Here is a 72,089-nt window from a genome sequence, read left to right on the forward strand (position 1 = left end):
CTAAAATTTGAAAACCCTGAGCAATATAAATCTTGATAAAAAGAAACACAATAAATTCACAAACACATTACAAAATATAACAAAAGATTACATGTATAACTTCGTTTATATGAATTTGGTACATGACATCAAGCTACAAATTCCTAGGGAAACAACCTCACTAAAATGACATGAGAATAAACAAAAATTTGCCTGGTGCCTATGTTCCTAAAACTCACACAACAAGCGTTAAACCAAAAAATATTTGGAATGTTATCCCCACGGATCAGGAACAAATTGGAGTTAGCAATTATTACCACTTCTATTCCTAATTGTACCAGATGCTTTAGTCCCTATAAAAAGACAATAACAAAGAGATTAACAATTAAGAGGCATCACACACATCAGGATGGCTAATATGAAAAAAAAAAACAAGAAAGAAAATAATAAGCAAGGGCATGAAGAAATGGGAACACTTGTTCACTGTTGGTGGGAACATGAAATAATACAGCCACTGTGGAAAACAGTCTGGTGGCTCCTCAAAAAATTAAAAATAAAATTACCGTATGATCCAACAGTTCTATTTCTGGGTATATACATAAAAGAGTTGAAAGCATATTCCTAAAGAGATATTTGTATGGCCACATTCATAGCAGTATTCTTCACATTAACTAAAACATGGAAGCATCCCAAGTGTTCATGACACCCCATCAACTCTGCCCCATTTAATTTGTTAGAAGGGAGCCACTAAATCCAACCCACAATCCAGGGGAGGGGATTACACAAGGACATCAACGTCAAGAGATGGGGATCAGTAGGAGCCATTTTTGAGGCTGCCTATCACACACCAAAAGTAGAAACAACCCTAATGTTAACAGTAGACTAGACAGATAAATTGCGGTATATTCACACCGCACAATAACACACAGCAATGCAAATAAGTAAACTACTCCCACATGCAATGGCAGAGATGGATCTCATAAATAGATTCGGGTCTTAAAAAGCCAGATATAAATATGACCATGCTGTAATGATTCCATATATATAAAGATAAAAACCAGGCAAAACTATCAGATAGTGATGGAAATTAGGATAGTGGTTATTTTTTGGTAGGTAGGGACTGCAAAGTGGTATATTAGTCTGCATTCTCCAGAAAGACAGAACCAATTGGAGATAGATAGATGAAGTTAGATAGATAGATACATACATACATACATACATACATACATATATAGGAAGAAAGAGAAAGACAGAAAAAAAAGAGAAGATAGATAGAAATGACAGGTAGATACAAACATAGAGAGAGAGAGGTATAGATAGAGATAGATAGAGATACAGATAAAGATTTACAATAAGGAATGGGCTCATACAATTATGGAGGCTAAGATCTGCACTCAGCAAGCTGGAGACGGAGGAAAGCCAATAGCATAGTTTTAGTCCTAATCCACAGGCTAGAGAACCAGGAAAGCTGATTAGATAAATTCTAGCCTGACCCTGAGTACCTGAGAACCAGGAGAGCCAATGACGTAAGTTCCTGCCTGAGTCCAAGTCTCAGTATGAAAGCAAAAGACTGATGTCCCAGTTCAAAGTCACGAAGAGAAAAAAATTCTTTCTTACTTACCCTTTTTATCCATTCAGACACTCAACTGAGTGGATGAGACCCACCCGCATTGAAGATGGCCATCTGCTTGACTCAGTCTACTGATTAAGATATTAATCTCATGCAGAAACACACTCACAGACACACCCAGAAATTATGTTTAATCAAATATGTGAGCACTGTGTGACCCAGTTAAGTTGAGACATAAAGTTAAACATCACACTGGGGTTTCTGGTTGCTAGTAGATTCTGTTTCAAGATTTGAGTTGTGGTCACATGGATTTTATCATTTTGTGGAAATTTATTGAACTGCATACTTATGATTTTCACATTTCCTGTACTGTCTCTGCTTTTACATAATGTTTGGCATTGTAAGAAATTCTATGCTCAGCCCTCCTCTCTTTCCTCTCCCTATTTTATCCTAGAAAATTTAATCTCACAGGGTGACACAAACTTGATTTACATAGGAAGCAGATAGCCATGTTAGGAAACAGATGCAGCTAAAATGAGCTTTACAAAGAAGTCACACTGTCACTTTATCATTAATCACACCTAGCTTCATTAACCAGGAAACAACAGAAGATGCTGTAAATCCTAATGTGATTTAATGTCAAGCTCAGAGTACCACTCATGGAGTAATCTTAATGAAAATTGCTTAATCCATATAGAATAGAATAGGACATAATATAACGTAACATAATACAATGTGTTACAACACAATATAATGTAATATATAATATAGAACATTATCTGGTGTTTTCAACAACTTCACACAGGCACACAAAGACACATACACACACAGAGACACATATAGTGGAGAATAATGTTTATATCACAAAAATCCGTATTTTACGGATAAGTATATTGAGGTATTTAGGGGTGATATGTCATGATATCTCATAATTTACATATGTGTGTGTGTGTGTGAAACACTTGAGAAAATATAAACAGTTGTTGAATGTGGATATGTAGGTGTTCTCTGTCTTATTTTTTCAATTTTTTGTATGAATGACAAAATTTTTATAAAAAGTTTTTAAATAACAAATCATTGCTAAAAATATTTACTTTAAAAAAAAATACTGAGCAAACGGAATGAGTAAAAACGGTGGTACACCAGGAAACCTATTATGAAACAATATAATTCAAGGTAAAAATTATTAAAACAGAGAGAAGGAATACATGAGAATCAAGAATATTTATCCGCCTCAAAATATATTTTCAAAATATTTGAAGGAGAAAGTAATAGAAATTAAAATGTAATTTATATATCAAAATTCATCATGAAAAGCTTTCACCCAAGTCTTTCAGAAACAAACTGTTCAAACATGCAAAATAATTAAAAGTAAAATTGTACGAATAAAATATCAGAAATGCACCTTCCCTTTAAATACATGTACAATATTGTCACGACCATCTCTTAAAGTCAAAATTACACAATACACACAAACCCCCAACAAATTACAAAGATAAAGCTATATATGACACAAGTCAGGGTCAGTGATCACAGGGAAATCAACAATAACATCTAATTGCACTAACTCATTTATATCTGTGAATGAACTACACACTGGAATAAATAATGGCTAACAATGAACACCCAAAGGAAATTAGAACATACATATATATTTTTTTTGAGGAAGATTAGCCCTCAAGTAACATCTGTGCCCATCTTCCTCTATTTTATACGTGGGACGCCTGCCACAGCATGGTTTGATAAGCAGTGCCACGTCCGCACCCAGGATCCAAACCAGCAAATCCCAGGTCACCAAAGCAGGGTGTGCGAACTTAACTGCTTTGCTGCCAGGCAGGCCCCTAGAATATATTTTAATTCAAACAAAAACAAAATCTCAATTTAGAAAAACTATTAGTATTCAACCAAATCAGTACTCAGGGAAAGATGTCAAGTCTTTAATGTATAAATTACAAGACAAACTGAGTAAACTATGCTTTCAACTCATTAAATAAAAAAAATTAATCCATTAAGAGAAAACAATAAATATGAAATTTGCTCATATCTGGTCACCCAGAGAGAGACCTAATGGCTGCCTTCTCTAGGAGATCATGGAATCACAGCTGAATTGAAGTAACTTAGCTTTACAGTTTCGTCAGCATTCCACGAGTATGGTTTACTGCCTCTTTCTCTATTTCTCTACCTTAACTATATAAATGGCAGACAGAGTAGATATAAAGAGCATTTATTCAAGATCTTCTCCTTAAGAGTGTCTTCCTCCAAAATCTTTTAGAGTCTTCCCTCCATGATTAGAACAGTTAATGTTCACACACCTTCCAAATCCCCAGAGGGAAAAACTTATTTCTCTGAACAACTTCAGAACTAAATATTATTATTTAGTTTTTCCCAATGTAAGTGCTTAAAGACAATATATTGTGTCTTTGACTGTTCTAATGTTCAAAAACTCACACATGGAAGATTCCAGAAGTTAATATGTAGAGACAGATAGAGATAGAAATAGATAGAGAGATATAGATACATATAGGTAGATTATGAATGCATTATTTAAATGATACATCATTTACATAAATAAGTCAATAAATTAAATATATATTAATTTATGAATTTATAGATGATGTCTAGGCTCCATTATTTCCTTTTTGCTTTATTTAATTTCTAATTTCATGACTACGCTTGCTTCCTTATGTAATAGGGAAAATGATAGCACTGTTGAGTGGGATTATGGCAAGCACTATGTGAGTGCACGTGTGTAAAATAGTGCATCAACATCTATCTCTGTCTATATATACCGCATTTAGAGTACATTGATATTATGCTATTTTCATGTAAGCTATTATTATTATTTTGATAATCTTGGCTGCCACCTTATTTGTTTATAATCTCTTAAAGAATATTAATATTATTCTGCATCCTGTATAATTAATAAAATTCCTGGAATACAGGAGAAAGATTATAACTTGAAGGCACCCTCTTTGGCTTAAATTACTACTTCCTACTAACAATGGAATTTGAATAAATCACTTAGCTTTTCAAAACATCAATATATTCATCTCCAAAGTGGAAAAAGTGCCATATATTTCATAGTACTGTTTCAAGCATCCAGCAACATAAATAAAAGTACCTGTAAAATTATATTTTTACACAAATTCCAATATCATCATCAATATTCTCATTATTACTCTTAAAGACAAACTTCAATTTCTGGGTAAATAATATGATTGCTTTCATTATTCCCTTTTATCTTCCTGCTTTCTATTGGATTAAACATAAGATAACCCTACTTTTTCCAATGCAGGAAACATGAATTCTAAGACAGATCTTCCAAGACTTCTGACTGCTTAGCTATCTTTCTTGAGGAAAATCCTCAGGACTCGCTCTCTGATCTGCTTGGTCCTGACCCCATAGATTACAGGATTGAGGGCTGGTGGAACAACCACATATAGGTTGGCCAAGAAAATGTGGATATATAGGGGAATATTGTGGCCAAAACGGTGTGTCAAAAAAGAGAAAAATGCTGGTGTGAAAAAGGCCAAGATAACACCAATGTGGGAGCCACAGGTATTGAGAGCTTTGAGTCGAGCCTCCCAGGAAGGCAAACAAAATACAGCATAGAGAATCCTGACATAGGAGAAAATAATAAGGAATACATCCAACAATAAGAGAGAAATGTTGCCCAGGCCAAACATAATATTTACTTTGATGCTAGCACAGGCCAGACGGGCAATGCCCATATGCTCACAGTAGGTATGAGGGATAATATGGTGCCCGCAGAAGGGCAGCCTCAGGAGGAGAAACACAAGTGGAACAATCATGCACAAGCTCCGCAGAATAGCAATGACTGCAATGATGCTGATGATTTTGTTGGTGAGGATCATAGTGTACTGAAGGGGTTTACAAATGGCAATGTAGCGGTCAAAGGACATGGCCACCAATACAATGCTCTCCATGGCAGTGAAGAAGTGGATGAAGAACATCTGGGAAAGGCAGCTTTCAAAAGATATGCCCCTGAGGCTGAACCAGAAGATACCCAGCATTTTGGGGATGGTGGCTGTGGACAAGCCCAGGTCAATGGAGTCTAGCATGGCCAGGAAGTAGTACATGGGCTCATGGAGACTATGTTCAGTCTGGATCACAAACAGGACAGCAGCATTCCCCAAGAGTGCAACAAGATACACAAAGAAAAAGGGGAATCCAATCCAGATGTGCGCATCCTCTAGCCCTGGGATGCCCAGTAAAAGGAATGAAGAAGGATGGAACTGAGTGTCATTAGTCATAGACATTCTTTCTGCCACAATTAGCTATTGTGTATATCAGAAAGAATTATTGACCTCTTTCTCCACTTCTTTCTTTGTCCAGATTCCTGGTAAAACATAAAAGAACATTTTAATCTTCCGTTGTTTCTACTCAGAAAGCAGGTTAAATAATGATTTTACTCAATAATATTATATTATATACTTCAAAGTTGTTGAGACTAAATCTTAAATGTTCTCATCACAAAAATGAAATGATAATTATGTGATGGGATAGAGGCAATAGCTAAAGCTACTGGGGTAATCATATTGTAATATATAAAAGTATCAAATCAGCGTGTTGTACACCTTGAACTTATACAATGTTACATGTCAATTACATCTCAATTTAAAAAAAAAAGGAAGAGGAGATGAAATACACTCCTCATTTTCTGCTAGTCTTTCCTGAGCATCATATAGCACTAGGAACAGAACCAGTCTTACTCTTCTGTCACTTTTCTTAATACAAAGACAGATATATACAAGAGAGGGAAGACAAATATCCTCTTCAAAACAGAAACTCAAACTCTGGAGTGTAGCCTGAAATAAATGGGAAGAATAAAATTCCATAGTCTGTGTATCTGACAGTGTTCCACATATTTTTGCTTAATGTGTGTGGTCATTTATTTGTTATTTGTAATCTCAACTATTCCCCTATTAGGAAATATAAAAACCCCAAAATGTAACATGCATAATCCTTTGTGTGTGTGTGTGTGTGTGTGTGTGTGTGTGTGTGTTTATGCATTTTTGAATACTAGATGGTCTGGTTCTTAGAGCAGAAGAAACAATTTATCTTTTTCTATCCACATTTATGAAAAAAATTCTACCACATAAAATTTCTCAACTTAAAAAGTTCATAAATAGATGAATTGATTAAGAAGAGGCAGGACAGAAAGCAAATTCAACATCATATGTTAGAAAATAAACAACTCAGTTCCAGTAAAATTTGCTTTAAAAAAAAATCACCCATCAGATTTGGAAAATGGATAATGGCAAGGAGAGGGAGATATTTGACAAAGAGTATTTTGCAGTTATGATGAAACATGAATTAAGAGATTATTTTCATCTAGATACGCCTAACATTCAGAGAGCGCATAAGTAAACACATCCAGTAAAGCAGCTGTTCAGATATAGACCAGCTCGAGGAGGGGAAATTAAATATTTGGGCTAGGCAACTTTCAAATGTATCTCTGCTTTGTAACCATGAGGAGAGGGCAGAAGCATTTTAGATATCCTAAAATTTAGTTCCTACCAAGTTTCTGTCCCGGCTGTCATGTGTTTATGGGCATCTCCCTTATAGTAACATAGAAAGAGGAATTATCAAGGGACTTTTTTATAGCACTCACGCAGAATATGTTGGAATTCTGAACTTACTTATACTAAACTAAATATTTGAGGCAAGCAAGGGAGAAGTTCATTGCTGCACAATTTATTTGAAAAAAACTAGTCATACGGAAAATGCGAAAGTGATTCAATGTGACGTCTGCAATTGTAGAGAAACCTTTGGCTTAAATTTAGGAATACTTGTGATGGATGGAAGATAAACTTTTGGTGGTGAACACAATGCAATCTATACAGAAGTCCAAATATAATATTGTACACCTGCAATTTATATAATGTTATACATCAATATGACTAAATAAAATAAAACTAAAAATTTAAGAAGACTTGGCTGTTGGAGAACATCTGAGTTGAGAGGTACCCATCAGAGATAAACGCATATGGCGGTAACTACAACCTACTTTAAACTCATATCAAGATAAATGCCTTGCTAACTGTGCCCCTTTGAAACTTATTAAGAGTAGCAAAACTGAGAGATAATTTGATAATTTTGGAAGTTCTCTCAGGAAGTATGTATACCAAGTATATTCCTGTGTATGTGTCTGGGTGGGGGAGGGTGCTGTGTGTGTAAACTTGGACTGCTAGGGCTGGGGAGGAGACAACTGAAGTTCTCAAGTTTGTAATGGGAAACTATCAGAGACAGTTTTCCTTCTTTCATTTGTAGAGAATATACAAGGTAGGTGGAGAGGTACTCTTCACAATTTATTTCATCAAATATTTAAGACATTCTATACTTACCAGCATGCATAGGCAATTTGAATATAAGTTTAAATAAAACTAGCCGCATACTCTCCAAGAGACCATTGAGTAGTAAGGGAGATAAAATTCCAAAGATGATATTTGAAATTTGTATTACAAGTGCTTTGTTAAAAATATGCACAGAAATGTTGCAGGTATAGAGATGACTCAAGAAAAATTCCATGAAAGAGGTTAGGCTTATGCTAAGGCTCACAGAACAATTCTTCAGCTGAAGAAGGAAATACCTTTTATTCTTGATGGACCAAAAAGCAAGGACAAACTGAGAATAAAAGCACAGTGGCCAGTCAGGACACAAAAAAGGAATCTGTTATCCTCTCAATGACCATATCCAAAAATTCAGTAGATTCATGACCAGACTCTTGTCTTGTGTCTTGGTCACTCTTAGGGGCTCCATACAGCAGAAACTTACACAATAAAATATAGCTATATCCCAAAAAAATCACCTTATCCCACTTATTTCTGTGGACTTTCAAGGAGGGCTTGAAAATTGGTGCTTCCCTCCTCTTTGAGAATACCTCATTTCCAGTCTGTAAACATTGATCAAAGCAACCAATCCTTAATCATTCTACAATGTATGCTGTCCTGTAATTTCAACATATATTCATATATCTTCCAATCTCTGCTGGGTTCAGAAATAAGACTGGGTCCCAGCCCCTCTTTTGACCTCTTAACCCTAAGGTGCTGCATGGGATTATATCCACTTATCCAGAAGCCATTTCCTCAATGTGGCATCTTCTTACTCTACCCTCTTCCACCAACCTCCACTACACCCCAGATACCCACATTCCTATTTGCTGGAACTGATGAGCATAAGGAGAAGAGATAATGTATACTTTCTTTCTCATCCTTGCCTAATCTTGCAGTCTCATGGCCATCCTGCTATCATGCAACCTTGTGTCCTTTCTTAGATGCTTTATCACCCTAGCCCTAGGTCTTATTTTTATAAAAGTCTATCCCTCAGCACCATGCCTCATAAATCACTTATTCATTAATTCATTAAGTCAAAATAATTTATTGATCACCTTTATTATACCTGACATAGTTCTGGAAAATAGAGAAAGCCGGTCCTTTCCTTCTTGCTATTCTCATTTGTGCACCTGTATATAGGACCAGAAACAGGTCAATTGATACAGGATATATTCATGCATCTTTTCCACATTGGCTTTCACCATTTAGTTTTGTGCATGGCAATTTGCTCCATCATAGGTATAAGTACATGCAGGTAAAAGTACAGCCACAGGAGGTTGTGAGTATGAGTGTGTATTCTCTCTTCATCTTGTTTCATTACTTTCACTTTTCCTCCATCTTTCCATACTATCTTCGCGTAAGCCCTTTCCCCATCCCTTTTGCTATTTTTTACGTCTAACCATGACATGACTTACCTTGGTCTCTAAATCTCTAAGAAAAATCCCTTGGCACCTTCTTGGGGCATGACATTTATTCTGCTGAGTAGAAGGTATTTATACTTTTTTTACAGCCCCACTTTCCTTTGGATGGAGACTAATAGTATCTCGGAGACCCATTTCCAGAGAACTGTTCTTATTTGACCTATCTGGCAGCTCCCAGAAAATTCTCTCTCACAGGGTTCATCTTTATTTGAACTGACTCAAAGCTGACCCACTGTGAATAGCCTTTTCCCTGGGGCTGTTAGTCAAAAACAATCAATAGAAATTGTTTAACATTACAGCTACCTGAGGCAGAAATCACAGTTGGACTTACCAAGAGACTGACTGAAAAACTTAAAAGGAAAAAATGGGGAATGAATTGACCACACAGAGTTTTTCAAAGTTCTGAATTGTTCCTAAGCTGAAAAGCCGTGCAAATGTACATGACTATTGCCATACCCAGGAAAGACCTGAGAAATCCCTAATCTGTCACGTCTGGTTGACCTTGAGGAAATAGTATTAAAATACAGAATGTTGTTTATTATACTAGAAAATATCTAGTGCCTTCAAGAAGTCATTTCATACACAAACACAGTGGAATTTTGTTGCAATGTTACAAAATGTATATATTTTTTAATAAGAAAAGTATAGCTATGAATGTAGATGAAACATCCTCAACAAAATACTGGCAAACCAAATCCAACAGCATATAAAAGGATTATACATCATGACCAAGTGTGATTTATCCCAGTAATGGAAGACTGTTTCTAGATAAGAGAATCAATCAATGCATTACACAGCATTAACGAAATGAAGGAAAAAAACACATGATCCTCCCAACTGCTGCACAAAGAACATTTGACAAAATCTAGCACCCTTTCATGATAAAAACATTCAACAAAATAAGAATATAAGAAAGCTTCCTCAAAATGATGAGTGTTTATGAAAAAAACTACAGCTCATATCAGACTCAATGGTGAAAGACTGAAAACGTTCTCCCTAGGATCACAGACAAGACAAAGATGCCTACTTTTAGCACTGCTATTTAATGTTGTATTAGAAGTTGTAGCCAGAGCAATTAAGCAAGACAAAGTCATTCAAATTAGAAATAAAGGAGTAAACTACTTCTAATTGTAGATGACACAATTTTATATAGAGAAAACTTTAAACAATCCACTAAAAGAAAATCCATTAAAACTGATAAACTAATTCAGCAAAGTTATACAAGATCAACATACAGAAATCAGTTGCATTTCTGTATACTAGCAATGAACAATCTGAAAAGGAAATTGAGAGAACAATTCCATTTACAACAGCTTCAAAAATAATAAAATACTTAGGATCAATTTAAAAGGAAGTGCAAGATTTGTATACTAAAAGCTACCAAACACCACTGAAGGAAATTAATGAAGGCCTAAATAAGGGGAAAGACATCCTATGTTCATAGATTAGAAGACTTAATATTGTTAAAATGACAACTCTCCCCAAAGTGACCTACATATTCAATGCAACCTCTATCAAAATCCCAATGTTCTTTTTTGCAAAAAAGGAAAAGCTGATCCTAAAATTCATATGGAAAAACAAAAACAAAGGGCCCTGAATAACCAAAACAATCTCGAAACTGAAAAACAATGTTGGATGACTAGCACTTCATTATTTCAAAACTTATTACAAAGTTACAGTGTTCAAAAAAGTATACTGGCAGGGCGGCCTGTTGGCATAGCAGTTAAGTTCACACACTCTGCTTTAGCTGCCTGCGTTTCTCTGGTTGGGATCCTGGGCACGAGCCTAGGCACCATTTATAAAGCCATGCTGTAGCAGGTGTCTCACATATAAAATAGAGGAGGATTGGCACAGATGTTAGTTCAGGGCCAATCTTTCTCAGCCAAAAGAGGAGGATTGGTGGCAGATGTTATCTTAGGACTAATCTTCCTCAAAAAAAAAAAACATATATATATATATATATATATATACTGGCATAAGAATAGATATACAGATCAGTGGAATAAGATTGTGAGTTGAGAAACAGACCCATACGTTTATGGTCAATTGATTTTTGACAAGGATATCATAACTGTTCGATGAGGGGAAGAATATTATCCTCAAAATGGTACGGGGACAATGGATAGCCACATAAAAAGAATAAAACTGGGGCTTTAACTCACACCATATTAGAAAAATAAACCAAAATGGAAAAAGATCTAAATATAATAACTAAAAAGTAAAACTCTTAGAATAAAACATACAAGTAAATCTTCACAACCTCAAACTTGGCAATGATTTTGTATATTGAACAACAAAACCAAAGCAACAAAAGAAAAAATAGATAAATTGAATTTCATCAGAATTTAAAACAGACATTAAAACAGAATTAAAAGACACTATCAAGAGAGTGTAAAAACAACTCATAGAATGGGAAATATAATTTGAAAATCAAATATCTGGTAAGGGTCTAGTATCCAGAATATGTAAAGAAATCTTACAACTCAACAATGTAAACACAAACAACTCAATCAAAAAATGGACAAAGAACTTGAACAGACATTTCTTTAAAGATGTACAAAAGGCCAAGATACTCTGAAAAATGTTCAGCATCATTACTCATTAAAAAACGCAAATCAAAATCTCAATTAGATACCACTTAGCACCCTCCAGAATAGCTGTAGTATAAAAAAAAAAAAGAAAAATAACAAGCGTTAGAGAGAATGTGGAGAAGTGGGAACCCTCATATTTTGCTAGTCAGAATGTAAATTGTTGCAGCCACTGTAGAGAACAGTGTGGCACATCCTGAAAAAGTTAAGCATAGAATTAACATATGACCCCAAATTTCCAGTCATTAATATGCATACCTAAAAGAACTGGAAGCAGCTGTTAAAATAAATTTTGTACAAGAATGTTCATAGCAGCACTATTAAAAATAGCTGAAGTATGGAAACAACCCAAATGTCCACCAACTGACAAATATATAAACAAAATGGTATATCCATACAATGGAATATTGTTTAGCCATAAAAAGGAATGAAATACTGATATACGCTACAAGATGAATACAATTTAAAAACATTATGTTAAGTGAAAGAAGCTATGCACAAAAGTCCACATATATATGATTCCATATCCAGAATAAATTCATAGAGATAACTTATACAGGAAGAAAGCAGATCAGTGGTTTCCAGGAGCTAGTTGGAGGGAAGAAGGGGGAGTGACTGCTTAATGGGTACAGCATTTCCTTTTGGAGTGATGAAAATTTTATGGAACTAGAGAGTGGTAATAACTGTGCAATATTGTGAATTTACTGAGTGCCACCGAATTGTAAACTTGAAAATGGTTAAAATGGTAAATTTTATGTATCTATATTTTACAATAATTAAAAAGTGTTACTAGTTATATAGGTATGTCCAATAGAGCCCAAAGGATTAGTCAAAGCAATTTATAAATTGAAAGAGAGAAGGATAAAAAACAAAGAATAGAAAAATATAAAATGTGACCTATCATAAATATCGTGTGAAATAACAGCAACTGACAAGTGACCAAGAAGCAGGCAGCAAGGTTCATTGTGATTTTCCAAGAGCTTCTCTCCAAGTGGTGTCATGCTCCAAGTGGTTTGATGGCCAAAGGGAATTCCTATTCATTTTAATATCAATGTCTCATTCTCTCTGGCACATGGAGACTTCATTATAAATCCCCCCCAATAGACACACACAAAGGCATTTTGTTAATACCTGTTAGGGTGTATGAAGACTCTGTTCTAAAATATATATATATATACTTAAATTTCAAGAACTGAATTCACAGTTGCTACCTACATGACTCCCTAAGATGGAAGACAGGGAACTTGGAAAGTGCTTGTGAAGGTTGAGTCTGTGCAATGTGTGCTTAAGATTAGAATTTTGATTCACATAAATCGACTTAAGACCCACAGTATTGGGGTTGGGAATAAAAAGGCACAGATCAGTGGTCTGAGGAGAGGCAAGATGAGGACTAAGATGGGAAGAAGTTGGAGAGAAAATATCCTCTGGGAATCTACAATATTTCAGGCATATATAACCTCATTTATCCCACCTAATAATAATATGATGTAAATAGTATCATGGTTATTTCTAGATGAAGCCAAACTACAGAACATGATGCAACTTAGCTAAAGCCACAAGGCCAGTAAGAACGGAATCAAGGCTTCATTCTGTGCCACAATTCCAGTAATATTAAATACTGTATCCTTTTGGTTCTTTTTCTGACACATCCTTCCTTGATAATGAATAAGACACAAAGTGAGAAAAAGCCAAAGTAGGCAAATAAGGATATAGTAATGAGCTTGAACCCCCTTATACTTACGCTGACTGCACACATGCCCTGATATAAAAAAGGATACAATGTTGTGATGAGCTGTCAGGCTCTCTCCAGGCTTCGTATTTTAGAGAAATTAAACTGAATTCAAACTTGATTATTGGGAGACCTCAATTTATGATTGATACCATGATCCAAGATACAGCATGAGGTGAAAAGCATAGCTACAGCAATAGTAAAAAATATCTTTGGAATTTAAATGAATAGATGTACAGTAAAGAATTTGCCCTTGCCCAGAGAGAGGTCTGGCCTTCTGCCTTGGCTTCTAGGAAGGAATCTGTGTCATATCTTATAGGAATGTCTTTGTTTAGAGTAGGGGCTGGCCAGACCAAATCTAACTGTGGGGGCTGGCCATGCCATTGATACTAACAACATAACTTAGGGTGGGAGCTTTGGGTCTTGTGGCATCAATCAATCTGGAGACTGAGTTCAACCATATGTACAATCAACCAATCAATTGTGTATACATAACAAAGTCCCAATAAAAACTCTGGGGGCTGGCCCAGTGGCCGAGTGGTTAAGTTCGCACACTCCGCTGCAGGCGGCCCAGTGTTTCGTTGGTTCGAATCCTGGGCGCGGACATGGCACTGCTCGTCAAACCACACTGAGGCAACGTCCCACATGCCACAACTAGAAGGACCCACAACGAAGAATATACAACTATGTACCTGGGGGCTTTGGAGAGAAAAAATAAAATCTTTAAAAGAAAAAAAAATCCTCTGGACACTGAAACTCAGGTTGGCAGTATCACTCCATGTATATTGTTACACATTAACGTCAGGAAAGTAACTCATCCTGACTCCATGGCAGAGGACAATGGATGCTTCACATTTGTAAACCTCCCACTCTGCTCTAAGCCTATATTCCTTTGTCTGATTTTAATCTTTCCCGATAATAAACTGTAACCATGAGTATAATAGTTTTCATGAGTTCTGTGAGCCCTTCTAGTAAATTACTGAACCTGAGGGTAGTTTGGGAAACTCCTTGAATTTGCAGTCGATGTCAGACATGAGGACAGTCTCAGGAACCGTGCCCTCAGATTTTGTAGTTTCATTAGCTCCAGGCAGCAGAACAGATCTGATGTCACATTTCTCTCAACAGTAACAGAAGTCAACAGGTTCTTGAAAAAAAATTTCACATGGGGAAGAAACTTCATAGATCACCATTCCCCCTTGCCAATTTACCCTAAATTCCTACTTGGGAATACCTTAATTTTAGATATCTGGACAGTAAGAACTGTGTAAATCTGCTTCTAGGCTCTCAATTCTGTTCCACTGTCTCTTTCTCTACCTTTTATTTTTGCCAGTAACACTGTCATAATCATAGCTTTATAGAAAATATCAATATCTAATAGTGTAAATCTTCCAGATTTTTTTTTTTTTGAGGTAGATTTGGCTATTCTAGGTCCTTTTATTCTTCCTCGTCTCTTTTTTTTCCTCCCTCCTTTCACTACTTCCATTAACAAGTTTGCGAGACAGGTCCAGATCACTGTCACAGAGCCCAGTTTCAAACTAATTTGAAATCTTGATTCTGCTACCTGTTAGCTCTGTAAGCAACTTAACAAAACCTTCCTATTCCATTATCTAGATACCAGCATAACTGGTGCCATAGAATTGTGGAGAGAACTAAATGAGATAATATATGCAAATAATGGTAAAAATGATTCCTGAAAAATAGTAGGTACCCAATTAATGATAGTTATTACTATTATGGTGGTTATTGTTATCAATTTTATCTCCAAATAATACATATTTCTTGAGGAAGCAGAGAGTAATGTATTTACTTACTCTGAATCCATAATTTTAAGAGAGAGACAGTATTACCTTCTATTTGGCACTTCAGCTTCTCACACTTATAGTGCAGGTGAGGAGTGATACCAGGATTATTTATGGGAAGCTGAAAAAGGGAAGAGAATCAAAAGCCTTTAGAGAAACGTATTCTTAATATCAATCCTTTGTTGGGGGATTTTTTTTACTTTTAATTTTTGTAGATCTCAGTTAACTGTGGATGAATTGTCCAATGGGAACCAGCAACAACTATTAAAAACCATGCCACCATCAACCTTCAGAAGAATGCCATCTGTCAATGTCACTGAGTCCCACCCTTCTTCATTCCTGCTTCTGGGGATTCCAGGCTTGGAAATTGCACAAATCTGGCTTGGCTTTCCCTTTTGTGTAGTGTATCTGATTGCTGTTGTTGGAAATATTATCACTCTGTCTGTTATCTGGACAGATCACAGCCTTCACCAACCCATGTTCTACTTTCTGGCCATGCTGTCTGTGATTGACCTGAGTCTCTCTACTGCTACTATCCCCAAGATTCTGGGTATCTTCTGGTTCAGCCTTCAGGAGATGTGCTTTGGGTGCTGTGTTGCTCAAGTCTTTTTTATCCACTTTTTTACTGTCATGGAGAGCATTGTACTTCTTGCCATGGGTTTTGATCGCTATGTGGCTATTTGCAACCCCCTCAGGTACAGCATGATTCTCACCAACAGAGTCATTGGTATAATTGCTGTGGTGGTAGTTCTAAGAAGCTTATGCATGATTGTTCCCAGCATTTTTCTCCTCCTGAGGCTACCTTACTGTGGACATAGAATCATCCCTCATACCTATTGTGAGCACATGGGAGTGGCACCTCTGGCTTGTTCCAGCATTAGAGTCAGTCTACTATGGTCTTGGGAATATTTCTATTTTGTTTCTGGATGTGCTTCTTATCATTATCTCTTATGTTAGGATCTTATACACTGTCTTCCACCTCCCTTCCCAAGATGCCCGCCTGAAAGCTCTAAATACCTGTAGCTCCCATATTTGTGTCATTTTAGCCTTCTTTGGTCCAGCTTTCTTCTCCTTTTTCAGTCATTGCTTTGGTCATGGCATTCCCCAGTATATCCATATCCTCCTGGCTAATCTCTATGTAGTCATTCCCCCTGCCCTCAACCCAGTCATTTATGGGATCAGAACAAAGCAGATCCAGGAGCGGGTACAGAGTCTCTTTGTTAAAAAATGATTGAATTAGAGGTAATTCGTTCAGGTTATGAAGGTCCAAAGTCTGAAAAGATAGAAAATTGTCATAAAATTAATAAATTTCTTTCATCAAAATTAATTTTCAATTATTTATATATATGATATATATAATATATACTATATCAAAAAGAAATATTGGCTGTAATTGTTGGAGGTGTGTGTTTTGTGCGTCCGAATGTGTGCAATGATATTCTCTGGCATAGAATATGCCATACAAGAGTAAATGTCAAGGAGGAGAATTTGATTCACTGAAGGAAGAATTTTTCATTAAAACTGTATGGTGTTCTAGATCTCTTTCAAGTCATAATAAGATTTCTTTCACAGAGATATTCAACTAGAGATTACATGGCCAATGACAAGTATGGAGATGCAAAAGGTTTCTGTAAATAATAAAGTACTGCCTAAAAGTAAATAGTATATTTTCATTAAATTGTATACAAGCAAAGGATGCTTACATTTTAGTGAAGCAAATTAGACTAGATTTTTGTGTGTTTTCTTCCCCTTTCCTTGCTCTCAAGTTTCTGATTCTGTGAAGTTCTTCATAAGCCTAATGCCCATAGTGTACACTCTCACTCTTGAACTGCCAGATTTCATACTACGGCCCTTCCTTCTTGGAGTTTAAAAATGTTTGTGGAATGAATGAAAATTATCACAGGAAATATTTTTCAACAACTAATAAAGGAATTTAGTTAAAAACACAGATAATAAAAATATATACTACTACTTAACAATTGGAGTCATATTTTGGAAAGACTAACAAGATGAATGTAGTAGTCTGAAGTTTAATTAGAAAAATGAGTAACACTGAATTCTATAAACTGGTGAGTAAAATGATTATGTAGGATGTTAGGAAGTCTTTTCTTATGCTAACATTTAGAAAGGATAGGAGGCAGACAGTGAAGCACAAGTTAATTTCAGATAAATTTATGATTCAAGGAGAACTGGAATTTGGATACCAGTAATGCAAATAAAGAGGAGATATCAAGTGTGAGATACAAGAGAGAGGCATAGGGTCAAATTTAGCCATACAGCAGCAAGCAATAACAAGGAGGAATACTTATTTATTTCACTTAATGGTTTTTAACTGGGTGACTTTGGTTGAACATTGATATATATAAGAAGAAAAAAGAAAATTATTTGTGAACTTCAAAAATGCAAATGTAGGAAAAGGAATGGGAACAGAAATTGGATTGTACAGAACCTGAGAAGATTGTTAATGTGAACAAGTGAACAGAATAGGGATATACAAAATGGATGACATAGGTATAAGCAATGCATTCATGGTTTTCAAAAATGGCAATAGAAAAGAGTGGTAATTTAAAGTAAAGAAAATTTTAAAGGATTGACTGACTTAAGTAGAATATTCCTGAAGTAGGAATAAGGTTAAATTTGACTTTGGAAGTTACCATAGCAATCAATTCACCCAATTCTATGACACACCTAGCAATTTTTATTAAGTTAATATAAAAAATCAATATTTTTAAAATATATTACTGGCGGCGATCATTCAACCTCAGTGAGAAGAGTTAATATTGAGGTAACAGTAGAAGAGAAACAATAAGAACTAACATGTCCACAAGTTTTTATAATCATCAATTTAATTTCACGTATATTATCATTTCATATTTTTCATCCCTTAAAGTAATGAAGTGACAAATATAAACTTGATTTAGACATTTTATGGCATTTTACTAACTATTTGTTGTAAAATTCTGCCTAAATTTCTATGTCAAGATATTTTTTGAGCACAAGTATTTATTTCTGATATCTTTCAAAAGCATGTTGAAATTAATGACAAACTGGAATTAAAATAATAGACGTACAACATTATTGGAAAATACAATATATGTCATCAACAGAGCAGGTATTTTAAAAAAATTCAATACAAGAGAAGGCAGCTGGATGGAAAAATTAGATAATACAAACAAACACCTAAAGCAAGTGAAATTTAAGACTACCAGAGAAATGAGGGACCTTTTTTTCTGAACAAGCCCAGAATTATTTCCAAATTCAAGGTCAACCACTACAGTGAGCAGAGCAGATCATGAGACAATCACTAGGATATTAAATGTATGTCAATACTCCTAGAATAGATGGACCAACAATCATTCCCCCACATTTTGTACACAAAGATGTACTCTGGGCTTTGCTACTTTTTTCCCCCAAACAAACATAATCTGACTGGTATCAGAATTCTCAAATGCAAAAGCAGATGCCAAAAAAAGTCTTCATGACCTGAGGAAAAATGATTTTATGCTTAGAAATCTGTGCTCATTTAATCTATCATTCATATTCAAGAGCAAAATGAAGATATTTCTAAATGTGGCTAAAACTTTAACTGAATCTTTTTCCAAAGGGGAAAACAGTTGTAAAATATCCTCTGGCAAAACAAAAAGGAAAGATTAATAAAATGAGTATTTGATTATATTAAAAACGTAATTTGTGTGCAAAAGAAAGCAACATATGGTATAATTAAGTCAAAACAGTTGTCGATAATTATGATAATATAATTTTTTATGAGAGATTATTTTGTAGATTTCTACTTATAGTAATGATAAACTATTTCAGACTAGTGCTTTTTCCAATGGGAAAAAAAGCCTAGAAAAAAATGGACAGAATATTTAAAACATAAGTTTTAAGGCATTGGATAGCTAATAAATTAGCAAAGATAAATGGGTCAAGACCACATGTCTTTAAACCACTTGGCTTATGCTGTGATATTCCTCCAAGTGAGGGCTGGGAGAGGAAATATTAGAAAGATAAGGATATGTGGACAGGAGAGATGTAATACTACAGAGAGGTGGAGAGGAGGCAAATGAGGATAGAAGGGGACATAGCCTCCCTTTGCTGAGAAGTGATCCAAAGCACCATCTTCCATTCTCTTCACAAAGGAATACAACAGAGCACATGGAATTGGAACAGACATCTGGAGGTGAGCACAGTGATATCAGCAAGTAATATGCAGAATATTTTCTCTCTCTCCCTGCCTCTCTCTGTCTCTCACACGTGCGCACACACACACAGAGCTCACATAGTATTCTCCTCACTGCCAGAAAGCCACAAATACAGTCTTATAGTGGCATAACCACATGTGCTATCATCAAATGAAGATTATTTGGGAGAGTAAATTGTTGACAGGGAACCAGACACAGCAACTAGGCTTGCTGTGGTTCATCTGAGGCAGAAGGAGGCAATTGCAGGCCACTGTCATATGTTTGAGGTTGGAGGTGAAGGTGTGACTGATGTCAAAACCCAAATAAAATGATGTAGGTATTATATTATACATTTGGTCTGAACTGTTATCTCATTTTTTTTCCTGCATAATCCTGGTGAATTTAGAGGTGGTCAATTCTAACTTAGCCCCCTATGTACCTACTACTTTATGGAAAGATATCCAAGCCTTTTTTACTGGAAGCCCAGTACATCTACTAGGTCAGCCATACCCTATGCCATCCTTTAGTCTTCTGCTTCATGACCCATTCATGACAGTGCCTGAAAGAAGGTACATACTCCCATCAATTGCTTGATCCTATGAAGCTTGAGAAATCTGTAAGAATGAAAGGAGAAGATGGTTTACTTTCAAACTGAGCTGCATTGGTTTAGGTATGCATCCACAGAACTCTAGAAATAAGTCTAAATGTGAGGAGCTGTGCTACTCATTCACTCTGGAATATTCTGTCATCCCTCCTTCCATACCTCCTTTATCTCACCTTAAAGCCCCATGAGTTATTTATAAATAATGGACTCCTTACAATCAAATAGGCTGTGCTAACAGGTGAGATTTTTAGCTGTTTATGGTTAAAATAAAAATAAAATTTGAGGAAAAACTAATAATGTAAATAACTACCATTTATTTAGCACACCCTACGAGTCAATCTTTTACTTGTATTGGTTGTATTTGTCCTTAAAATAAGTCACATTAGATAGAATTTATTAACCCAATTTTACAGGACAAAGAATTAGAAAGTAAAGATGTTTTGCCAAGGATTTCCAGCAAGCAGATGGCATAGCAAGATTTCAAGACATGTTTGAATGGTTTCAAAATCCATTTCAAATTCATAGATGATATAATTCATCTGTAATATTCTACTATTAGAGTCAGCGAGAAAAAGAACCAGCAGCATAAAAGCAAAATCACTAGTTCAATAAACTGAGTGTTGGTGAGCACCCAGGGGGGAAGATCTCTAACTATCATCAATTGAGATTTTGAAATGGACTCTGGGGCTGGGCTCTTCATCGATGTGCAGATCTAAAAAAAGATGAACTTATCACCCTGATGTCCAGGAATGATCCCTGAGCTCATTGGCCCCACATTGCCTGCCACTGTTTGTGGCACATAGCTGCAGCAGAAATGAGGCAAGCCCCTGACTTAAATAGTGAAAAGGCACATGTCCTGTTGAATTTGAACTCTACAGTTGGAAAAGAGTCTTTTCTGCCACTACCCTGGAAACTTTCCCCTCAGCTGATAAAGTGCCATGTTGAGAAGCAGCTGCCCTAAAGATGGGACTGACTGCGGACTGTAAATCTCATGATGTGTCATCCAAGCTATTTCCTCAGACTCTTCCAAGTAAAGTTCCACAAGCCCTCTGGTTTCTCAGCCTGGCGTCTTCCCCTCAACACTGACAAATGTTGTGCTCTTTCTATACATGAACAATTTTCTCCCCAGCTTCTCTGGAATCAAAATGTTCTTTTTATTCTCACATGGAACAGGGGATTATTAACTCCGCTGCCTTGGCATTTCTACTGGGCAATAACTACCTTGCTAAATTATAGGACAACTGATATGTGAGACCACATACAAAATAAACTGTAATTTCTTCTTCTTCCCTCTTACACACACACACACACACATGCACACACACACGAAGGCACATTTAATACAAACCCAAAACACTGTTTCCTTTAAAAAGCTAAATGCTGAACAACTGGAATAAAACACTAATATGTCAGTGTTGGGGATATTAAAATGAATACTACTAGTTCTCTGCCCTCAGTTGAAGCTATTCTCTTGGTAGAGAAGAAGTCAATAAATAGAAAAATACTACATAATACACATTAAGTTAATAACCACAGAATTGTATAGTGCCCTAAGGACACAGAGTTAAAGGGAAGTAATTTTATTTATTACTTTTAAGGTATCAAGTAAGATTCCTTAACAACACTTTAATTTCATTGTCACTTAAATTCGCCAGACACCTTGATCTGTTCATATCTGAAGCGAGGCACAAATTTACAATGGGTATAATTTTGCATGTATTTTTTGATGTTATAGTTAGTCAAGAAGACATAATATGGCTGATGATCAAAAGACAATTTATTGCAAAGACATGCAGGCATCACAGAATAAACAGCAGGCTGGAGATATGGGATCAGAAACTAAGGCAATCTCATAAGATTAGGAAGCATCAAATATAGCAATCATCTCACGGTAGAAGCAGACTGGTCAGAGATCATAAACAGAGTTAGAATGAGGAAACCTCAAAGAGAGACCATCCAATTAACCTCCCTTACATCATGATACTGTATTAGACCCATGAGAAAAATCCTTACATTTATATCATAGCAAAACACAGACAATAGTATAAACCGACAGTTCTCATTTGGACTGAGAACTCTAGCATTTCTAAAAAATTATTAAGGAACTGAAAGAGCCTTGGTCTATACAAATTATGTCCCTTATATTTACCACATGAGATACTAAAATAGAATTTTATAATTTTTAAAACTAACTTTAAAATAACAATAATAAACCCATTGTATGTAAACATAAAGTACATTCTTTATCATAAAGCACTGTAGTTTATCTAAAAAGAGTGATAACAATGGTGTTGCTTAACATTCAGAAGTATCTTTAATGTCAGATTTAATAGAAGAGTTGAATTCCCACATGTAAGCCTGCATTTTTTCTATTGTGGTATCACCTCTTATATACCCTATGAAAAATTCCACTGCACACGCATAAGAAAATAAGAGTGAAAAGAGCTAACACTGTCTATAATTATTAAAATAGTTTTGACATTTTGGACTCTCTAAAAGTGTCTTGAGAGACCCAGAGATCCTGAGAGCACCCTTTGAGGAGCACTGTGTATGGTAATTACCCAAAAGTAATCAAGGGGCTATTTGGAAAAGGAATGGAACGGAATGCCATAACAGGTGAGTATACACTACTTTGTGAAATATTGTCAGTTCCTTCAAAGATCTCATATATTACAAAAAATAAAGCCGTGGGCAGTATTACCTATATGAATCTCAGAACAATAAAGTGTATTGAGAGAGTAGCTCAAATACCCTCTGGAAAGAAGAGAATCTCTAATGTTTGTAAATTAGCTGCTCCTGCCCAATACCTCCATCGTACTGAATAGAAGTCTCTCCACTTTCCCAGACCTCGATAAGCAAAGATCTTTAAGAGAGTGAGAGCCCTTCTCCTTAACAGAAATTTAATGACATTAGCTAGAAGAATGCCTTCTATCAATGACGTCTACTTCCATCCCTCCTTCTTTCTCCTGCTAGGAATTCCAGGACTGGAAACTGTACATATCTGGATTGCTTTCCCATTTTGTATTGTGTACCTGACTTCCCCTGTGGGGAATATAACTTCTCTTTGTGATCAAGACTGAGCACAGTCTCCACAAGCCCATGTTCTATTTCCTGGCCATGATGTCTATGATTAATGCGGGTCTCTCTACACCCACCACTCCCAAAATGCTGGATATCTTCTTGTTCAACCTTCAAGAGATCAACTTTAGGGACTGCCTTGCTCAGATGTTCTTTATCCATATGTTTACAGGCATGAAGATTGTTCTGTTGGTACCATGGCTTATGACAGCTTTGTTGCCATCTGCAACCATCTTCAGTACACCATGACCCTCACCAATAAAACCATCAGTTTCCTAGCCTCTGTTGTTGTTGGAAGAAATTTAATTCTCGTGTCTTCATTTGTGTTTCTCATTCTGAGGTTGCCATTCTGTGGGCATCAAATCATCCCTCACATGTACTGTGAGCACATGGGTCTTCCCTGGTGGGCCTGTGCACCCATCAAGGTCAACATTATCTATGGGCTCATGGTGATTTCTAATATCCTTGTGGATGTGATCCTGATTTCATCTTCCTATGTGCTTATCCTTCAAGCTGTTTTTCGCCTTCCCTCTCACGATGTCCGACTAAAGGCTCTCAATACCTGTGGTTCTCATGTCTGTGTCATGCTGTGCTTTTACACACCAGCATTTTTTTCTTTTATGACACAGTCGCTTTGGTTGGAACATTCCCTGCTACAACTACATTCTTTTGGCTAATCTATACGTGGTTGTCCCACCTTCCCTTAATCCAGTTATCTATGGAGTCAAGACCAAGCAGATCCAAAAGTGGATTGTAAAGATATTTGCACAGAAATAATGGTTCTGTGTAAAGAATCAGAATATATCCACATAATACCCAAATTTAGTCATCTAAGCTCTATTTTAAATGTTCTATTCTATTATATAGTAGTAGCCAGATTTTTCAGTTTTATTGGGAGTGGTTTAGGGTTGACAGATAAAGCACAGCGAACTTTCCTGCCCACTCTGCTCATCCACTCCAATGTAACTTGACAAAGGGAAAGAGCTAATGGAAAAGGAAGATGACCTGGTGGTAGTGGTGGTTTTAGAGTAGAATGGCTGGTGGAAGATAAAGCTTAAGCTATGGGTTAGTGGCAATGTCTGAATTAGAACACCTCTTGTTTCACAGATTATATTCTTTATATTAATCCTCAAATCTTGTCTTCCTTCTCTAGAATCATTGCTAGTTTTTATCTTAATGTTCCTTCAATCTTGTTCTTACTGTCATTCTTCCTCCCTTTCTTCTTTCTTATTTCTGCCCTTTTCTCTCTGTCTCTCACTTTCTCCCTCTATCTCTATCTCTACTTATCTCTTCTTTACTCTTTCTCAAACAAACTAAGTCTCTGTGAATTGAGGAATACAAAAGGCTACAAGCAGGGGCATTAAGAATACATGATAGTATTTCCTCATTTGAAGCAAAGTCATTTTGGATGTGAATAATTGTAGGTTTCCGTATCTAGTTCCAATTGAATTCTGCTTACAATACATTTTGTTTGCTCTACTAGTTACCTTCAGATATAGAGGATTTCAGAAAATTTGGAAAAGGAAATCAGGATCATTCTATGGTTTAAACATAAGGTCAGTCTTGATATCAAGCTCAGAATAATCTCAGTATAATTTATTAATCCTATGGATTTCCAATATATAGTCCTGTTTCCAAAATCCAAATAAAGCCGGAGAAAGTGGTTTGCTTTAAACTAGGTCAAAGGAGCACTGAACTGAAATTTGTGACTGACCAGGGCACTGTTGCTTAGATATCAGGAGAACTCTCCATCACATCCTATGTTTTAGAGACACTCTCTAGGTTTGCATGACGATAGGCAAAATACTTAAAGGCCCACCCGAGAGTACGATATCAGGAAATGGGCAGATATAGCCAAGAAGATAAGGAAAGCAACAATACCTGCTGCAATCTCTATGCATTTTGGCAACTCTTCATCTGAAATTTGACACTGGCAAAGCAAAATTCTTGCAATTTATAGCACCTTGTGGGATATCCCTAAGCCTGTGCCCATGGGTTATAATTTGTTTTCTTTAGCCTCTACTTCATGCCCCTAAAATTTTACGGGAATATCGAATTTTAAAGATGGAAATACATTGAAATTCACCTGATCTATCCCCTTTATTTTACAAATAAGAAAATTGAGACCCCAAAAAAGGCAGGAATTTTGTGCATAAAATGTAGCCATATTTAGTGTCATTTTGATGTAACAAGAGAAGGAAGATCACTCAGATAAATCCTCTTGACCACAAACTCTTAACTCTTCTAAGATATTTGGGTAGAAAATATTTTATTTATATATATATGAGGCTCCACCCTTGGTCCCAGGGGGAGATATCTCAAAAAGTGGCAGATAGAGTGAGTAGCCTAGGATTGGTGTTGTAATGAGAAAAAGGAGACTACAGAAATTCTGAGTGAAGGTACAAGTAGAATAGTATCAAAGATCAACTGAAATGGTGCAGTCCTCCTCACTGTGTTCCATAAGTGCTGAGTGGTAAGGATTGACCAGCTCCCTGGTCATCTGTACCATATATAAGCGCACTAAATAAACACAAAGTTTTTTCGGCTGTAAATGGTATGAAGGGGACTGTGGCATGTATAAAGAAACTTTCTGGTTAAATCTATTTATGATATTGGGAAAAATTCAAAGTAAAAATAATAGTGTACACAATGTGGGCTGGAGTGCACAGTACTGCTGGACCTGAAATGGTTCACAATCAAACTGCACTACCCACCTTAGACCTGGCTAAACAGAGTCTCTGTCCTAGGCTCCCTTCTCAAGGGACCTCTGTGCTTTGGAGTAGCTTCCTCAAAATTTTCTAAGTCCACTTCTGGTGCTTGGGGACAGCAATGCTCTCTGAGTGGGGTGCCCTGAGCCTGGACCAAATACACATGGACCCGATCTTCCATTCTCCTCTTCAGAGAACTCTGTGACTCTCTTTTCCCAATACCCACCAGCTTGAGGAGTCAGCTATTTTCCCTAAGGAACTCTGTGACCCATGTCTATTGAGTTGTTCTGAGATCTGAAGGCTGGGACTTGGTTTCAGGAGAGTAGCTTGGTGAGCAGATAAGTGTTTCTGGACAGAGTAGTCCTTTCATGAAATCACATTAAATGGAGTCACCAGAAGAGCAATGACATGCTTATTGGAGGTAACTTTCACTCATCACTCATGTTAGACATAGGATGAGTTCAAGGCATTGGTCTACCAATCATCCACTACTGAACCTTGGTCTTGAGCTATGAGCTGTTCATTGACTCTCATCCATCTGTGTTCAAACTCTCATTCTGCATACTAGCTACTGAACCCAAGGGTGGCAGAAGCAGCAGACATTCTTTACCTTGCTGCACCCTCGCCCTTGGCACTGGTACCCAGTGTAACTAACCTACTCCCTCCATAGGCTCCATACTACCTGTCAGGCATTCCTCAAGAAGTGGCCATACCTAACTACTCGAAAGGCTTTTGAGACCATTGCTCTGCAATACCACCAGGTACTTTCAATCTGTGTCCTCTTTTACCTCCCATTGATATGATGACATGCTCTCTTGAGTCAATGTTAAATAATGCCAGATGAGGTAGCAGCGTTCCTTATACACACGGGGATGTTCTTCTCACTCTGATCACAGGTGCCTCACCTGTATTCCAAGCTGGTGACACTGTGTGAAAGGCAGCAATGAAGTCAGAATTGAGAGAGATCAACTTCTAGAAATGCAACGAGAGCCTAAATAGTTCAGGTGGTCGAAAGATATATTTTTCTATATTAATGTTATAAAATTCAAAAAAATAAATTTAATATGAACAGAATAAAATTATCATTCAAATTTTCCTGAATGATATGTTTAAGCCTGGCATTTGTGGTCCTCACCAATGAAGCACAGAAAGAACCTTTGAGAAAGTCATGGGAAGCTGTTTTTCATGGGTAATACAATGGATAGTGCAACATCCTAAGTAATGATGCAATCAGCATTAAATAATTGGAATTTGGAAATGCTAGAGGCAAGATGATCTATATTGTTCTGAAGAGCCATGGCATTGTAAGTAATAGTGTTAATTGTAAGACATTGTAAGTAAAAACCAGCTTCTATTTGTAGCAAGAGAAATGAAATGGCCAGAAACGGCCTGTTTTGACAATTACAAAACATGAATAAACAGTCAGTGGAACTGAAGAGAAAGAAGTAAGTGCCTGGAAATGACAAAGAATCTTTATATGCAGTGATTGGACAACAATCAAATATATAATTAATTCTTCTCTATGCAGTATCATAGATCTTCAATCATTAAATTATTATATACCACATAGGCCCATGAATTTTGTCATATGGTTTTTAGTGAAATTGTTTATATACTCAGAGACTCCACAAAAAATATTTGCACCAGGCCCCACATACAGTGGTAGGGTAGCTCCTGTATACATTTTTACATTGAGCCTTCACATGCCCACTTTCTCACTTCGCATTTCCCTCTTGCAATCTGTGTCAGAATAATACTGCCTTGGACCTGGAGCATGAGCCTAATTTTCTGGGAATATTCTCTGTGCAGTTTGAGTATTGATTTTTTTTACTAAACTATGTGTGTATGTGTACACATGCTTATGTTTGTGTTAAATATGGTGTGAATTTTCTAGTGTCTGAGAATATTAAATGCATTTATACACAAGTTAACAGAAAGCATATATGCAATAAGGAGAAAAAATATACAAAAGATAAAAATAATTGAGGAAATGGTGACAAGAGAAAATATGATAACTCAGGAGTTAATTATATTCTATTAGATTAAATGGTCCAAGACAATGCCATTTCCCATACACCTCCCTTATCCCCACCACACATCTCTTCTTCTTGGGAACCCTTTATGCATCACAGGGTACTTTACAGAATATAGAAACCAGTCTAGCTCATTGAATATTAGTACTGTTTACCTCTAACTTTATGTTATTCACCTGTACCATGGGAGCAGACGTAAGTTAGTCTAACTTAAAGAAGTGAACTTTCATGGAGTTTAATGCAGATACAATATCTTCTCAAATCTGTTCCAAAGATGATCCACTCAATTGATTTATTAATCCACAACTCATAATACTTAGTGCTTTGATTTTATCCTGGTCCAAAAACAAACTTATAGAAATTCCAGATGTTTGCAGACCCTTCCATTTTCCAGGTGGCAAGTTTGAAGAAAATTCACAACAGTTTTCCAAAGCGGTTTCATGATTTTCTACTCCTACCAACATGTATGAGAGTACCAGTTGCTCCACTTTCTCACCAATATTTGGTCTTTTGACTTTTAGCTACTTTAGTGAGTGAGAATCAGTATCTCATTGTAGTTTCAATTTTCATTTCCCTGAATACTAATAATGTTCATCATTTATTGGCCATTTCTAAATCTTCTCTTATGAAGTGTGTTTCAGTCTTTTCCACTAACTACAAAATTAGTTACTTTGAGATATATTTATATGTAGTTCAAAAGTCTTTGAGAAACCTGAATTCAAAGACAAAACTGCCTATGGCAAAGGAAAAACAATAAAACCAGTAAAATTACATACAAATATGTAATATATATTATGTATGGTATATTATTATATAAAGGAAAATTAAGTTTAAATAGAAGACTCTGCAGGAAAAGATTAAACTGCATATTGGCTATACGTGAAAGTTTTGGAAAAAATAGTTGGCAAACTCAAACTGGGCCACTTAAACTATTGCAAACTATAGGCACAGTGTAGGGAAACCACAAAAGACAATAGGGACAGTAAATGTAAGGGATATTGACAACTCTTTCACATGAAGAGAAGTGGTTCCTGGAAGCTAGAGACAAAGAGAACATTGTGAAGAAACCTACCTGACAGGAGTTGACATTTATTTTGAAGGACTCATCTAGCCCATGATGACCTGAAGGTCACCTACAAGGAGAGAGAAGGTGGAAACCAGAACAAATACACTGATTTTACTCTCCTCCTACCCTCCTGCTGGTGCTTTCTACTTTCTGAACCCAATCAGGTGTCAAAGGCCAAAGGAAGCTATCAATGCAGTACATACTTGTGAGTTTTCCAAGATACAGAGTATGGAGTGGTCCTGGAGAGACAAAGAGAAGATTCCAGCACATTGGCCCAGATAGATGAAGAGTTGGAGGAAAATTCTGAACAAAAACTTAAAGGCCAATATTTTTATATATTGTCATTTCAATTACTATTCTATACTATTTTTTTCAGGATTAAATCTGTGATATTAGATATTGTCTCTATTTTTGGTCTCAGAGTCCCCTAGAAGAGATTTTAATTTCTCTTTATCCATTTAGATAGACCAAGAGTTATACAAAATAATGCTAATTTAAAAAAAAAAATCATGTGTACTAATACACCTTGAAATAAAAACTGGTATGTTTACCTTGAGGATTAAAATTTTAAAAAAGGAGAAATGGAATAATCGCTATTTATGTTTTATGATTGTATGCTTAGATATTCTCCATAATTTTAGAGTGATCGCCAGGCCCAAAGTGGGATTTTAAAAAGCTAATATTCCAGAAATATTCTTTTGTGTGTTTTGTAAGATTCGTGGTTATTGAAGAAAATGTTGAGTTGCTAACATTTTAACTAATATTGAAATTCAAAAACATTGATATGAAAATGTATAGCCAGATACGTCAAATTTTGTAGAGAATATTATAAATAATCAAGAAAAGTCACCAACTTTTTATCTTTTATATTCTTTTATCATAAATAAGGGGTCCCTGAAGAGAAGATGGTTATTAACCTTAGAGCTATTCAAGTAAAGATGCGTGTAAAATACCTTGAAAAATTGCAGGTAGTTAGTTAGCCTGATAGCTCACATGAGATCATCTGTTATTTATTCAAGAAATGTAGTTGGCTTGACCATTACATATGTGTAAGGCTCAAATGAGAAGCAAACTGTGATTGATTTAGTTTATATTTATTGAACACCTAATCAGTGTGTTGTCTAACTCATAACAGGAGGTTAGTAAACTTAGGTTGAATCAAGGAATGTTTGTTTGTCATGTGATCATCACTTACATCTAGCAGTCAAACTAAATACATTTCTTGAACAAATAAGTAAGAGTCGTTTACAAGAGCAATCTAGTGAACTGAAAAGTAACTAGTTTTTCTATTCAACACCAAAAAACATCTATTTCAAATAAGTAATAAAGATAATATTCATTTTAGTAATATCTTGGATCTATTGTCAAACACTGCTATTCTAGTCAAATTCATTATCTCACTTCATTAAGAGAAAACCCACGTGAAATGTGAATTATCACTTTCATCACCCTTGTAAATTTATAAGAAGGAACATGAGGCTCAAAGAGGTTAAGAAATGTGTTCAGTATCTCTCAGGTACAGAATCACAGAAAAGGGATTGATATGTAAGTTATCCAACTCCAAAATGTTGACTTAAGAGATGCCATAAAAGAATTATATTAAGGTCTAGTGTTTATTTGTGAATCAAATTCTAATAAACAGTTGCTGAGCCCTCTCTAGGCATTATCCTATTATATCATTCCAACAATCCTACAAGGAAAAATAATTTTTTCCCATTTTCCCTGTAAGACAAACAAAGCTTAGTACGGCAGATTAAATTGACCAAGGTCACAGAACAAACAAGTAGACAAAAGGTCATATTCTTAGCATGTATGATAAAGTTGCTTTCCTTTGTATAAATATATATTTATTTTCATGTTTCTGTTAATAATATTTCTTTTTCCTTTTGAGGAAGATTAGCAGTGAGCAACATCCGCCACCAATCCTCCTCTTTTTACTGAGGAAGACTGGCCCTGAGCTAACATCCATGCCCACCTTCCTCTATTTTATATGTGGGACACCTACCACAGCATGGCTTGCTAAGTGGTGCCATGTCTGCACCTGGGATCCGAACCAGCGAATCCCGGGCGGCCGAAGGGGAACGTGAGAACTTAACCAATGCACCACCAAGCTGGCCCCTTCTATCAATAATATTTTTATATTGGGTGTTAGAGGTACTACAAAAATCATACAATGTAATTCTTAAAACAGACATAGCTCAAACTTTGGAAGCTCATATTAGAATTCTGGCTCTGCCATTCACTAAATATACATATATTTCTGAGCTGACTTTGAGGAAATGCTGATATTTCCCTACATTTTTTTTCCTGCAGCTCTTTCCCTGCCTTCACTGCCTGTATGCCTAAAGTAACTGCTCACCTGGGACCATAGTGAGATTTAAAATATTGGTAAGAGGTCATCGTGCCTCTGCCTGAATAGACTCTTAGGACCTGTTTGGGGAGGGTACTTCATGGAGGATGCAGATTGCAGATCATCTGTAAGCAGAAGGTATAGCTGACTAGAAAGAACAGAGATTTATCCTCAGAGATACAGAAATTTTCTGTCCCATACTCCAGGTCCAGGGACACAGCCCACTGTGAGAGGCCCTTCCCGGGTGACTAGAGTTCTTGTATAACTCCCAGGCCCTGGCTATTGAGAAGTCAGTCACACGCAGGTCTCCGTCTGTGGCATCCAGTTCTTTGCAAATGATATCTCAGATGCTGGGCAGAGGTAGGTATGTCAGCTTTTGGTTATGCTGGAAGAGGGTTCACATTGACTGTAACTCAAGTGATTCATGGGATGACGGAGCTCCAGTGACTCAGCCAGAGTTTCTGTAGATAGGGCCATCTCCAAGCCATGTAGCAGCAAAGAGAGATAGGAACTGTGCTGAGAATAACCTGGATTCATAGCCAAATTTCTAATGGTAGCCTAGTCTCATTTGCACACACCCAAGTACCCCACAGCCTCCATCATGGTACAGATTTTGTCCATGGCACAGGACCAGTTACAGCTCAGACTCAACCCCAAGGCACACCAGATAGATTCCACGGTTACAGTAAACAAGTCTGCTGCCAACTTAAATATATTATTTCCCATCACTATATGAGGGAAACTAGCTACAGCACTAACACAAACTAGATTGTTCCAAAGTTAAAGCAAGTATCTGACCTTGGCATTGCTCTAGCTTTAAAAAAGACAGAGACATTGTCACTGCCTGTATCCAGGTGGCATGAAGGGATTATTCATTAATATAATGCAGCATGAAGAGGGTAGAAAAGAAGATCATAAACCACAAAAGATTCTTCTGGGACTTTCTAGGGTTAATCTATTCAGGAAAGGGAGCATAATATAATGAGTGATAAGACTTTGTAGTTCTAGGAGGGAGTATTATTTTGCTGGAACTGTATAATAGTCATCCAACGTGTCTAAATTTTCAAATCCATTCCTTAGCTCAGATCCAAACATCAGCTATCCAATCCTCCATCTTTAGTGGATTCCCTCCCACATGGGATCTTCTTAATTTTTCATATCTATTTTGCAAGAATGAATCATTGCCTTGAACCATCAAACTGGCTGCATCACTAACTCCAATTCTTAAATCCCACTCCAGTGATATTTTACACACACACACACACACACACAGAGCATCCTGTTTATGCTGTCCATCCTAATATACGGATGTAATTAACAATAAATATTTGCTAATTTAATGTCATATGCAGGATCTTCTTTATAGACTGAATGGAAGAAAGAAATGAGAAGAGCAGGATTGCTCTACTTGGTAATTTTCTGCATGATTTTCTATGTAGGTTGGGCACATATACTGAAGTGAGAATTTCTCTTTAACTGTGCCTCATGTTCCCTTTCTAGGTCTCCTCTGCTGTATTATGGAATTAAAGAATGGATTTTCTATTTCTCCAGAAAATAGGAAACATGTTATGAAAGACGTTAAGATCTCCAACTGGAAACAAGAAAACTCCTGCAAGAAATGTGTCTATAACCAATTCCAGCCAATATGCTGCATGCCAACAATACACAGTTCCACCCATCTTCCTTCCTTCTGATGGAGATTGCAGGGCTTCAAAATGGGCACATCTGGATCGTCTTCCCCTTCTTTGAAGTGTCTCTAATAACCCTCCTGGGGAACATCACTACCCTATTTGTGATCCATACTGAACACAGCCTCCACCAACGCCATGTTTTACTTCCTGGCCAAGTTGGCCTGCACTGACATTGGCCTGTCCACAACCACCATCTCCCACAGCCAATGAAATGGCCATTTTTGGTTCAATCTCAGGGAGACTGTGTTTCGTGTTTCCATCATACAGATGTACACTATCCACATATGCATTGGCCTGGAGACTGTGGTGTTAACAGTCATGGCCATAGATTGATATATTGCCATCTACAATCCGCTGAGATATAGCATGATCCTCACCAGTAAGGTGATAGCCATTCTGGGCATAGTCATCATAGTCAAGACTTTGGTGTTTGCGACTCCTTTCATATTTCTCATCCTGAGATTGCCTTATTGTGGTGTCCAGATTATGCCCCATACCTATTGTAAATGTGTGGACTAGGCAAAGTTGTCTTGTGCCAATATTAGGGTCAATGTTATCTACGGCTTCATTGCTTTCTCAGTGGGATACATTGACCTTTCTGGAATTGAATTTTCCTACATCCAAATCCTCTGAGCAGTCTGCCATCTCCCATCCTGGGATGCCCGATTCAAGGCACTCAGCACATATGGCTCCTATGTCTGTGTCACGTTAGCTTTCTACCTGGCAGCCCTCTTCTCCTTCATGACATCACTTTGGACACAACATCCCTCATTACATCCACATACTTCCGGCCAATCTGTACGTGGTTGTTCCCCCTTCCCTTAACCCTGATGTCTAGACAAAACAGATAAGAACGTGTGTACTAAGGATACTTAACTCTAAAAGCTATTGACGTTTAGCCCCAGGAAGGTCTTTCACGAAAGTTCAGTAGAACAATAATAAGATCAAAACAGAAGAAAACTTAGAAATGTTTTTGTTAAACTCCTCTGGCATTCCCACACAAGATAATCATGCTACATTTCCCCCCTACTCCTCATAATTTGTACACTCCTTTGGTAGACACAGCTCCAAGATTCCAAAACAATCTCTCTACTTTGCCCCAAGAAAAGTACAAAAAGAAATTCTCATATTTAAACTCCATTGGTACTACAAAATTCCTAATGAGAGAAAAAATGTTTGCAGAATGACATGGCCCGAGTAACTGCCTTGAATAATTTCCTTGAACGTGATGATTCTCTGCATTTACATGTCAGAAGCTGAAGTTCATGCCTATAAAAGTGATATGGGATTTCCTGAAAACCAAGCTGGATGCAGTGGTAAGAAAAATTAACTAGGAGTCATAGGTCCAGGTTTGAAATCAGACTCTGGCCTTGACTGGAAGATTTACCCAAGAATTTCACTTAGAGCTTTTTGAGTTTCAGTTCCTTGCCATTAAAACACTATAGAGCAGGGGCTGGCTCCGTGGTCCAGTGGTTAAGTTCGCGTGCTGTGCTGCAGGTGGCCCAGTGTTTCGTTGGTTCAAATCCTGGGCGCGGACATGGCTCTGCTCATCAAACCACGCTGAGGCAGCGTCCCACATGCCACAACTAGAAGGACCCAAAACGAAGAATATACAACTATGTACCTGGGGGCTTTGGGGAGAAAAAGGAAAAAATAAAATCTTTAAAAAAAAACAAAACACTATAGAGCAATTTTAATTTGGCACTGTGAACTGAAAACAATTGTTATGAAAACCTTTGTAGCTTGTAAAACATTAAAAGATTTGGAAATAAACAAATGTATTTCTAGTGTGGTTGTTACTTCTAGCATATGTAGATCTACCTTACTAAATCCAATTCTCGTGTACAGTCATGGTATGAAGTGAGGTCTCCAGCTCCAGATATCCCCAGTGCTTAGGGCTCTTTAGGTACTCTCAGCCCTTATCTTGGTCAGAGAGTTAAGTCGGCAGACTATAAAGCCTGAAGAATTAAGAGGAGTCTCTCTGGTCTTGAGAACTCAGGGAAACCCCATCCCCCACAGTTCTTGTTAGGGTGAGCCTTAGGGCAGACTGTGATAGAGTGGCTGCTGACAAAACGTGAAGTCATTCCCATTAGAGTATGGAAGCTAGATAAGACAATTGATTTCTTCGGCTATTCTAGGAGGTGCAAAAACGTGAAGTTGGCTTCTGATTGGAAATGGGAACCTGATGGAAACTCAAGGTAGGGAGAGCAAGGAATATGCAGAGCCTAGGGCCAAAGTGACTGTAATGTAAACTGAGAGAGGAAGTGAACGGAAGAGATGATACTTTGTATAAATATGTAAAGAAAAAGTGATCATTTTCTAAATAGAATTACAAAATTGACACAAACAAGATTTAGAAAAACTGAACAGATAGAAACAATAAATGGAGATAGATGACAAAAAATTCTTTGCAGATTTATCTTCCGAGTAAGAGGTCAGACCACAATATATTTTCATATGTTTCCTATGCTGTATTTCATGTTTTGCAAACAACATTGCAAAACTTTCAAAATCATTTTAGAAAATTTAACATTATCCTGATGGCAAAATCAGAAAATAGAGAAGAAAGAAAATGTAGATGAAAAAATTCAGAAGAAAGAAAACTGCAGGTCAACCACACAAACAATTGCAGATACAAAATTATAAATGAATTTGACAAATCAGTTTGGTTAGATATTTTAAAAGGAAAATAATAGATATTATTAGAAGATTACTTACTGTGTACTAAGTGCTTTGTTCCATTACCTCATTTAATTTTCAAAATAACCCTAAAATATAGATACTAATTTTAATGTCACTTTACTTAAGTGAAAATTAAGACTTCAAAATGATAAATTTCTTCACTAATACCATGTAGCTTCTAAGTTTCTCTCTAATTTCACATTTAAAGTTCTATACCCACATCAAACACTGCCTATATGGAATAATTACAGAGAATAATAACAGTTGAATATTAGAAAATATATCAATTAAGTCCATTCTATCAATAAATTAACACAAATATTATATAGCAAACTGCATAAATTTTGAGGCTAGTGAAAAAGTTCAAAATAATGAATTTTTTAAAATGTGTAGAATAAAAACAAAAGGACTGTTTATTAACATGGAAGAAAAATTCTTGCTTTTTAGCTATATTATTCCTAAAAATCAGAAATAAGTTAAGGTTTTTCCAATTAGCTTTTTGAAATTATTTGTTAAAACATGTTTTACATATCACCTTGATACAATACAACTCAACTAGTAAATGAAGAAAACATGTTTATTAAAAAAATAAAAATTCATCATCATTTGCAGGTAATGAAGCAATTACCTTCCTAAAATCTCAAGAAAGTGATCTGAAAAGATTGTTAATAATAAAAGTCTTTAGTGTTGCCAACTAAAAACTATATAAAAACACACACATATCCTACGTGACAATGAAAACCAGTTAAAGACATAATACCCAAAGTGCTCGAAGTAACAACCACAAGCACATACATACATGTAGAGATACCCTGAATGTGTGTGTATATATTCTCAGTGGGCCTAGGACAATGATGGCTGCCTGATTCTGAATCTCACCGTGCATCTTCCCAAAGAAACCATAACATAAGAAAGAGGGTAAATAAAACCACATTGGCCCACTCCTTCAACATTAATAATAGACAGAGAGTGGCATGATTTCAAATTATTTTAAGGAGAGAAAGCGTTCCTGCTGGAGTTCCCACATTGTTGCTGACTTTAGGTTCAGAGTGTGGATAGAGGGAAGCTTTAAAAGGCTACATGGAAAAGAGGAGAGGAGTGTGGAAGACATTGTGGGGGACTGGAATTGGCCACCCAAGATACCTCTCTTTGGCATGAGGATTATTTTGGGCTGGTTACTTTAAAAAACTGCAGACATGAGAGAAACTCTGATAAGCAGAAGTTACCCTTTGCTAAGAGACATTTACATTTGTAAAGGAAATCTCCATCTGTAAAGGTGTCTCCCTAACTGTACCAGGAAGAAGGGGGGATGACCTTACCTCTAGAAACTCTTAATGTGGAAGGCAAGGACTTACATCTGCATAATAACCTTCCTTGTTTACTGTGCTTTTCTGGCAATCTCCCATAACTGACTCTCGCCATCTCCAGCATCCTCCTTTGTCTTTAGCTGAGGGTGGTATTTAAGGTGAGAGATTCTGCCATTTTGGCAAGTTGCTTAGTTTACCTGAGCTTCTCCCAAGTATACACGTTATAAAGCTTTGTTTAATTTTCTCCTGTTATTCCGTCTCATGTGAATTTAATTCATTATCCAACCAGAAGGACCCAGAGTGGGTAAAGGAAACGTCTTCCTCCCCTACAGCATATACGTAGCACAAATAAAATCTCCAGAAATAAAAAAATCCACACTAAATTCTAAAATGTCAAACACAGGTCAGGATGTCACTGAAAATAGCACTGACTACAGGAAAGACTTTTGAAAGTGAATAGGACCTGAGATGGCAGCCTAGGAAATGATTTGCTTCTGGGAAGGAGGAGATAGCTGGAGGAAAGAGGTGCTTCCTTAGAGAAGTGGTAATAAAAAGAAAGAAGGAAATTAGAGGGGAAAATCAAGATCCTAAAGAAATAAAAGAACACCACACTACATGGCAACCTCTTCATGCCCTCCTAGGATGTTATTATTCTTTAAATAAACTGATCTTAATGATATTGACAGAAGAAGGTGCTCTTGAACCAAGAACTTTATTAGCAAAATAATGAAAAAATAGGAAAAATTAGTTCAAATCTATAAAATTCTATAATAAGAAGCAAATAGAATCACACCACATATAACAATTAATTCAAGATGTACTAAAAACCTAAGTGGAAGAGATAAAACTAGAAAACTATTAGGACAAAACATAGAGGTAAATCTTCATGACCTTGGATTAGGTAATGTTTCTTAGTTATAATACCAAAAGGACAAATGATTAAAGAAAAAATAGAAAAAATGGACTTCAGCAAAATTAAAAATGGTATGCCTCAAATTACAGCATCAAGAAAGTGAAAAAATAACCCACAGGTTGAGTAAAGTATTTGCAAATCATATACCTGGTAAGATTCTAGTTTCCAGAGTACACAAAGAACTCTTACAACTCAACAGTAAAAAGCAAATAACCCAATTAAAAATGGACAAAGGATCTGAATACACATGGTTCCTAAGAAGAATATGATGGCCAATCACCACCTGAAAACATGTTCAAAGTCACAAGTCAACAGAGAAATGAAGGCAAAATCAGAATGATATACCACTTTAAACCCACTGGGACGCTATAATAAAAAACACAGGTGATAACAAGTGCTGACGAGGATGTAGAGAAGTTTGAGCCCTTATACACTGATAGTGAGAAGGTTAAATAATGTAGCCATTTGGAAAAACAATTAGGCAGTTTCTCAAAGAGTTAAAGGTAGTGTAATCAATATGACCCAAAGTTCCACTGTAGGTTTATACCCAAGAGAATTTAGAACACATGTCAATACAAGTATTTGTCATAGATGTCATGGAAGCATTAATTGTAATAGTCAAAAAGTGGTAATAACAAAAAAATTCCATCAACTGATGGATAGATAAACATGCATGGCATATCCATACAATGAAATATTATTCAGCCATAATGAAGTACTGATACATACTACAAAGAGGATGAATTTTGAAAACATTATGCTATATGACAAGAAGCTAGACACAAATAGCCACACACTATATGAATTCAATTATATTAAATGTCCACAATAGATATATTTATAGAGACAGAATGTAGATTAGTGATTACCAGGGACTGGAGGGGGAGAAGAATGGGAAGAAGTTGGGTCGTTAGAACTTAAAAGGTTGGAGGTGGTCCACAGAACTGGATCTCAAATCTCAGAAGAGGGGCGCTGCCTCTAACTGGTACTAGTGTCACAGTAACTCAGAGGAGGTGCCCTTAGAGCTAGGATGGAGATCTCTGAGGATGGAAGTCTACCTAGCTGCTGCTGGTGACTCTGAGGGAGTTCAGTGAGGCTGATTTGATATTGGGAATTCCAAAACCCTAATCCAACCCCCACACAAATCCAAACTCAAATCAACCAGCCAGTTAACCAACAAACAAACAAATCCTGGAGACTAGAATCAACTCCACTATCAGGATGAAAAGTCATTGCTGAGGGATACTCACAAGACAGGAACAGACAGGAAGGACCAAGTATCCCCTCCCCTGCTTCAACCTTCCAGTCTTTTCTTGTTGCTCTCTTTGGGTGGAAACTAGGGGGAACCAGCTGACAAAGAAGAGTGCTAGAGTCCAAACCCCAACATCACAAAGCTGAGTACGAATGGGTAAGTTTAGGGCTGAGAGACAGGGGTTAGTGACTGTGCAGCTCAAATCCATTCTGAACCTGAAAGCTAATGAGAATGTGAGGGACAGCTATAAGAGCACCCTGCAGAGCACGATAGCTCCCAGAGAATAGGAGACAGAAACAAGTCATTCAGTGCATGTAGGTAAAGACACACGACATAAAGTAATAGGGGCAGCTTTCATTGTGCGAAAGAATTTGGCATTAAACTGCGAGCAGGAATAGAGATCAACTGTCCCACACTGTGGGGGTTAGATAGAGTAACTACAACTCGGTGTTGCTGGGGGCTCCGGGGGCAGATTCTTCCAAAGCCACACTCACTAACAGCGGGAAAGAAAATGACATCCACTTGCCTACAGAAAGGGGCTCTTAATACCCTCAGGCTTGGCTCTCATTTTCTCAAGCCGGAGCCATGGGTGTGCTTGTCATTTTTAGAAAAAAACTCTCTAATAGGGCTTTTCTCCAACTCACGGCTGCTGGAAGAGTTTTATCCACCACCATCCTCCTACTGTCCCTCAGAGGACAGAAGGGCCAACTTCAACACCGATTGCCTAAAATGATACTAATAATCTCATTGTCATAATATAGTGATAATAATGATAGTAATGATAAAGAAATTAAAAGCTCAAATGTTTTGAGCACTTGCAAAATACTGGTGTTTGTGCATGATTGTATTTAATTTCCATAACAGGCTTCTATAGATGATTATAAAAATGAATTTTTTTGAAACATCTGCAGAAAGCATATAATCCATAGGAATATGATACATACTGTCAGGTGATATTTTCAAACATCTGGTCCACCCCATTGGTCTCCCTAGGAGAGCTTTCTCCACCTAGGCTATGCTTTCACCCAGCTGCAAACCTAGAAGGGACTCAAAGAGGAGTCAGTTAGTTGGTCAAAATTCAGATCTTAATTCCTGAACCAGGCTTCTCCAGATCAATGCAAGCGGCCAACGTAATTATAAGAAGTTTGACTTGAACTGGGTGTACACAGGGGTAAAAACTACCAACCTGTTGCAGAGATTTGTAAAGAATACAGGGACTAACATATCAGTTGCTATTGCTGGGGTTGAGGGCGGGCCGCCCGAAGGTGTGCCACTCTAGTATGCAGACTGTTTCGAGCTGAAGACAATGAAGCCTCAAAAGACTCAGGAAGAGCATCTGACCTTCCCCCTCAAACTGCCTAAAGGACTCTAACGTAGAAGGCCTGTTCCAGGAAGGAGCTCGTATCGGTGATAGCTATAGTATGATGGAAAATAGGTGTGATAAAAGGACACCAACAAACCCATTTTTTGGGCCTAGCAAAACCTGTTTAACAGACATTTGCATTCCATCTCTATGTAGATTGTCTCCTCCCCTTTGAAGTCCCAGACCACTATGTCCTCCTTGTCTGTAGCTTAGGATACTTAAACAGGTGGACTCAGCCAGATGGCTGAGTTACTCAGTTTCCTCTGGGTTTCTCCCATGTATACATGCTATTAAACTTTGTTCGATTTTCTCTTGCTAACCTGCCTCTGATTATTTGACCAGCCATAAGAACCTTAAGGAAAAGCGGTGAGGGGAAATTCTCCCACTTCCCTGACACTATTCCTCACAATAACTTGCACAAATTTAGCACATTAAGGGCCTCATAAACATCCCCTTACTTATAATATAAAACAGCTATGTGAAGAGTTGACAGTTTCTACAATGAATCTCTGGATCCATTACAATAGAGTCCTAAATTAAGGAACAGACAAGCCAGGTACATAAGTTTGGTCTCTGCTCCGGTTCTAAGGGTGGAGATTAAGTTTCTCACAGAATTCTCAAGCCCCATAAGGGTATTCAGGAAACTGAACACAATGGTCCTAAGACAGGCTTTGGAGTGAGTCCACTGACAGGTAAGGGTGATGGGGGAACAGGGTAACCCAAAGAGCCAGATCTTGAAGGGCAGACACAGCTCTGCTATGAGGTTACCACAGCACAAAAAAATCTCTTAGTACAGTGTTTGCACACATCTTGAGTGGATAGAATGAAGTAGCATAAACTAAAGGCATTTTAAATTGGTAGAGTACAAATGTTTTGTCAGTTTAACTAAAAAAAATAATCTATGAAGTGTTACTGCTAACACTGGCTGACTATGGTCCAATTTTACTGGAAGAGGGTACATTGAGAATAGAAGAAGGGGAGGATGGGGCCAGCCAACAGCCACTCCCCTCACTCCCTGGTTTGAGGGTAAGTCACATTTGCAGGAGGAATTTGCATGAGGAACACAGAGCCTTTTGAGAAAGAGGATCTGAAACCATTAAGCACTGCTATTCAGGAACAGAGCAGACTTAAATCAACACCCAGTGGCAAAAGAGAGCAACAAGTCCCCTGGAATTAAATTATCTGGAAGGAAAAGGAATCTATGCTGTGGCCAATGCCCAAAATAAAGACCTAAATGTTGTTGAGGGAATAGTACCTCATTTTCCACTATCATAAAGTGGAGTTTGGGAGTCTCTTAGTACATGGTCACCCTGATGTCTTATTGTGCTTCAGCATATATAGCTTCTAAGCATATGGGTGTTAACAATGAGAGCTGTGACCTCCGAGGACCAGTGTAGGACAAGGCTGTGCAGCCAGGGAGTCTAAACAACAGGGCATTACTGCCAGTTTATAAACGCTTCAATGCTAGCAGGTCAACAGTGCCACCTTGTGGCTATAAAGGGGAACAGCAATACTGGAGACAATTCAGGTCAGTTTCTGCTTGATGTTTGAAAGGGGTCTGACAACTCTGGGTATTCAGAAACCTCCTGGGATCTCCAACACCTAGGAGGAGCAGAGTTGATAGTTTCAAGAAGAGTGTACTGTGCTTCCTGCTATAGGGAACATGAGGATTTGAATGATTAATTTGAAAATAAAAGAGGTATAACAATTTATATTCCAATATTCTTTTCTTCAGTGACATTCAGGAGTTAATATCAAATCAACAGCTCACGTCAGGTATTAAGAAGGGTAGAATGTATCTCAGTGTTTAATAAGATGTTACATTAGCAGTATTTGGCTGAGGATTATATGTAATAATAACATTTATTCATTTGTCTACTCAGCCAAAAATTAGTTGAGTGCTTTATGTGTGATTAACATAATAGTGATTAGTATAAATAATTACTCTTTTTGCTTGAGGAAGACTGTCACTGAGCTAAAATCTGTGCCAATCTTCCTCTATTTTATGTGGGATGGCGCCACAGCGTGACTCAAAGAGTGATGCTAGGTCCACGCCCAGGATCCAAACCTGAGAACCCAGGGCTGCCAAAGCAGAGAGTGCAAACTTAACCACTAGCCACCAGGCCAGCCCCCAACTCTTCATTTAATTTTTATGCTATGCAGTAAATACTGCCTTGCTTCGTATCATCAACACTACTTCCCTATTGCACCAGTCTTTTTTTCTTAGTCAAGTGGATTGCATAATTCATCAAAATAATAAACATGTTGTAATGATCACCATACCTCATTCTTCCCAGTCTCCACAGAGTGACAGATTGTTCAATATGTGTAAATGCTTTTGAGAAAGAGCCTTTTGACTCTCACTTTTAGCATAAAGAGACTTGGATTTTTGGAAGTCAGATTTAGTGTCCTGCTATGCTGTTTCTAGCTGTATGAATTGGGTAAATAACTTAAACTCTCCATATTTCAGTTTGATTGTCTGACAAACACGAATAAGAGCAATTATTTCACTGTTTAATTTTTATTCAGTTATATACATAAAACATTGTATTTAAGGATGTTGGGTCTTGTCAAATGCTTTCTCTGCATCTATTGACATGATCAAGTGATTTTTATTCCTCACTTTGTTAATGTAGGCTATCACATTGATTGATTTGCAGGTTTTGAATCATCCCTGCATCCCTGGTATAAATCCCACTTGATCATGATGTTTGATACTTTTAATGTATTGCTGTATTCAGTTTGTCAATAATTTGTTGAGGATTTTTGCATGTATTTTCATCAGCAATATTGGCCTGTAATTTTGCTTCTTTGTGTTGTCTTTGTGTGGCTTTGGGATCAGGGTGATGTTGGTCTCAGAGAATGAGTTAGGAAGGATTCCTTCTTCAAATTTTTGAAATGGTTTGAGAAGGATAGGTATTAAGTCTTTAAATGCTGGGTAGAACTCACCTGAGAAGCCATCTGGTCCTGGACTTTTATTTTTGGAGAGGTTTTCCATTACTGTTTCGATCTCTTTTCTTGTGATTGGTCTATTCAGAGTCTCTATTTCTTCTGGATTCAGTTTTGGGAGGTTGTAGGAGTCTAAGAATTTATCCATGTCTTCTAGATTGTCCAATTTGTAGGCATATAGTTTTTCATAGTACTCTCTTATAATCCTTTGTGTTTCTGTGTTATCCATTGCAATTTCTCCTCTTTTATATCTAATTTTGTTTACTTGAGGCTTCTCTCTTTTTTTCTTAGTGAGTCTGGCTAAGAGTTTGTCAATTTTTTTTATTTTCTCAAAGAACCAGCTCTTAGTTTCATTGATCCTTTCTACTGTTTTGTTGTTGTATTTGTTTCTATTTTACTTATTTCTGCTCTAATTTTTATTCTTTCCCTTCTTCTGCTCACTTTGGGCTTTTTTCTTTTCTTCTTTTTCTAGTACTGTTAGGTGTAGTTTAAGATTGCTTATTTGAGATTTTTCTTGTTTGTTAAGGTGGGCCCCTATTGCTATGAATTTCCCTCTTACAACTTCTTTTGCTACATCCCATATGCGTTGGTATGGTGTATGTTCATTTTCATTTGTCTCCAGATATTTTTTTATTTCTTCTTTAATTTCTTCATTGATCCATTGGTTGTCCAGCAGCATGTAGTTTAGTCTCCACGTATTAGTCATTTTTCCAGCTTTCCTCTTGTAGTTGATTTCTAGTTTCATAGTATTATAATTGGAAAACATGCTTGATATGATTTCAGTATTCTTAAGTTTCTTGAGGCTTGCCTTCTTTCCAAGCATATGGTCTGTCTTTGAGAATGCTCCATGTGCACTTGAGAAGAATGTGCAGTCTGCTGATTTTAGATGGAGTGTTCTATATATATCTATTAAGTCCACCTGGTCTAGTTTTTCATTTAACTCCACTATTTCCTTGTTGACTTTCTGTCTGGATGATCTATCCATTGATGTAAACGGGGTGTTAAAGTCCCCTACTATTATTGGGTTGCTACTAATTTCCCCCTTTCGGTCTTTTAACAGTTGCTTTAACTACTTTGGTGTTCCTATGTTAAGTGCATATATATTTATAAGTGTTATATCACCTTGGTGGAGTGTCCCTTTTATCATTATATACTGCCCCTCTTTGTCTCTAATTGTGCTTTTTATCTTGAAGTTTACTATGTCTGACATAAGTATGGCAACACCTGCTTTCTTTTGTCTACCATGAGCTTGGAGTATTGTCTTCCATACCTTCACTCTCAGCCTGTGTTTGTCTTTAGAGCTAATATGTGTTTCCTGGGGGCAGCATATTGTTGGGTCTTGTTTTTCAATCCATCCTGCCACTGTATCTTTTTATTGGAGAATTCAATGCATTTACATTTAGAGTAATTATTGATATATGAGGGCTTAATACTGCCATTTTATCACTTGTTTTCTGCTTGTTCTGTATTTCCCTTGTTTCTAATCCCATGTATTTCCAACTGCCAGTTCAGTTTGGTGTTTCTCTACGATGGTTTCCTCAGTTTTCTCCTTATTTATCATTTGTGTCTCTGGTTTCTTGTTTAGTGGTTACCTTAAGTTTTGTATAAAAGATCTCATAGATGTGGTAGTCCATTTTCTGATAGCCTCTTATTTCCTTAATCCAAGCATGTTCCATCCCTTTCCTCTTCCCCATCTTAGTTATTGTCACAAGTTGTTCCGTTCTGTGTTTTGAGCTTGTGATTAAAATGAAGCAATTATGCTTATTTTTGATTCTTCTTTCCCTTTATCTTTAATGTTGTAATTAAGTGTTTGCTAACCTGTTCTGATAGAGAGCTGCAATTTTATGATTTTTTCTGTCATTCTCCTTGCTCAAGCCTTTGTAAACTCTTTCCTTTTTTTCATACATGAGAGCCTTCCTGATCATTTCTTGTAGGACAATGTCTTGTGGTGATGAACTCCCTCAGCTTTTGTTTATCTGGGAAAGTTTTTCTTTCTCTATCACATCTGAAGAATAGTTTCACTGGATAGAGTATTCTTGGCTGAAAGTTTTTGTCTTTCAGAATTTTGAATGTATTGCTCCACTCTCTCCTAGCCTGTATGGTTTCTGCTGAGAAATCCACTGAAAGCCTGATAGAGGTTCCTTTGTAAGTCATTTTCTTATGCCTTGCTGCACTTAGTAATTTTTGTTTGTCATTAACTTTTTCAGTTTTACTAATATATGCCTTGGAGAAGGACTTTTTCATTGATGTAATTAGGAGTTCTATTAACTTCATTGACAAATCTTGTATTTTTTTGATTCCTCGTCAGGAATTGTTAACTATAGTTGTTGACTATAATAATGCACATCTCATTAGGTTGTTATGAGGGTTAAATGAAATATCAAGTAATAGTCGGAATAATATGACACACTAAAAGCTCAATGAAGATTTATTATTATTATTACTAGTGTAATTCTTGGTGTGACTTCATGTTAAGTTTTGGTGCCCCTCTCTAAGATGGTGGAAACTATTCTTTCATGTATCACATTTCTAATATAGAGCATAGTGCTGACTACAAAGTAGGGTCAAATATTTGTCCAGTGAAAAAGTAAAAGTAATTTTAATCTTGCAGCAACCCTATGTTGGAAGATTCATCATCTCCATATTCCAAATGAAGAAATCATGGTCTGAGAGCTTACAAAAGTTGTCCAAGTGGAATGGCCTGGTGGCATAGTGGTTAAGTTCACGTGTTCTGTTTTGGTGGCTTGGGGTTGGCAGGTTCAGGTCCTAGGCATGGACCTATGCAATGTTCATCATGCCATGCTGTGGCAGGAGTCCCACATACACTATAAAAGGAGATTGCCATAGATGCTAGGTCAGTGACAATCTTCCTCAACCAAAAAAAAAAAAAGAAAGTTTGTCAACAGATGTTAGCTCAGGGCCAAGCTTCCTCACCAAAATATAAACAAATAAATAAATAAATGAAAGTTGTCCAAGGAAAAGCAACCAGGAAGTGGTAGAACAAGGGTTCAAACTTAAACCTTGAGTTGTCTCTTTCAACAGCCCAATGATATGGAAGTGGAGCGGGATTATCCCTTCATAAGAAACTCTGAGGACTAGTGTGTTTTGCCCACAGTAAACTGCATATCCTTAGCAACATGCTTTCATTGAACAATGATTTACTCTTGAAATACTTTTCTTTTTATTTAGCATGTCTATCAACTCTATTTGATGTTGCCAAGATCTTTGTTGCTTCACCTAAGACCTCTATAGAGAATTGTAGAGGTAAGGACAGGAGAGGAGTTAGTGCATGGAGGTAATGAGACTGCATTCCATCTACATTTCTGCCCTGGTATCTCCTTCTCCAGCAGTTATGAATAGGAAAGTATAAGACCCAGAACCAGACTCCACTTGTTCTTCTCTCTCCAAGATTCCTGTGCCCAAAGCCCAAAAGATCCTACATTTAGCCTAAGCATCCCTATCCTAAGAAGCATCTGGAAACCTTCACGGGAGAGGCTGTCTTCTAAGTCCTATTATGCATCAATTCAGAGTGGTGACTGTGCTGTGGCAATCCAACTTGTCTTCCCGAGGAAGCAATGCCGAGTGTTGCTCTGTGGAAAGTGAGTATTGTTTACAGTAGCATTTTCTGCAATTACACTTAGGAAGCAGAGTTTAGACAAAGAACAGCATGGAAGTAAAAAATTGCACATGAGACCATGAGCACAGACAGGGCCACCTCTAGGGATTTGCCTGGGTCCAGACCACTGACGCTCCCACTGCATGAGAAGGACTCACAGGAAAAATGCTACCTGCGCCCCTCAGCAGCCCATAGTCCGTGTTCCTCTGAGGTCCATCTCTTTTGCTTGCTGGAGATGTGCCTCTGTCACCTCCCTCCACAGAGTTAAAGTGCTAAGGATAGTTTATTCAGTTCTTCCCTACAGGAGTATCCATAGAAATTTTTCCTGAGAAGATTCTCATCATTGGGATTCCTTACCCTTCTTTTCCCAGGGTTTCTTTTTCTTTATTTAGACTCCCCAAAAGCCTTTGAGTTCTCCTGCCCTCACTCAATCCACAATGCTAAATTAAGCCTTTTATAATATACTCTCTTGAGAAATAGATCACAGGGCCTCAGGGCCCATGTGCCCAACAAGGGCATCAACTCCTGTGAATAAGGTAGATGGAAACAGCGTAATAGAGATCATAAAATCAGCCTCGAGAGACCTTGGAGGAGTCAGTTTAGGTGTTTTTTGCAACAGGCAGAAACAGCACATGCAGCCTTCTGAAGCTGGTGAGTCTCAAGTTGGGGCCAGGGAGATTTTGAGGAAAGAGAGAATGAGGAAAGGAGGGGAGTCTAGGAGGCTTGTGTGTGTAAGAGAAGGAACACTTTCAATAGGGCCTGGTATGGATGTTGAAGCTGCCAGGATGCTTAGATCCTGGTATAAAAGTGAATGGCATGGATTGACTTAACACTGTTAATTCATTCAGAGCTGAGGCTGACTGATTCCGTGGCTATACAAGGTTTGTGGGCCCAAAACTTCTGTAGGTTCAAAGACCCCCATCCATATCATGGCTATGAAGCTAAAGTTCTGTGCCTGGTTGTTCAGAATCTTTTCTGTACTAGTCTAAATTCATCTATGAGCCAAGGTGATCACCCCTTTTTCTAGGCAATTATAGCTGGACTTGGATCTTCTGTTGTGATTTTGCTTATTTAAGACTTATTTGACCTTTCTAGACAGTCAATATTTCATGGTCAGAGACAATTTTTTCTTCATTAGCACTCAGAACAAGGAACCACTATGACCACCCCTTTCAGAATATCAGTCTGTGAATACAAACTGATGAAATTGGGGTATTAAAGATTAAATCAACACCCTAGATGGCCAATGATTCCTCATTTCTCAAATTAGGAGGCCTCAATTTCACTGAGAAGAATAGAGAGAGAGAGAGAGAGGAAAATGGTCCCAGCTATTAAGGAATTTAAAATGAACTATAAAACAGAGCTGAAAGTATATTACTACCAGGGAGAATATGTGAGCTGTAAAGGAGGTCTGAAAAGGACATTTCTTCCCCGTATCAGTTAAAATATCCTCAGTGACATCCTTGGCTCCAGTCTCTCTCCAGTTTCTTACATTACATCCTGTAATCCTCCCCACCCCTCAAATACATCCTTTCTTCTCCACTTGTATGGCCTTTGTTCAGATCTTAGTCACTTTTCCTTTGGACTATTCAGGACTCTTCAAAAGCCTCCATCCCTTCTGTGCAATTCTTCTTTGTCCCATCTATGCCTATCTCTTCCCTATTTCAAATCTTCTGTGGTTCTTAACAGTATAGCATGATAATGCCTACTATCAGGTGTACCTCATGAGGTTGCCACTGCATAACTTTAAACACTGATTCCTGATGCTCCACTCTCCTACCTCCTTCCCCTAAAGAACTAAGGATCTACCAGCCCCTAACAGCTCGTATTGATCATTACTGAACATCCACCTAGGCTAGCCTTTCTTCTCTCATAATTACCTATAAGGACAGTCCCCCTCCTCCTCCAAGTGAATGCTACCTCTTTTTTGAATCTTTCTGTGATGCTTTCAGCTTCTCATGTCTCCATGCCTAAAGGGACCTCTGGAAATGATAGCTCTTTTCCCATCCCACAAAAACACTTGGTGTTAGATATCATTTCTCTATTTCATAAATGAGAAAACTAGGTACTATAGAGTGTAAATATTTGTCAGGGTCATACAATGAGTATAAGAGCCAGACCTGGAGTTCATTTCTGTCTGAGGCCAACTTTTCCACCATATAACATTCCTTCATTCATGTGCACTTCTGTCTTTTTCTCACTGTTTGTAAGATCACCCTCATTACAGCCATAATGATACTGCATTATAAGTGCTTGAAAGTCAATTTTCCTCTATTAATTAAGTAAACTCTCAGAGGATAATGATTTTTGCTAAATCCATGCTATACACTAGTGTGTGAAACATTAACACCAGGCACTGAGAAGGCACTGACAGTTTTCTCACTTGTTCAAATAGAGCAAGTCACTCTGAGTATCCAGAACTTGAGGTTATTGGAAATGAAAAGCCTTTTCAGAAAACATGAGTGAGTTTTCTCTTCTTATTACTTCTCTGATTCACACTGAGGGGTATTTTCTGAATTACATACGGAAGTACAGTACAGAGCTGACACATAATTGTCCCCATCCCAGTTTTAACTCCTGAATCCTTGGTTTGTCTTAAAGCCCCACGATGGGTAGAGTGTGTGTGTGTGTGGTATATACTGTATAATCTTTATTTGGAAAGTTCAGGATATTCAAAGTGAAAGTCCTGGACCAAATCAACACCTTCATTACCTTCTCTGGCACCTGGAGTCTGATCCTTTCTCATACGCACATTACTCTCCTGGAGGAGACTTGTCAGATGGGACAGAGGAGCAGCATCAGTAATCCCAACTATACTGATTATATGTCTCCTGGGCTCCCTCTCTCATCCCGCTGTGATTCTCTGGCTCTTTCCTGCTTCTTTGACAGAGACAGCCATTACTGTCACCCTTCTTAGTACTTGGCCACTGTGCTCTTTCTTTAACAGTGAAGGAAAAACGATGGTACTCAACAAAAGAAACATCCCCACTAGAATTCCTTCACTAAGTTGTGAAATTAATACAAAAGAAAATGATTTAATTAGCTCAAGGTAGAAAGCGAGACAGTAAAAAGAGGGATTGGCCTGAGACAAGGTGTGGTTATCTGAGCTTCCAACAGAGCTTCTATTGAGGACCTAATCTGGGAGCTCTGGATATATCAAACATCTCAATTTACAAACATGTTTTCCCTCACTGAGTATGGAAAACCAAATTCTTGGGAGGTTAATAGGATAAAACACGTGTGGTGGATGGCATGAAGTAGAAAAACTGTAATTTGCGGCCATTGTTAAAAAGGGAACAGAAAGAACTCATTTCCAGGATGCTACTCAAGAACATTGGCTGCCATATTTTTAATAGCAAGACCGATTCCTGTTAAGAAGCAAAACAAAAAAAGAGAATGTTCATTTTTCTAAAGGGTAGGCTATCCGGAAAGTAACAATATGTTGTGCAAAACAGAACAAAAAGACCTTTTCACTCATGACCTAAAGTATCTGTGAACACAGATAATTTGCTTCTGCTTCAGAGGGAAAGACATTTCTTTTCTAGGCAACTGGACATTTGCTCTCACCTTGAAATGTGGAAGCAGTGCTGTAGTCGGGGATGGCTACTTTTCGTTTTGTTTTTGTAGGAGATCGAACTTATATTTTTCTTTGTTTTGTCTCATTACCAAACTGTCTAATACAAGGCCTACAGTTTTATTATGCAGATAGTACTTCCTCAGTTTTTTTTCCAATATAGAATTTTTGTGTGACTAGAGGAGTGGGAGAGCTACAAAAAGAAGTTCTACGTCATACTAATGAATCAATCACCTCCTATCCTTTCTGGAACCTTGTTCCATCAAACATTTCCTTTTTCTCCTAAATTTTTCACAACCAAAACCCTTGAAAATTCTTATCAAAGTTTTAGATTTTAAATCATTTTCAGGTGTTCTCCAATAATTTATATGATAATACATCTTTACCTTACTTATTTTTTTCTTCAAATAACAACGAATACATCTTCATTTGCAGACTTGAATTTCCTGCTGAGTTACAGGCATGTTATATTTTGAATGATTGCTACCTGGATATTTTGCAAACATTTCCTGCGTGACACTTCAAATATGCATTCATCTTCTTCTCAAAAGCCCCTCCTTTTTTCCCATTCCCTTTTCTAATTTCTCGGTAGAGATTTCATTCGTTTTGTCACCCCAAAACAAAAAGTCATCTCTAACGCTGTAACTTAGGATTCAAGACCCTGTTTTATTCATCTTTCTTCAGTTTGTTACATATCACCTTGCCCAAGAGTGAGCAGTAAGTACATGTTTGGGCAATGACTGAATAATGAATCCTCAAATGTTTTTCTTTACTCTTCCCCTACATGTAATTCTTACTGATTTTCATTTTGAAATGTGTGTCTGATCCATTTCTTCCTGTCCTTCCTAACCAGGAATAGCTCTTGGCATAAAGGAGACAATCACTAGGAGATCGCTGTTCAAGGAGCAGGTAGGTGCTTGGTGCAGTTTCAGAGATACAGGACAATTCAGAGGACCCTCTTAAGGACTCACCCAGAGAATAGAGCAGGAAAGGCTGTGCTACCTCTAATCCAATTATTTATTGAAGAGTGAAAATAAGGAATCGTGAAGTCAGTCCCTCTCCAATTGCATGGAATACGGTCCTGGACTTTTCTAGGGCTAACCATGGAGACAGCTAAACAGAACTCTCTGTATAGCTATCTGTTCTACCCTCTGAGTAAAAGAACGGCTTATTTAAGTCATTGTGCTTGTGAGTCTAAATTTTCTGTATTGACTGAAAGCAGAGACTCTAGAGCCACCCTCTAGTTTTGATCAAATTATCCTACTCCCTTTTAACTTTACTTTTTTATCTGTGAAATTATTATAACAATATTAATTATTCATAAGTTGTTTTTAAAAGGATGACATGAGATAATTATAGTAAAGCATTCAGCTTAGTGCCACCACATGACAAATATTCAGTTAAATGTCAGTGAGGATTGATGATTATGATGATGAGGATGATGGTGATTTAAAAACTTGATTGGGACAGGTTAAGAGCCCCAATGAAAATCTAAGTTCTACTACCTAGAACACATATTTTCTGTTTTGTTATATTCTGTCTTACATTTTAAGGGACTCTCTATTTCCAGTGTGATCAAGATACATTACATGGCTTCACCCAACAACTACTCTACTGCTCCAGTCTCCGAATTTCTCCTCATCTGCTTCCCTAACTACCAGAGTTGGCAGCACTGGCTGTCCCTGCCCCTCAGTCTCCTCTTCCTCCTGGCCATGGGGGCCAACATCATCCTCCTAATCACCATCTGGCTGGAGGCCTCTCTGCACGAGCCGGTGTACTACCTGCTCAGCCTCCTCTCTCTCCTGGACATGGTGCTCTGCCTCACTGTCATCCCCAAGGTCCTAGCCATTTTCTGGTTTGACCTCAGGTCCATCAGCTTCTCAGTCTGCTTCCTCCAGATGTTCATCATGAACAGTTTTTTGACCATGGAGTCCTGCACATTCATGGTCATGGCCTATGATCGCTATGTGGCCATCTGCCACCCATTACGATATCCATCCATCATATCTGATCAATTTGTGGCTAAGGCTGCCATATTCATTGTGGCCCGGAATGCCCTCTTTTCTCTCCCTGTTCCGATTCTTTCTGCCAGACTCAGATACTGTGCAGAGAACATCATCAAGAACTGCATCTGCACTAACCTGTCTGTGTCCAAACTCTCCTGTGATGACATCACCTTCAATCGGCTCTACCAGTTTGTGGCAGGCTGGACTCTACTGGGCTCTGACCTCATCCTTATTGTTCTCTCCTACTCTTTTATCCTGAAAGCTGTGCTAAGGATCAAGGCTGAGGGTGCTGTGGCCAAGGCCCTGAGCACATGTGGTTCCCATTTCATCCTCATCCTCTTCTTCAGCACAGTCCTGCTGGTTCTGGTCATCACTAACCTGGCCAGGAAGAGAATTCCGCCAGATGTCCCCATCCTACTCAACATCCTGCACCACCTCATCCCCCCAGCTCTGAACCCCATTGTTTATGGTGTGAGAACCAAGGAGATCAAGCAGGGAATCCAGAAGCTACTGAGGAGTTTATAAGAGGTAAAAAGGATCAGATCTACCTTTGGAACTGTTAATAAAAGTCAGGAATTATCTTTATGTTGGAAAAAAAATTTCACTTTTTAATCCTGGAATGAGTTCTGATTCTCCTTCTTCTTAATACTTAGCCAGCAATGAAAACACTCTTCTGTGAATCCTTGTTTATTGTTGCTTCAAAGGAAACCTCCCTTTCCTAGATTCTGTGGTCACTTGGGAATTTTCCCTAACCAAATCCTTAACTGAGAGTCTTGCCAAGTCTTAGCCAAATGGAGCTGGATTAGAGTAGGAGTGTTTTACTAGTAAAGAGATAAACTTCATACTTAAAAACGTCTGCCTGTCTCCTGGGTTTCAAAGGACATATATGCCTCTCCTGTCTCCTGTTTCAGTCATGGTTTTTGTGTTGTGAAGGGTTGACTGAGGTGAAATATAGATATTTACTCCAGAACTTTGGCTCTTGGAGTTGAATTCTTTACCCTGAACTTCCCTGAATCTTTTCTTTGGCACCTGTGGCACATATGACATCTTCTGATTCCAGATCCTGTTGAGATTTTCTGTGTGTGCAACCTCTCCAGTTGTAGCATTTCCTATTCTTTATTTCTGCTAAGATTCTTTCTTCAGTTTTTTTTTGGGGGGGGGGAAGTAGAATGAAAGCTCTTTAGGGTTTTTTTTTGTGGGGGGAGTTGTATTGTTTGAAGTGTTATATGTTCTTTTCTTCATTATCTTCAACTTCATGATTTTATAATCTTCACTTTATCCCATATATCTGCCTATAAGGAACTTAGAACTTTCAATCAAATTTCAGGCAGCATCCCTGTCCCACTATGACCTGCCCATCCTGGGCACAAATCAGCTGTCTTATCCTTTCCTTCTGTTGCCCTGTTTGCTTCAGGCTCCATCCTGAGCTGTGGCTATTAGATGTGGACAGTTTTCTAGGCATGGAAGCTCTAGGGTTTGATTTTCACAGATTAGTGTGCTCCATTATTTTGCAATCCCCTTCTTAATGATGCCACATATTAAACCAGTATTTCCAAGCAAATTGTACAGTAGCAACCTTTCTCTTTTGAGGATGAAAATTAAGAGTTTCAATACCATCATTTTTCCAAGAATCATTTAAATAAATTTCCAAGTTGGACTATCCTACTTTCTTTTGTATTGAAGCTTATTTATGCTGAATGACTGTTATTGAAATTTAAGATTTTTACAGTATTATTTTCTCGTGTATCATTTTATTTTTTACTTTTCCACTTTTATTGACATGTAATTGACATATGACATTGTATTAGTTTAAGATGCACAATACAATGATCTGATATTTGTGTGTATTGCAAAATGGTTACCACAATACATTTAGTTAGCATCCATCAACTCACATAGCTACATTTTTTTCCCTTGAGATGAGAATTTATTTTTTAGGATATCTTTCTTTGGCACTAGACACCTGGTCTTCCTGTGCATTCAGGAGGTGTAAATGCCACTGCATGCATGCATTTTTGAAATGCTGGGTTCTGAAAGAGCTTTCTTTAGGATCTATTGTGTCATATTTCATAACATTGGTCTCATCCAGGTATCAAGGGATTGAGTCAGCTGAGTTACCCGTCATTTTCTTTCATCCCGTCTAATCTCTCCTTTCCATAGAGTTACTACTAGTTGGATACCTACCATGTGCCAGACACTTTATATGCATTCTTATTTTACCTACACATTTGCCCTGAGAGTTTTTTTGTTGGCCCTAGGTAGAAACTGAATTTCAGAGAAGTAAAATGACTCCCAAGGTCAGAGCAATTGAGCCAGGATAAATCCACGTCATTTGGGTTCCTGAAACCTGAACTCTTTCCACAACACTGCTGGTCCCTACCTTGGCTGTGCAACAGCATAACCTGGTGAGTTACAAAAACCCATGAGTTATATCCCAAGCTTCTCATATCCCCAGCCCAAGCATGGTGCCTGGCATGTAGTAGGCACATTATAAATAGTAATTTGATGCCCAGCAGTTTATGGCAGGTAGGAAGCAATCTATAATGTTTGAGTTATAGAATGATCATAGATTTATAAACAAGTCTTAATATGGTTATCAAAAGGAGATATGCCCTTACTCTATGTAGTATCACAACATTTTTAAACACTTTCCTACTTTTATTATGTAGTTATTCTATTTTTAAAAATTTTCCAGTTTCATTGAGATATAATTGACATGTAACACTGTATTAGTTTAAAGTGTACAACATAATGATTTGATATATATATAGTGAAATGATTCCCACTATAACTTTAGTTGACATCCCTCACCTCACATAGTTACAATTTTTTCTTGTAATGACAACCTTTAAGATCTACTCTCTAAGCAACCCTGAAATACATAATACAATATTGTTAACTATAATTACCATGATGTATATTATAGCCCCATAACTTATTTATCTTATAAGTGGCAATTTGACCACTTTCACCCATTTCTGCCACCCCTTACCTTCTACTTCCGTCAAGAAGCAATCAATTTTCTGTTTCTATGAGTTCCATTTTCTTAGATTCCGTATATAACTGAGAACATACAGCATTTGTCTTTCTCTTTCTGACTTATTTCACTTAGCATAATGCCCTCAAGCTCCATCTATGTTGACACAAATGGCAGGAAGTACTTATTTTTCATGGCTGAATAATATTTCACTGAATATATATACCACATCTTCTCTACCCATTCAATAATTGATGGACATTTAGGTTGGTTGCATGTCTTTGCTATTGTGAATAATGCTGCAATGAACATGGGAGTGCAAATATCTCATTTATATCCTGTTTTCATTTCCTTTGCATATATACCCAGAAGTGGAATTGTTGGATCATATAGTTCTATTTCTATATTTTTTTAAAGATTTTTTTTTAATTTTTTCCTTTTTCTCCCCAAAGCCCCCCGGTACATAGTTGTGTATTCTTCGTTGTGGGTTCTTCTAGTTGTGGCATGTGGGACGCTGCCTCAGCGTGGTCTGATGAGCAGTGCCATGTCCGCGCCCAGGATTCGAACTAACAAAACACTGGGCTGCCTGCAGCGGAGCGCGCGAACTTAACCACTTGGCCACGGGGCCAGACCCTATTTCTATATTTTTGAAAGATCTCCATACCATTTTCCATAGTGGCTGAGCCAATTTACATTCCCACCATCAGTGTGCAGGAATTCTCTTTTGTCCCGAACTTTGCCAAGACTTGTTATCTTGATGATATCTTATTTTGTCTTCTTGGTGACAGTTGTTCTAAAAGGTGTAAGGTAATATCTCATTGTGGTTTTGATTTGCATTCCCTGATGATTAATGATGTGGAGCATCTTTTCATGTGCCTGGTGGCCATCTGTACATCTTCTTTGGAAAAATGTCTATTCAAGCCTTCTACCCATTTTATGATTGGATTGTTTAGTTTTTTGCTATTAAGTCGTATGAGTTCTTTATATATTTTGGATATTAACTTCTTATCAGATACACGACTTTCAAATATTTTCTCCCATTCTATAGTTTGCCTTTTCATTTTTTTAATGATTTTCTTTGCCATGCAGAAGCTTTTTAGTTTAATGTATCCCGCTTGTTTATTATTGCTTTTGTTGTCTTCACTTTTGGTGTCAAATCCAAAAATTCATTGCCAAAACCAAAACCAAGGAGCCTACCTCTCATTTTGTCCTCTAGGAGTTTTATGGTTTCAGGCCTTACATTCAAGTTGTTAATCTATTTTTTGAGTTGAATTTTGTTTATTGTGTAAAACAAATGTCATTTCATTCTTCTGCATGTGGCTGTCCGGTTCTCCCAACACCATTTATTGAAAAGGCTACATCATATCCATATGATATATCTGATGTAGATAGTTGATAGATAGGTAGATACATAATACATACATAGAGAGAGAGAAAGAGGGAGAGAGAGCCTTAGATGAGATTAGAGTCCTGGCCAACAACTTTTTTGCAATCTGGGGAGACCCTGATGCAGAAAACCAAACTAAACCAGGCCTGGACTTCTGATTTACAGAGCTAAGCTTCCAATTCAAAATACTAAAAAACAAAACAAACAGCAAATCAGAAAATTAAATCCAAACAGAGTAGAAGACAAGAATAAATACAAATACAAGCAAAGAACAATAAAACAGAAAGAATATATATAACAGAAAATAGCAAAGCCAAAAGTTATGTTCTGAAAATTAATAATAAAAAGCATAAACTTTAAGTAAAAATGTGAGAAAACACAAATTTAAATTATCTAGAATTTTAAAAACGCTATTGAAATTAGAGATATTTTAAATTTTTACTAAAACTATACTATGGCAATTAATTTGACAATGATACAATATGAAAATTCCTTGAGAAAAGAACAGTTGTCCAAAAATGGCAAAGAAAAACTAGTAAATACTATGAAATCATAATTAAAAACTTTTCCACAAAGAAAACTCTGGGCCTAGATACTTTCATGGTGAAATCTTCTGAAGCATTAATGAAGAAATAACATAAACTGTTTCAGAAAATTGAAAAGAAGGGAACATTTTCCAATACTTTTTTTTTTTTTTTTTTGAGAAAGACTGGCCCTGAGCTAACATCTGTTGCCAATCTTCCTCTTTTTTTCCTCCCCAAAGTTGTATAACCTGGTGGTATATCCCAGTCATAGGTCATTCTAGATCTTCTGTGTGGGATGCCGCCATAGCATGGTTTGATGAAAGGTGTGTAGGTCTGCACCCAGGATCCCAAACGGCAAACCCCAGGCTGCCAAAGGGGAGCACACAAATTTAACCACTCGGCCACGGAGCTGGCCCTTCCAATACATTTTTTGAGGTTATCATAAACCTGGCATCAAAGACTGACAGGAATATTACAAGAAAATTATAAGCTACTATCTCTCATGAACATAGATATAGAAATTTTAAACAAAATATTTGAAACTGAGTACAAAACAACAAAAATAAATACATTTGAACAAGTGAAGTCTATTCTGGAAATGAAAAGTTACTTTAACGTTTGAAAATTGATACACATTTAATTCATGTGTTTAACATTAACCTTAATAATGGAGGAAAAAACAAATTTCTCAATAGATTCAGAAAAATCTTGCAACAAAATTCACAATGTATTCGTATTAAAAATAATCTCAGAAATTTAGGAGCAGAGGGGAATGGCCTTATCTATTAAAGTCTGTCTTCTCAAAATCTACAGTCAGTATCATAATCATTGGTGAAATAGTAAACACTGAGAAAAAAGGAAAAAAATATAAAGATTGGAAAGGAAGAAGTAAATATGTCATTATCTGCAAATAACTTCATTCTGTGGACAGAAACCCCAAAAGAACCAATAAATATAATACTTGAATTTATAAGTAAATTTAGTAAATTGCTGCATAGAAAGTCAGTACAGAAAAATAAGCTGTATTTCTACATCCTAGAAACAAAAAAATGGAAAATGAAGCTTGTAAGTCAATGCCAAATACAATTGCATCAAAAATATCAAATACCTAGGATGTCCAAATTGTATGCATTGAGACTAGAAAACATTTCTGAGAAAAATTAAAGAAGACTTAAATAAATCAAGAGATATTTCATGCTTTTGACTGGAAGATTCAGCAATGTAATGGTGTTAATTCTCCCCAAATTGATATATAGATTCGAGGCAATTCCAATAAAAATTTCAACAGATGCTTTTGTGAAAATTGACAGCTGATTTTCAAATGCTCATGATAATGCAAAGAACCTGTAAAACAAACAACCAAGACTTACTACACGCTAGAAGAATTTTTGTAAAATTTCATAATTAAGATAGCATGATATTGGCAAATAGACCAATGGTCAGGGTGGGCAGTACAAGAAAAGATAGTTATGTTGTGATCTAATTTATGACAAATGTGATGTTGCAAGTGATTTTTCTTTTCAATATAAGGTTCTGAAGCTATTAGAAATCTGTATGCTACAGATTTAGATTTTGAAGGCCCTTTCTCTAGTTTCAGCATTCCACCCAGAAAGATAGTTAATTTTATGTGTCAACTTGATTGGGACATGGGATATTTGGTTAAATATTATTTCTGGATGTGTCCAGAATATTATTTCTGGAGGGTGTTTCTGAAAGAGGTTAACCTTTGAATCAGTAGACTGAATAAAGCAGATTGTTCTCCCCAATGTGGGTTGGCATCATCCAATCTATGGTGGACCTGAGCAGAACAAAAGGTGAAGGAAGGGAGACTTCTTTCTCTCTCAGACTGTCTTCTTGAGCTGGACATCAGTCTTCTCATATCTTTCAACTGGGACTTACACCATTAGAGCTCCTGGTTCTCAGACCTTCAGACTTGGACCAGAACTTCACCACTAGCTTTCTGAATACCATTGATATCAGCATTGGGTTAAGACTTATCAAAGATATTTAAAGCATGACTTTGTAGGAAACTGCCTAACTAGCATTCCTGGCCTCACTATTATTATCATAGTTTGTAGCATAAATTCTAGGTCAAATCTGCACAAATAACCTGTGAATAAAGCTGGATACTTAGAAGCATTCATTAGAAAGAATACTTAGGTTAGAAATTCAATAGACTTTAAGTTTTTTCTCTAGCATTGATTGGCTATGACCTCATCCTGTCTCTTGAATGTTCTGAGTCCCCTTTTCAATTCAATAAAATAGGAAGTCATTTCTATTCTTGATATCCCAGAGTCCATTGCAGGGACTTGTATAAATTATAAAACTATTTACAAAAATGACAACTTACCTCTTCTTACTCTATTCTGACCAGTATTGTGTTGCTCGAATAAGATGACCTCTTCTGGTGCCATACTGGGCAATGCAAAATACAAATGGACTTCTGATTGAACTAATACTGGGGAAGGAATCAGCTTTAGCTTGGCACCTCAGGACCTGTTTTTTCCCATCTTCCAGGGCACTTGGGCCTTCCAAGTGTGTTTGGGAAGTATAAATTACCACTATAAATTCTTACTCATTATAAATTATCACTTTACAAAGCCCAGAGGTTGTAGCATCCAAACAAGTGACTCTTCTGAGATGGAAGAGCTGCTAAAAGAGTTGGTAAGTTGGTTCCTCACTGAATGATGGAGCCCTGGTATAAAGTAAGGCAGAGAAATCAGGACAGAGGTAGAAATAATAGAAAGAGCAAAATGACTTAGAGGTCTTCATTATAAAGTCCTTGAAGAAGGGGATGGGATAAAGAAAAGGATTCTTAATTGATATTGAAAACAGAGGGAGAAAGAGTGGCATGGAGCATCCCTAATTTTTATGAACACTTAGGGTGCGTCCATCTGTGATTCTGTTATACCCTACACCTAATGACCTGTGACAATATAATTATTTTCTTCAATCTCTCTCTCTCCCTCTCACTCACACATACACACACACACGCATACTCACACATTCCAAATAGAGTTGAATTTCCAGCTATATTCTTGTATAGTTTTTCATTATCACATAGTGGACCATAATATATTGGAACACCACCTCCAGAAGAACAATAAATTAGAATATTTATTGCTATTTCTTGTTTTATAGTTTTTCCTCTTCATTGTCCATCTACATATACAATGCAGACGACATGTATCAAGCACATCATACACTGATGACTCCCAAATTTATGTAATCAACCCTCTGGTAAATATCTAGGAGTGGAGTTGTTGAATAACAGTGAACAAGTATTGTTAACTTCATAAGAAATACGCCAATGAGTTTTTCAAAGTAGTTGTACATTTCACATACATACTAGCAATGCATGAGAGTTTCAGTTATTCCACACATTCTTCAATATATGATAATGTGAATCACTTTCCCTTTAGCCATTCAAGGAGTATAAAATGGAATTACTTTGGGATATTAATTTTCATTTCCCTGATGACTAATGGTGGTGAATACCTTTTCATTTGCTCTTGAACATTTGTTTATCTTCTATTAGAAGTGTCTGTTCACTCTTTTTCCCCTTTTTAATTGGTTTCTTAGTGTTGACTTTTAATTCTGTTTCACTTTATTTCCATCACCCTTGTCATTATCTGGGGAAATTTAATTGTTTTTTTCCCATGCTTATTGTCTTTCTTCCTAATTTAGAATGTAAGCATTACGAAAAAAAAGGTTTTTTAATCACCACCAGATGTTAGCTATTCTCATGTCTAACATCACCACCTACAAAGTAAATAATAAATGTTAAATAAATAAATACTTGAAACATTTACATCTCAGAAAGATTTGGAGGATCCAAGACATCCAGTCTTTCCAGTAGAATGACAATTTTTTATGCCAGGAACTAAATTTTACCTGTCTAATTAAATGGATAACTTGTTATCATAACTTAAGGATATGCTGCAAATTCATTTCAATTATTTAGATATTTAATTTCCTATTTAATATTTTAGTTATAAAAATCTTAGTTCTTAGAGTCTGAATATTCACATTTATATATTTAAAGGCTGTAATAGACCTATAGAAAAAATATTTTCAGTTTTGTTCATTCTACGTGTTCCAAATATGTTTAATCTCGAGAAAATTCAATTTTGCTTTCATCCATTAACAATTTCTACTATTTGAGAACTTTCCTGCTGCATTATAGATTTCATTTCTGAGACATTGCTAAATGTCACTTAACCCAGATAGTGAGTAATCCAAATGGAAATGAATGACAAAGTGATATCAGCAAGGCTGTAATTTTTAAGAAGCATAGCAGAAAATACATGAGAAAACTGCATTCATCACCAAGTGCACATTCCAGGGGCTGTAACATGAAGGGCATGCTTGGAAACAGCAGGCTGTGCTGACAGACATCCCAAAAAAGCTAAATTTCTTGGAGATTTCATCAGTCTCTAGAGCTGTTAACAAAAGAGTTTATACAAAGTTCTCAACACTGCAAGGCTCAGAAGGAGTAGCTCTGCCGCTTTGTTCCAAATGCTGTGTTAAGCATTGGAAATTGGTCATCTTGGCTGAGATCCATGTTTGTGAAGCATTAGCATGCTTCAAGCCAATCTAAAAGGACTCAACTAGCTTATCATTTAAAAATTCTGGGGCTACTAAAAGCTGAGTCTTGGCACATAGTCCCCACTTTTGCTAGCTAAATATTTTCATCAGGAGCAACTCTGATGCTCACTAAGTATTTGTGTAAGAATAAGATTCTCAACAATTTCATCTCAGAATGCAGCTAAGCAAGCGGAATCCACATCAGCATACCTGCATTAAATGCAGTGCTTCTTTAGCGCAAAGAAAATATACTCTCAATATCCGAGTATGGTAGGTTAATATTTGACCTGTTGCTCTCTTTCTGGTGTTTTTGTGATACCCAACCTGCCCCCAACTGTGTGACTTTCTTTTATGTTTGTAGCTAGGTACAATCAAGTAACGCTCAAGTCCTGCTTTACTGAGGGTTGTTATACCCCATTTAAGTGTCCTCTGATATCCCTGCTCTAAGCATGGAACTCAGTGGATTATTTAACTCTCAAAGGGTAACATTGTTTCCCTTTTTCAAATGTTGCCCTTTGATGAGAGTAGCACCTGTAAAGGAGATTTCTTAAAGTTAGTTTGGAGTTCACTTCATATTAAAAGTAAGCAAGTAAAAGCAACTATCAGTGTTCATAGACAGCAAATACACACTGAAGAAAGGAAGCGAAATGAACAAATTTGCCTTAGACAATCTGTAATGATCAACTAAAAGTTTTAAATCTCAATGTGATTAAATTTTACTTTAATATACACAATAAAACATTTAACCCTTTAAGGATTGTATTGCCTTTGCAGTAAATTGATTTTAGGTGTATATATGTCAATGAGAAGTAAACTCCTGCTTCTGATGTGGAAACCTTGCAAGAGATAAATGAATGAAAAGGAAATTCCCATATATGGTGGCAGGACGGCAGGAAGAGCACTATAAGGAGTTTGACACTTTTGTCATCTTGTGTCCTGTTTATCTAGATGACATAGTGTTTGAGTTGGACTTCTCAGATTTTCCACTGATAAGTAAACTGTTGGGGATGAAGGATAGCAACCAGGCATGATCTAAGGGGAAACACAACCATAATTTCCCTGTAATGGCATCCATCCCGAGGGAGAACGCCTAGACATTGAGCTCAAGGGAGGGATTTAGAGGAGGTGAGTGATATGGGTAGTTAACATCACTACACTCTTCTTTGTACTGTGTAGGCCCAGTAAAATTAGACTCTTTTAAAAGCCCAATGTTGAGTGCTCATTTAGACCTCAACCTAGAATGTTACCTTAGAAAGGAAAGGAATATAACAGGCATGCTAGACAGAACAATGCACACACTAAAATATGCCCATGCCTTAGTCCGATAAACATCCAACCTGCTTAACTATTTTGTTTGAACCACTCAACATTTTGTAACAAATTTCAATACAATTGGACAGAGAAGAGCATAACTATATAGACAGTATTCACGACTCCCTGTATAACATATTTGTGACCTTTTTTCTCTGAAGACATTTGATTTGTCCTCTCTGAGATAGGCTCCTTTCTCTACTTCTTGCGTCTTTATTTACCTGAGGATCCTTTGAGAACTCAGAGAGATTCATTCACTCATATGATATTCCTCCTAATATAGCTCTCCAGAGATTTTAAATATTTTTAACATGGAAAAGAACAAAACATGATAGTGTCTTAATCACAATAGGGATCTTGTGGTTCCTAGAGTCATGTGCACAGAATTTTTAGTTATTTATAAACTCATTGACACCAAAAATACTGGTCTTCAGCAACAATGGGAGCTTACCTAATATTCTGCCTGATGAGAATCTCTGCTTGATTCAATAGGAACTTTATATCTGCATAAATCAGAACTTAGGTCAACACCGACACTCATCAACTAAAACGAACAAATAAAACTCTCTCTCATTATGTTCCATGTCTCAGTGAATAGCACCAATATTCACCCGTGTGCCCAAGACAGAATCCTGGACATTAAACATGACTTACTACTCTCTTTCAGCCCCCAAATCACATCAGAGTTCCCTGCCAATTTATTTCATGTACCATTGCCTCACCGTCTCCATTACCACTTGTTTAAATCAGGCTAGCATCATCTCCCACTCAACTTACTTCAAACTCTAACCTGCCCCTTGAATCCATTCTTCATTGTGACATTACAGAAATTCCTCCAAAATGTAAGCATATTTTACATCATTCCTAGGACTCTACAGAGCATCAAGTTTGGGACATATCTTGGTCTGGAAAACAAGATATAGGGGCCGGCCCAGTGGTGCAGTGATTAAGTTCACACATTCTGCTTCTCGGGGGGCCCGGGGTTTGCCGGTTAGGATGCCAGGTGCGGACATGGCACCACTTGGCACGCCATGCTGTGGTAGGTGTCCCATATATAAAGTAGAGGAAGACGGGCACGAATGTTAGCTCAGGGCCAGGCTTCCTCAGCAAAAAGAGGAGGACTGGCAGTAGTTAGCTCAGGGCTAATCTTCCTCAAAAAAAAAAGAAAAAAGAAAAACAAGATATAAAGAATCTGCCATGTTCTGTATTTGGAGGCTTTTAAAATCTTTTATCACTTTCTACCCCAGGGTCTTCTGCTGAGTATTAAGGCAGAGAATTGATGCTATGTCTCTCCATGACCTGAAATAATGGCATGAATGAGATGAGAGTCTTAACACAGTATGGAAAAATTGGCCAACAATCATGAAGATGTCCCATCAAACACTGCTCAATTCCATCTTTCCTCTTTTGTCCTTTTGGGGATTCCAGGCCCAGGAAATTTCCACATCTGGATTGGTTTCTCCTACTGTGCTGTGTATCTGATTATGCTCCTGAGGAACATTATAATCCTCTTTATAATTCTGTCTGAGCCTAGTCTCCACCCACCCATGTTTTCCTTCTGGCATTGTTGGTCTGAACTGACTTAAGCCTGTCCACTGCCGCTATCCCCAAGATGCTGGGCATCTTCTAGCTCAATTTCAAGGAAATATTTTTTGATAACTTCCTTGCACAGATGTTTATGATTCATCTTTGCACAGGCCTGGAGTCTGGAGTCCTGACAGTCATGGCCATAGACCACTATGTTGCCATCTGCTATCCCCTGAGATATACCATGATCCTCACCAACAAGGTGGTGGCCATTCTAGATATAGTCATCATAGTGAGATTTTTAATCTTCGTTATCCCTTTTGTGTTTCTCATCTTGTTGTTGTCATTCTGTGGTGCCCATATCATCCTCCACACCCACTGCAAGCACATGAGCATTGCCTGTCTCTCCAGGGCCAGTATCAAGGCCAATAATTTGTTTGGGATGGTTGCCTTTTCTGTGGGGTTCATTGACCTTATTGTAATTGCTTTCTCCTATGTGAAGATACTCCACACAGTGTTCCATTTACCATCATGGAATACCTGATTCAAGGCTCTCAACACCTGTGGCTTCCATGTCTGTGTCATGCTCATCTTCTGCATCTCAGTACTTTTCTTTTTTCTGACCCACCACTTTGGTCACCACATTCTGGCTATATTCATATATTTCTGGCCAAACTCTCTCTGTTTGTTCCACCTGCACTCAACCCTATTATCTATGGGATCAGGACAAAGCAGATCCAGAAGCGAGTCCTAAGAATTCTTAACCCTAAAGATGTTTGATCCTTAGCTTCCCCAGCTATCATGTTATATGTGATATTATGATACATATATATAAATATAATTTGGATTCAGTTAGAAGGAGAAACCAAAGCCCAATGCAGAACATATATTCTAAACACTCTCAAGCACTATTGTATTACACCTCTGCTTTAGTCCTACTAACTTTCTGAACCAACTTGGAAAAAACTATACAAGAGATATCAACCATTATCTTCCTGCCCTCGCCACATGCCCATGGTCACTGATCCACTGTATGGCTGTGTTGTGATAACAATCTTACTTTTCACAACTGGCTGAACTTCCCAAAAGTGGCCATAGGTTGGCTTGATTTAACAAGATTTGTTGTGTTATTAAACTTCTGTGAGATCATTTTGAATTTGAAATCTAAGAGAATTAATTAATCAGTTCACTAAGGAAGCTGAAAATTAAATCGAAATTTTAGTGCAGGAGACTAATCATTTGTAACAAGTTATGTTATATGTTATTTACATATATAAAATTTCCCATTGAGGAGATTTAAGGAGTGCTGTGCAACTTTCTAAAAGAAAAAAACTTTTAAAACAAATAACCTCATTTCTTCAACAAGTAATGTCTAAAATTAATATTATTCTCTTAAGTCTGGCCTCTGGTGTTTCTGGGGTACTCCCTAGTAATCCACATATCTCAATAGCCGTAGAAATGAATTTTGACCAATGACACTTCAATAATATCTCAGATATCTCTCCAGCATATATGCAGGGATCTTATGTAACATAATCTGCTTCTAGCACCATTATTAAGGCAATGGCCACTAGAACAAATCAAGACAGAACTGTGGTAGAAGGCAGATCCAAGTGATGATCAAAAGAACTGGAAAGATATTGCCATAACTTCTGTTCATCATTGTTTGAAAACTGCTTCTCTAGGCTTTAATCTCCTGACACTTTGGTCCTGCCCCAACCATGAGTCTAGCATACTTCCACAGCCAGAGGGCCATCCTGGGCAGAGTTCCAGGTGTTTCCAGCAGAAATGTGTTGGTGTGTAATGAAAGTTCAGAAAGGACAGGACAGAGCACAGACAATGTCTGCCACAGTCTACCCCTGTACTGGTCAGATCTCCTCATTCTCTATGTTAGTGTTAGCTCTGTCCTGTCACTAGTTCTTCAAGATAGCAGCCTATCACAATTTATAAGGAAGGAAGGATTTAAAATAGGGATAGACATTCCTGTCTCTGCAGTTGGTACAGAGGCTGCAGACAGTGTTCTTCACCTCCCTGCTTTACCCCCCAATCTAGATTTCACTCACATGCAATCAGCACTTTTAGAAGTCACTACTTCTAGCTGCCTGGTAGTTCATTGCCTCTTCTTTCCTGACACGTGCTCTGAGGTGGGCATTAATGTGAACCATTAAGATCTGTATGCTTTGTGCCAAATCTCATGGTGACACTCACATGTTTCTTCCCCAGAACTCTTTGCCTCTGATTTTCAAGTCTTGCTAATCCTCTCTTTGCACTGAGTTCATGGCCAGATGCACTGCTCAGAGCTCTGTCTCCATCTTTGTGGTTCTCCGAAAATTAAGGCTGTAATGTGGCAACAGTGCATTTTTAACTTTCAAATAGTAAGTTAACTAATTCATTACTAGGAAGAGCTTTTTCTTCTCCCTTTTATCTGGTCATAGGGAGGCTCCTTGAGGACATAGATGTGAAGAGAGGCAAAGGCATTCATGAAAATGAAGTTGGCAAAATGAGATCTGTGACAACTGATTATGTAACTTGTGCCCTCTGTAGTTGCTCTAGGCAACTCCAAAAATACTATTCTCTTCTTAGGATGGGTTGCTGCTATGCCTGTGCAACCTTCTTATCTCTTGCTTCAGACAATTGGAGCTGTGTTTTGAATAGTGGTTAGTTCTCTGTTTCATTGTTTACTGCAGAATCCATGGGTTTATGCTGGGGATCATAATTTGCCAGATAAAATTATCCAGTTTCCTTGTCTACTACTAATACCCAGAGTACCATTGTATCTCCCAAACCCTATGGTCTGAGAAGCAGAGCTGCTTGAAATTCACCTCAAACGTGCTGCAGAGCTCTCTGTTGATCTTGGTCCCAAACAAAGCTGTCAGCCTTCAATGTCACCTAGTGAGTGGATCAAATTAGAATTCTCAAGGGTATTATATGCTGTCTCCAAAATCCCAAGAATCCTCTTTCTTAGTGACAGGTGCAAAGAACAACAATTTATCCGTTAACATGGGGATGATGTCTGAGCATGCTCCAAACCATTGGTAATGTAAAAATGTCCTTAATATGGCAAACTCCTGAATCTTTGTGGTATTTATATTCTACCCTGTCATGTGTATGTCTTATCAGAGAATCCAGGGTACTTGATACTTTGTGTTTAACCACTCTGAATAATATACAGTGTCAAAATGCACTAGGTTCTTTCAGTCTATATTGTGACAAAGAGAAAAAAATGTAATGTAGCCTAGAAGGAGTCCTTGAGTGTGCACTGCTGCCTACCTCAGTTGAATGAAAACTGCTTTTAGTCAATTTTCTTGATAGAGATTAACTGAAAAGAACATAACACAGAACAATATTTACAGAGTGAATGCTAGAGACTTGTCTATTTTAGTAAAGATGCCACATCTGGCACAGTAGTTGTTATTGGGTTTACAACTTGGTAATAGCTATTTTTTGTCCATCGTTATCTGCCATAAGCCATAGCTTATGCAGGAAATATATGAGTGAGTTTAAATAGGGATGTGTTTGAGGACCACTTCACTACGTCCCTGAAGTGTTTGTGCCATTCCACCAGGGATGCAGGGTTGGTTATGATTAATTGTATTGACCATGATGAGGGGAACTGTAGCTTCAGGGGCAATACAGGATGCATTAATGATTAAGTTATTGCTGTGGACAACTGGAGCTCAGTCTGGGGAATCTTAAGAGACTGATTAGAAACTCTTTCAGGTTATTCATTTGAGGGCAAGGAAGCTTGGGCGTCCAACTCCCATAAATCACTGTTTGAGAACTGTTCTTGGGGGAACGACTCCTCCCCACTTCCTATCTGCCCTGGGCTCTGGCCAAGAATGCTTCTGAGGCCAGCAAACGTACTCCTTCAAAGATTCACAGATAATTTTGAGAGAAAGCTCTTGGTATGAGAGAGGGATGAACACCTCCAGGTAAGACACCAGCAATGTCTTCCACCTGAGTCAAACACACCAAGGTTTTCATCCCTGCCATGCTTCTCAACTGATGCATATCCTTATTCAAGTTACTTAACCAAATGTTTTACACATGCCTGACTGAATTGCTGGCTCTATACGACAAAGTTTTCACAAGTCTAGGTGACAAAAGAATGTTAAGAATGACAGAAATATTCTGAAAATACTAGTCAATGGAATACAAAGGATATTTTTAATTCTGAGACTTCTGATCTTCCCCTTTTTTGAGTTAAAATGTCCTTTTGAAAAATAATGGTAATAGTATATGATAATATTTTAATGTTTTAACTTAACTAAACATAAATTGGCATCCCCACTTTCTCTTTTGTTTGTATTTTTTCTATCAATTTTATTAACCTATAGTTTATATGCAATGAAATGCATCTGGTATAATGAGTTTTTACAAAGGGTGCACCCATTTTAACAACCACCAAAATCAAGAAAAAGAATATTTCCATCACTGAAAAAAGTATCTTCTTTCTCATTTCCAGTTGGTCTCTTCCTCCACCCTGGCCTTAGGCAAGCATTGGTCACTTTTTGCAACTATACATTAGCTTTCTGCATTCTAGAATTGCATAGAAATGGAATCACGTAGAATGCACTTTGTGTTTTGCTTCTTTTGTTAATATAATGTTTTCAAGTTTTATCCATGTGGCTGTGTGTTCCAGTGATTCATTCCTTTTTATTGGAAAATAGTACTCCATTGTATGGACAGACCACAACTTTTTCATCTATTTACTTCTTTGGTAAACATTTGAGTTGCCTCCAGATTTTATATATTATGAATGAAGCTGTTACGAAGCTTCATGTTATGCTTTATGTGGATGTATGTTGTCATTTCTCTTGGGTAAATATTAGAAGTGAGATTGCTGGACTTTATAGAAAGTGTATGCTTAACTTTCTAAGCAACTGTTGAACTGTTTTGAAAAGTCATTGCTCCCTTTTGAATTCCCACCAGTAGTTCCAGTTCTTACCTCCTCCACGTGCATGCTAACATTCAGTGTTGTCAGTTTTTTTAATTTCAGCCATTCTTGTGGCTGTACAGTGGCATCTCATCATAATTTTAATTTGCTATTTTCTGATCGACCACTTAAATAGCTTCTTTTGAAAAAAGTGTATTCAAGCTTTCTGTTTATTTTTGTAACTTCGTTATTTATCTTTATACTTGAGTTGTAAAGAGTTATATATATTCTAGAAAAACATACTTTGCAGATTTATACATCATAAATATTTTCTCACAACCTGTGGCTTGCCTACTCACTTTCCTAATGTTTGATTTTTGGAGAGCAGATATTTTAAATGTTGATGAAATGTATCACTTTTTTTTATCATTATATGACAAATTATCATTTAAAAAAAATTTTTTTTGGCAAGGAATATTTACCCTGAGGTAACATCTGTTGCCAATCTTCCTCTTTTTGCATGAGAAAGATTGTCACTGAGCTAACGTCTGTGCCAATCTTCCTCTATTTTGTATGTGGGACGCTGCCACAGCATGGCTTAATGAGTAGTGTATAGGTCTGTGCCTGGGATCTGAACCCATGAACCCCGGGCCACTGAAGCAGAGCGTGTGAACTTAACCACTATGCCACTGGACTGTCCTTAAAAACTTTTTTGGTACATGCTTTTCGTCCTATTTTAGAAATATTTGCCTTTCTTAAGTTGATGAAGATTTTCTCCTAAAATTTCTATAAGTTTTTTGGATCTAGCTTTTAGGTATAAGTCTATAGCTTAATGTTTGTATGTGGTAAGAGATCATGGCTGAGGTTCATTTTTTTTTTCCAAATGGAAACACAGTTTTTCCAACAGCATTTGTTGAAAACTGTCATTTCCCCCATTGAATTACCTTAAGCCATTTGCCAAAAATTAGTTTTCTATAAATGCATAGGTCTATCTCTGGATTCTCCATTCTCTTTCATTACACCAATCTACCTATCCTTACACCAATAACACACTGTCTTGATTATATTATGTAATGAAATTAGGTAATGTAAGTCTCCCAATGTTCCTGTTTAAAATTGTCTTTCTCTTCTAGGTCTTTTGCATTTCCTTATAAATTTTAGAATTAGTTTGTCAATTTCTACAAAAAAGCTTCTGGGATTTCAGTTAAGATTACATTAAATCTACACATCAATTTGAGAAGAGTTAATATCCTGAAAATATTGAGTCTTCAATCCCCTGCACATAACATATATTTACATTTCTTTAGATCCTCTTTAATTTATCTCAGCAATATTTTTATTTCTCTGGTGCAGATCTTGCATGTATTTTAAAATGTATTCCTAAATATTATGTTTTACTACTATTTTAAATGTTTCTAAAGTTCATTTCCCAATTGTTTGTTTCTAGTATATAGAAATAAAACTGATTTTTATATGTTGATCTTGTATTGTGAGACTTGCTATATTTACTTGTTAGCTTGTGTAGTTTTTAAAATTGATTTTGTAGGGGTTTTACATACATTATTGTGTTCTCTTTAAATAAAGACTATTTTGCTTCATTCATTCCAAACTATATGCTTTTGTCTCTGGATTTATTGCACTGTCTAGGCAATCCAGTACAATGTAAGAAATGTGAGAGTGGAAATCCTTACCTTTTTCCAAGTCTTAGAGAAAGCATTGTTAAACATGATGTTAGCTATCCATCAATTTGAAGAAGTTTCTTTTTATTTCTTGTTTGTAGAGTATTATTATTACTAATGGGTACTAAATTTTGTTAAATATTTTTCCGATATTATTGAAATTATCATGTTTTGCTCTCTATTTTGTTGATATAACTAACTATATCAATTTATTTTTTAGTATTAAACCAACCAGCAACACTAAAATTGGTCATGATTCATTATTCTTTTTTTACACTTAAAGATGTGTCGCCAATGGGAAATATCAGTACTTAAAGATAGTGCACTGACTTTGGAAGAGTAAATGTAGGATTAAAAAGCAACTGTTAGGGGTTGGCCCCGTGGCTGAGCGGTTAAGTTCACGCGC

The 72,089-nt window shown here is 37.1% G+C and overlaps 2 protein-coding genes and 4 pseudogenes across 2 annotated transcripts; 5 read left to right on the forward strand and 1 right to left on the reverse strand.

The window, feature by feature from the left end:
* Nucleotides 1-2,324: 2,324 nt before the first annotated feature.
* Nucleotides 2,325-5,829, reverse strand: LOC106828922 (olfactory receptor 52E8). The gene is made up of 2 exons (XM_014837735.2): nucleotides 4,922-5,829; nucleotides 2,325-2,382 (listed from the first exon to the last, which is right to left on the reverse strand). The coding sequence occupies exons 1-2, from the start codon at nucleotides 5,827-5,829 to the stop codon at nucleotides 2,325-2,327; spliced, it is 966 nt and encodes a 321-aa protein (XP_014693221.2).
* A 9,910-nt stretch (nucleotides 5,830-15,739) lies between these two features.
* LOC106828991 (olfactory receptor 52E8-like) lies at nucleotides 15,740-16,673 on the forward strand (annotated as a pseudogene).
* Nucleotides 16,674-23,148: 6,475 nt separating this feature from the next.
* LOC106828989 (olfactory receptor 52E4-like) lies at nucleotides 23,149-24,082 on the forward strand (annotated as a pseudogene).
* Nucleotides 24,083-33,107: 9,025 nt separating this feature from the next.
* LOC123278685 (olfactory receptor 52E5-like) lies at nucleotides 33,108-34,092 on the forward strand (annotated as a pseudogene).
* Nucleotides 34,093-52,398: 18,306 nt separating this feature from the next.
* Nucleotides 52,399-53,340, forward strand: LOC106828921 (olfactory receptor 56A4). Its single transcript, XM_014837734.3, has one exon. The coding sequence runs from the start codon at nucleotides 52,399-52,401 to the stop codon at nucleotides 53,338-53,340; it is 942 nt and encodes a 313-aa protein (XP_014693220.1).
* Nucleotides 53,341-64,941: 11,601 nt separating this feature from the next.
* Nucleotides 64,942-65,908, forward strand: LOC123278961 (olfactory receptor 52E5-like; annotated as a pseudogene).
* The last annotated feature ends 6,181 nt before the right edge of the window (nucleotides 65,909-72,089 follow it).

This window comes from Equus asinus, chromosome 20 (genome assembly GCF_041296235.1).
Source record: "Equus asinus isolate D_3611 breed Donkey chromosome 20, EquAss-T2T_v2, whole genome shotgun sequence".
Taxonomy (NCBI): Eukaryota; Metazoa; Chordata; class Mammalia; order Perissodactyla; family Equidae; genus Equus; species Equus asinus.

What these genes read in the sequence shown, in the direction of transcription:
- LOC106828922 (XM_014837735.2), bottom strand. Translation starts at nt 5,829, where the DNA reads ATGTCTATGACTAATGACACTCAGTTCCATCCTTCTTCATTCCTTTTA. An exon ending in ACCAAGCAGATCAGAGAGCG is followed by an intron (nt 2,383 to 4,921) that starts AGTCCTGAGGAT and finishes CACTATATGTGT; the next exon opens with CTCTGTGTGTGTATGTGTCT.
- LOC106828921 (XM_014837734.3), top strand. Translation starts at nt 52,399, where the DNA reads ATGGCTTCACCCAACAACTACTCTACTGCTCCAGTCTCCGAATTTCTC.